We start from the raw sequence: 72,089 nt of genomic DNA, 5'->3' as shown, positions 1-72,089 counted from the left end.
CATGATGGCTAATGATGTTAAATGATTCTTGACATTGACATTACCAATGAATAAATTAAAATATTTGAAAGGACTTGATTAGCTACTTTGAGTTTGGTTAACTAATGATATCGATGGATTTCATTGATATCGACATTACTTTGGTATTTGATTAGTTGATCCCAGGTTAGGCAGACTAATAATGCTAATGAGATTTATTAGCATCGGCATAAAAATCCCCAATGTATTTGGGAAAAGAAAATGTACTTGATTAGCTACTCCCAGGAATCAGGGAAAGCTTATTATTTCAAGGGGATGCTTTGATATCAACATAATTTCACAATGTGAGTTAGATATCTAAGGAAAGATAACAAATCATATTAATTATTGGAAATTAGCACACTCTTGAATTAATTCTTTCTTAAGGTGTTAGGTAGTCAATAACCTGGAACCTCCTAGTACAGGGAAGACTCTGCCAAAATTTTGGTAGATGATAATAATAATAATAAAATTCTCACATTATCATAAATATGTTTTAGTGGTTGTCCCGGTAATTGAGATTGCTACATCACGTCATCAATCTTTAATTATTCTACAATTAACACATGCAATTAAATAAAAAATTTCCATATACGCATGATACAAGGATAAAAGATAAACTTTCCCATATATAATATTATGTACACTAATCTAGTTAACATAACTTTAAACCCATTATTCATAAATATCTTTACATACCATTAAAATACTAAATTTCATCAATTACAAGAACATGTACTCAAAACTATGATTACAATTTTAATCCTATGAAAAAGTTGTGATGACATGATAATTATTCTTGCCTTCCCCGTGATGCACTTGAGATTAAACACATGTCACATAAATACAATATTTAAAATCATTATTTATTCATGAAGACTTAGTTCAATCATCTATTAGTTAACCATTTCTTCTACGAGGTTGTTTCCAATCCTTGTAAGTCATTATTCAAATTCATCATTTCAAAAACTTCTTTCCTTCTAAACTCCCAATCTTATTCTAGCATTTCCATTCGAAAACCAATAATACGATGATCCTAATTGGATACCAAGCAATCGTGCATTTCTATTTGGATGCTGACCAATTTTGGCATTCCCATTTGAAAACCAACAATACGGTGATCCCAATTGGATACCACCAATCAATCCTATATTCCTATTTGGATGCCGACCAATTTCAGCATTCCCATTCGGAAGCTAATAATTTAGTAATCCAAACAGAATACCAATCAATCCAATAATCCCATTTGGATGCCTATAAATCCGGTGTTCTCATTCGAAAGCCAATAATCCGGTACTCCAAATTGGATATCAATCAATTCAGCGATCCTATTCAGATGCCTATCAATCCAGCATTTGCATTCAGAAGCTAATAATCTGGTAATCCCAACTAGATACCAATCAAACCAACATTCCTATTTAGAAGCCAATAAGTCTTTCATTTACTCCCATATCAGACAAACATGCTTATTCTCTCAATTATCATCATGCAATTGCATAGTTAAAAAATATATAGTGAATAACGAACCGACGTATAAATAAAGAGATCAAAGTATAGGACACCTACATAGGGCTTACTGATAAACAGTAGTCCTTACTGTTTATAAAGCCCTTAAAACATCTTCTGCACCATCATCATTAATTATATTCTCAAATTAAATTAAACTATCATTTCATTTAGATTCGTTTTCATTATATATATATATATATATATATATATATATATATATATATATTTGAACCAAGCTCTCCTGCTATTAAACATCGTATCTTTATTTTTCAATCCTTAATGATAATTCAATTATCTTTAAATAATATCTAATCACACTCATTAAATACATTCTGCCACAACCACAACAATCAAGGCAATTTCATGATTTATTAGGTCTTGACTAAAAGCAATGTTAAGAGGAAGAATACATTTTCCTCAAACCCTTTTATCTTTACTCTATTTAAGCAAATCCCTAATAAAAATAGAAGGAAGAGAAGAAAAACCTAATTCCCCCTTTTCTAAACCTATCACATAGCTTCACTGCCTAATAAGGCCTGTGCAACCAATTTTTAGCTATTTATAGTTTGACCCCTCATTTATTCAGGATGAACTGGTCAACTATTTGGGTTTGTTAAATGAATTGGTCGATTGATTTCTTACTTGTCCCCATAATTTGTTTTCTTCTAAATCATGTAATATCAATTTAATCCTTCATCTATGTTCAATTCCACTATTTTAAAATTTCCTAATCTTTCTAACTTTAGTTCTTTTAGATGAGGTTTACAATTAATTAACATTTGGGCAGAAAAATTTGTTTATTTGATGACATGATGGGTGTATAGAAATATACCTATATAAATCTGGCATGAATGGTTCAAATAATGAATTTGGATGTAAATAGTGAAACTGAGAATGGTTAAGTTGATGAGTGTTGACATACGTATATGTCAATAAGAAAATGATGCATAAACTAAGTTTCTGGTTATGAAATTATAATTGATTTTGAATATCATATATTGACTCCCTATGAAGTGGGAAGTAAAAATATTTATGAACACTGTGCTTGTAGGTTGTTCAATTCCTTATCCTTTAGCTTAGTAAAGGGAGATCAAAGTGTAAGGAACAAATCTTAATAGTCTTGTATTTTGTAAAAAAAATAAAAAAGTGACCTTAATTTTCTCGAGTCCAAGGATTAAGTAAGTTATTTTATGTGTAGAAATTATGGGGTGTTACACTTATTTTTAGGCATTAGATTAGATATTTTCGATTCGTTAGATAACCAATCTATTGGCAATCATTGATTCTTTGATATATAAATTAATTGTTATTCATTTCTTTCTTTTATTAAGGAGAAACTATAATTAGAAACATATTTATGAGTGGAGGTAGGTAAGAGTCTCATAAATAAATCAAAGTGTGAAGTTTTTAACTTAGCTTTATCGGGTTAAGAGAAAAAATAGAAAATGCCAAAACTAGAAAAATAATAAAGAAGAGGAGATAGATATAAACAAAAGTTGTAAAGAAAGTGATTAAACAAAGTTATAAATTTCAATAAAAGAAATAATGTGAAAAATTGTTGAAAGCTTGTGGAGAAATTGTGTATATGGAGTTGGTCATCATTTTCAGCTTCTGGATGATCTATTTACAATATTACAGCGATGGAATTTTACAATCCTAATCCTATATAAGTTGTTTTAGATAGATAAGGACTTTACAATCTGAATTCTAGTGCAATTCATACTCATTATTTGCACGTATCATTCCTAGCAGTTATATGTGTTCTTGTTGTACTATAATATTTACCAATTAACATGTTATAGTCTCATTATTTACATAGAACTTGATCTTTGATCACCTTATGAATCTAGATCAATGGTCAATTTTGGTTATTTTGATTAATCGATGATCAATTTCAACTCTCTTCACTAGTTTGCTCGAAAATGTAAAGTACACAATTACTGTTTTTATTCAAATGATACGTGGATAAATTAATTTTGACATGAACAATGTCCTTCATGTTCTTTTACTTATAGTAAATAAAGGAAACTTGACCTGTTATTTTTTTTTTGCTCAAATTGATTGATAAATTGACGATGAATGACGTGAAAAATAGAGTATCATTCTTTCAAAATGTTGACCATGTATCACTTTCTAACATGTCAACCAACTACAAGATTTTGAAATGAAATGTTGCCTGACTTTATACACGATGCTTAGGATTGTAAAAACTATATCATTAATTTGTAATTAACTAATTAATTCATCAATTAATACTCAACTTTTTTTCCTCTTTTAAAAATCCTAATTTCCTTTATAATTTCTAGAGAAAAACCCTACACTTTCGTTCTTCAACAAAAAATGGCATCTTGTAGTCTTTCTTCCTTCCCAAAAACATTTCTTAGTCACTCACTTCAAAAATATTATTGATTACATTCCTAATGTAAATTAACCAATAATTTGAAATGCTCTAGAAGACTTAATAGGAAGTGTCGTAGTCCATAACAAGAAAAATTAGTCCTGGAAGGAGACAATCTCTTTTTTTTAGATATTAAGGGATTTGTAGCGTGTATGGCATCGAATGACAAATTTGCCTCCTAAAATTAAAGGGGTTATGGGGTTTAATCATAAAGTTATGATTTGAAGGAGTCATCACTTAGTATCAGGGTTATTAGGAAACCTATTGATCTACGAGAGTCTGAGTAAAGGGACTAGTTGTTAAAGAGAAAGATGTATTACCCTTAATGCACCCTACATAAGGTAAGCTACTTTGTTGATTGATTATTAATCTAAGTCATGTTTCTATCCGTTGATCTCATCTAAGGTTCAAGTCATATATCATTTTGTGAGGAAGTCTATATCTTATTAGGTTAAACTCCAACCATTTTAATGCCCTAATTTTGACATTGCATTTAATTTCTATTTTATATCTTTAATACTTGAGGGTATACTTTATAGTGTAATTTTATGCTTCCAAATATTAAAGTCTACATCTAAATCCTAATACTCCGAATATTAATTAAGAAAATTAATTGTTGTGGGATTTTTGGTATTTTGGACAAATCTTAATGGATAATCATAAATTGATTACGATATCTATTTTTTATTTTTAAAACATGATAAAACTGCAATTTGTTTTTTAGAAAGTATGCATGAAAAAAAAACTTTAGAATTTGACCATATGCACAAAACTGAAACATATATTTTTTTATTTTTTTAAATTAGAAATTTGTTTTGAGTTTCTTAGATTATTTGTAATTTCATAAAAAACCAAGTATTTTTAATATTGGGTTTGTATCTTACAGTGTAAGTGTATAACCCAATATTAAATGAAATTCTTGAATTTTTTTTGGTATTTTTAGAAATAAAGGAATTTGTGTTGATTCAGTTTTGAAATCAGTCATGTAATGTAATACAACATGTACTATCGAAGTCGTTTTGCAGCCCATACAAATGCACAATAAAGCTTATATACCATTGTAATCTGGATTCATAATCCGTGAACTTCTTACTCAAATAATAGATTGCTCTTTTTTTTTTTACCAAACTCATCATGTTGCCCGAGTACACATCTCATTGCTTTTTTGGTTGTTCGCAGATATAGAATCAACGGTTTGTCAAAAATGGGAGGCATCGATAAAAGTGGATTTTGCAAATACTGATTGATTTTTTCAAAGGTTTCTTGGCATTCCTCGTTCCATAAGCCATGATTTTTATTTCAAAGGAGTTTGAAGATTGGCTCACAAGTTGCTGTCATTTGAGATATAAACTAAGCAATGTAATTCAAACAACCCAAGAACCGTCTTACTTCTTTTCATGTTTTAAGAGCTGACATGCTTTTGAAATTATTAATACAGAATGGGTGCTAAAAAACACGGTATTGAGGAAACTAGTAATTTTTAAAGCTACAAGAATAACAACCAAATATTTCTTAAAGCATAGATTCCCTTTCCAGTATGATCTTATCTCTAGAAATCCTGAGACGATAAGTCCGATAAGGTTGAAGACTGTAAATAAAAGATTTGAGCTCTACTTTAAGCCTGGAAAGAAGGACTATAAAAGAGCTGCTGATATTAAACAAGAAAAAAGATAAGCTAAGTTGAAAGGAAAAGAACCGGAAAAGGAAGAGATTTCCATCCAATGGACCGAAGTATCATTCCCCAAGGTCGCTTATGTAATAAACTCGAAAGATATGACAGATGTTTGATTAGTACTTAAAAGTGCATTTTTATCAAGGTTTTATATCATCATTTTGCATTTGAAGGATCAATAACTCTTTCACTAAAATATGTTTTATAATAACAAGTCTGATACTATAAGATACCTTTAATTTAGGGTAAATGTTCATCTTAAATGTAGGCCTATCACATAAATCAAATGATTGATTGATGAGTTTAACTACTGAAATTGAGAAGATAAAGAGAGGGGCAAGTTTAGAAAAGAGATGCTGGTTCAGTCCAAACCATAGTTTTGAACCCGACCCGGTGGTCGACCGGGTCTAATGACCGGGTTACGGGTCAAATGGGTTGACCCGGGTCAACAAAAAAAAAGAATTTCCCTAAATTGTAATTTATGGAAACAAATTAGATAAATAATGTAATTATATGAAAAAAAAAAAGAATAAAAAAGAGAGTTAATCCATCATTAACATATAGAAAATGAATTAAAACAAAAAACCAACTTTGAGAATGGAATTCAAAGCAAATTATAAAGCAAATCAAGGAAGGTAAAAGTGGAAGCAGACCTATATGCCATTAGGAGAGTTAGCAGCAGTGAGGACACGAAGCTGAGGCAAGGTCTCAGGCAGAGGTTTAGGATGGATGATCCGGACAGAGGCAAGCCTAGGAACAGACTTCAAGAGAGAAAATTTGAAGGCTTTGTCGTCAAAATTAATGTGTAAAAACAGGTCTGAATTTGGATACACTTGGAGAACATTCTTGACAATGGAGGGTCCAGTCAGTTCAAACCTCCTGGCCCCACCAACCAAACACACCGCCATTCTCGATCAACCAAACACACCGCCATTCTCGTCTCAAGTTGACGCACTGCGATTCACGGGCTCCAAACTTGAGGGAGCAATTGAGGAATAATTCGATGTTGTTGTTGTCGTTGTGGCGGCGGCGGCGGGGGAGAGGGTGTTCACGGATGCGGTTTTATTGAGGAAGTGGGAAGCGAGGGGGGCAAAAGAGGAAAAATGGTTGATGGGTGTCAAAGAGACGGTGAGGAAAATGAGGAGAGTGAGAGGAGGGATGGTGAAGAGGAGAGGTTTCCAATATAGATCAGAGAACCATCTGGACATGAAAGGAGGTTTGGTCATTTTTTGTGGGGATTAGACTAGCATGTTTTGTGGGTGAAGAAGAAGGGTTGGATCCTGGTTTTGGCTGCGCCTGTGAAGGGGAAAATTGCTGAAAAACTTGAAGGAAATTATGATTTTTTCTTCTTTTCATTTTCTTTGAATTGAAAATCCTCTGCTTTTTGATATCCTCAGTTTGGTTTCTAAGAAAATGTAGCAATAGAAAATGAGAGTCCAAAACGACGTGGTTTCACGTCCATGTATATTAAAAAAAAAGAGAGAGGCCGGGTCTTAGTCGGGTTTACCCGGGTTTCTCGGGTTCCGGGTCGACCCGCCGGGTCGACCGGGTTTTGCCGAGTCAACTCCCCAGCAGGTTTTTACTTAGACCCAGACCAGTCCTAGGCCCGGGTCAGCCGGGTCCCGGGTCGACCCGTCGGGCCGGTCCGGGTTTCAAAAGTTTGGTCCAAACTGGAACACTATTCGGTTATTGGATCATATCTAGAGCTGTAGAGCTTGGATTTAGGTCTGGTCTATATGGATGGAAAGCTAAAACATAGGCCTAAAACGTTCATGAGAGTCCAAGATTCAAAAAGGTCGTTTTCAAGTTCAAATTGTAGCAACAACGGAGAAGTCGGAATCTGTCCTGCAGCCTAGACACTGTTCAGTGTTCAGCCCATATCTCGAGTTCTAGAAGTCCAAATGTACCGATTCTTTTTATGTTGGAAAGCTGAGACAATTTCCTAGAACTTTCATGAGGACTATCTGTTCAAATTCTGACATTAGCAATGACTTTTGGTACAGACAAAAAGATAAGAATTGTCACCAAATTAAGATGTGGCCACCCACTCAACAATTATTCATCAAATCAATAGTTTCAAATTTTGGCCTATAAAAGGAGGCATTTACGATGCATTTAGGCATCTTGGTTTTCAGATCAAGATCATGTTCTGGCTCTTTTTATTTATATTTTTGTAATACTTAAGTTTTGTTTATATTAATCTTTTATTTATGCTTTTCATTTCCTTTCCTTTACTTAGTTAACTTATATCTTATTTATGTTCTTATCTTGTTTATTTATGTTTCTCTCTTTCATTATGTTTAGCTAAGTTTATTATGTCAATGTGAAAAGGTTACACTAATGGTGTAAGAAAAAAGTATAGTATAAACTCAATATGGACTTTAATGTTTGATACTAACATGTTTTGTATTTGTTATCTTGTTTACTTTTAATACTTTGCTTGTTAAATAGTTAATCTAGATTTATATTGTATAACCCTTGGTATAACAAATACTTGGCACTTTCATAACCCAACCGTATGGTATAACCGACACTTGTGCTATGAAAAGAACTTGATTTATTGTTAACATAAGTTATAATCATGAATACCTGACAACATTTACAAGTATTAACATTATTCGAATAAGATAACTAATGTAATCATGTTAACAATTTATAATCCGATTGGAACCTCCTTTGTGTGTGGTTTCCAGTTGAGTAATAAAAAGAGTTTATACTATACTTGTTTGAAATACCATTAGTGGATCCTCTAACCTTGACAATTATTTTATCCTTGTTTAATCCTTATATCAATATCACATCTCAAAGCTCTCTTCAACTCCTATTATGTTATTATCTATTTCTTTATTTGTAGTTTATACAGTTAACCTCCTTGTGGTTAGACCCCGGTCTTCCCGGGTTATTTATTACTTCGACACTCATGCATTTGGGATAAGACATCAATCTTTTGATCGTGTCAACTATCTCTAATGGTTTTTAACTAAACCACCATAAGTTGTTAAATACTAGCCTTTTTGGTTTCTATATAGCTAATCAGCTATATGTACAACAATTGTTCATAACATCTCATTGATCCATTGCGAACCCTCTTACAATGGTTGAGCGTTAAGATAGTTTCTGCTAGTGAGTGTTTTCATATGCAACAAAAGTTATAGCCACCTCTAAACTAACTATTCAAGTGAAGTTTGGAAATAACACGATCCCGAAGATTTCTAAAGCAAGTATTCTACCCTTTTCTTTAAAAAATCTAGAGTCATTCTTCCTCCTTTCAAATACCTCTTCGATCATTTTTCACTTTAGACCATTAGCACTTTTCTCTAATATCTTATTGAGATTTGGAACTTTGATCAATTTAGCCAATTCAATTAGCATTTGGTTGCGCCTTTGGTGGAAGTAGACTTTATATATATTTTGAGGAAATTCGGTCAATAATCCATACTTTTCCAAAGTAGGACACATGTCTACATTCCTAAAAGTGAAGCACCAGTACTCGGGGTCCTAAAAATGCATCAAGTCTTTAACTGTTGAATTATGCATGGACACCTTTGTGATTTCCGCTATCCTACCATATTTCTTCAAAAACCCATCTTCATTAATGCTTTTCATGTGCGATATGAGCTTTTTCAAGTCATTTCTAGAGCCACTCATATTTTTTATGGGTGGCAATTTACTATCATCCAGTCTTAGAAAATCTCTTTCTAACATCTGTAGGGATTCAAAATCTAACTCATATTCAATAGAGGCCATCTCTTTAATGGTGGTCATTTTATCAGCCCTAAGTCATGCAATTTAAGATGTTTTTTAGGGTTTAGCATGTCTTAATGCAACAATTTTTAATTATGGAACCTGTATCCTACATTCAGGTTCTATGTCTTTTTATGTGAGACATTAAGGAATGCACTATCTAGTCTCAAAAAGGTCTCTTGTTGTCCTAGTAATTACCCTTGTGAAGGTAATATGGGGGCTTAATAGGTAGTGGGATGGTACGTATATATCAATCACTACTAGTCCAAGCACTCAACAAAGAGTCAGATGGTTTCATGAACGTAAACCTTGATTGAAAGTCATAGGGTACGCCGCTACTCCCCACCTAACCTGGAGTTTCCACGTGTGTGCATTCCAAAGCGATATGTCACAAATAGACTACTGATGCATGAAGACATTCATCCATATTCAACGTACATGTATGAGTAGGATAAAACATGCTAAAGCATAAATAAGCTAATAAATAAGTAAGCCAATTGTGAAAATTTAAACACATTAAATCATATAAAACACACAAAGCCTAGTCCAATACTATCAAAAACATAAGATCCCTAGTGGAGTTGCCATTATATTGCTCATGTGTGCGCAATATGGCCACCTAATTGTTTGGTTCAGGGTCACTAAGAGACCCAGGTGGACTGGTCTTATTTGAAAATTAAGGGTAAAAGACTGATTATGGATAAAGAAAGTATTAGCACCCGTAGTGCACCTTACCTGAGCTGAGCTGCATTGTGTGGTTTGGATGTTGTTTAAAAGTGTTTAATACTGGTGGTCCGTCTATGGCTTAGAATAAATATTTGCACTCATGATTAAATCTGGCTTTTTGAATTTATTATGGGCTTGTATGCCCAGATAAATTATTATAGAAAGAATCCATGTAGGTACTATGACAGGGTTCACCAATCCTGGAAAGCGAAAGCGTTTTCCCACAACTCGTATATTATGGTGAAAAATACTCTCAATTAAAATCGGTGAATATTCAAAATAATTCTGAGAATTTTCTAGTCAACTCCTGATATTTAAATACCAACCTACTTCTATGTCCAACATTTAAACTAGAATATTGACCATTAATTTTTAGAGAAAAAAATTAGGGTTGTTGAAATATTTGCCAAATCCTTAAGAAATTTTACAAACTTATTGTAAATTTCAAAAACAAAAATAGAAATTTTTTCTAAAACAATGCTAAATAAATTTTTCCTCTCTCTGTTTTTTTTATAAATAAAATACATTTTTTTATAAGGATTAGGCCGTATGCAACAAGCATAAATTGTTTTTTAAGGTCATGTTTGGCAAAAAACTCATTTTTCCTTAAAACCAAAACTGTTAAAATAGGCTTAGGGATGTTTGCTAAACACATCCTTAAGCCAAACAAAACCTTTAGCAAAAACATTGCCAGCCAAACATGGTGGTAACCTTTAACCTAATTTTGATCAGACCAGATTGACCCAAAACTTTTGCTTCGACCATAAACTAAACCAAGTCCACTACTTAGACCCGAAAACAAACCGAAACCTAAACCAGAATCCACAACAAAATAACACTTAATAAGAATACAAAAACTCATTTTTTTTTTATCAAAACCTAGAAAAACAAAGCATATGAAGAACACCGAAGAAAATTCAACATGAACCCAACAATGTAGATTTCAAATCAAACTAGATATGGACAAACCAAGGACACAAACATGTTGGAAATCAAGCAAGGATCAATAATATAACATTCATGCACTTCGATTATAACTAAAAAACCATGATTTTGTCAAAATATGTTTCGATTTCAAAATCAAAATCCTAGGATTAAAACCTATTGAAAACATGTTATTGATGCAAATGAACCCTAAATTATTGACTAATAAAGTCACCCGAAGTGTTCCATGCAAATAATTGGACCAAAACTAGTCCAAATCATGGGGTTAAGGCAAGGTTCTTCTCAAGAACATGAGAAACATTGCTTTAAAACCCAAAAAATACCCAGGTATAAAACCAGTCTCTGTTAAACCCAGAAATGACATTTTAGGCCTCTAAAACATGTTTTCTTAGTTCCAACAAACCACATTACCATAACTAAGCATATTTGAATTAAAAGAACCAACAAACAACATCAAATCATCCAAATTATGCAAGAAGTTTCAAATCCAAAAATTATCAACTTAAAACAGTCTACATGTTCATATAATATAGATTCAAAATTGGTTTTTCTATACTTATTTTGGTTATGAACAGACCTAACAAATCTAGGATAAATATCATTGCTTCAACATGCATTGCTTAAGTTAAACTAAAACAACATTGTTTTATAAAAAAAAAACAATTTAAATAAAAGACTTTTGTTACATCTAAAACATTAAAAAAAAAATTTAGAAAAAAGAATCAAACTATCATAGTAACAAAATGGGCAACCACAACACTACTTACCAAGCATTCTAAATCTCATCTCCATGCTTGTAAACATAAATACAGACCAAATGACAATAAAAAATCACTCTAGCTTGCCACATGGACTACACTTTTAGGTTAGAAAGTATATCTTCAATCTCCTAGAATACCGACTACCCTCTTTGCTTTCCTTATAAGGTATTGCTTCCACAAGCTTGCTGCCCTTTTCAAAACTTAAGAAATCCTTGTTCTAGGCTCTTAAACCTTCACACTTAGAGTTTCTTTATCAACCTTTTCTCTCTTTTTTTCTTCTATCTGCTCTGATTTTTCAGGGGGTATTTATAGGGGTTTACTAGGTTTTTTATGAGTTCAAACATAGATTGATCAAAGGTTAGCCCTGTGATCAAAATTAGAGGGTTCTCGAGTATGTTTTACAGCTATAAGCTTTTTTCAATGATGATTTTGCAACAAACTTGGGTTTTGAAGGTTTTTCCAAACTTGGAGACCAAAGAGCTTGTTTTTAGCCTTTTGATCTTGAGAGAAACATGTCCAACCTTTGATAAGAACCCACTGATAAGGCTTAAAGTGTGAACACACGAAAAAGATTAGTGGTTTGTGAAATGGATATCACAACCATTGATGACTGAGTTAACCACTTTCGAGGCCTTATCAGAACAACTCTGATGTCATTGTCATTAAAGACCACTTGATCTTGGTAAAAGAGATGCACACTTTTATTTGGATCCAACCTTACTCAATTTAGAGGTATGTAGTTTGCCATTCATTCATTTGAAAGTGTCAACCTGATCAGCCTAGAATTTAAAAATGCAGTGATGGCTAATCGAGGACAAGATGTTGTTGAGTTCGTTGAAGAAAATGAGACATAAACATTTGATAGGAGTAGCTGATCTTTGTAGAAGGGGTGTTTTTTAGTTAAATGGTGGTGGTTACAACCCCAAAAGCGGAAACACAAATTTGAATTAGCAAATTCAATTCTTCATACCATAGTTATTAAACCTGAACCGACCCGGCGGGTCGACTCGGGACCCGGTCAGCCTGGTGGCTAGACCGGTCCGGGTAAGATAAAAGACCAACCAAAGTAAAAACCTGAAAAAACCCGATTGACTCGGCAGTCAACCCATGACCCGGGCGAACCCTGACGAGACCTTTTTTTTTTTCAAATGTGTCTTTTCTCCTAGACCTCTCTTTTTTTATATTTTTTTAATTGGTTATTAACCTTTTTCAAAGTTCACTATATAAATACTAGAAAAATGTTTGAGTTTTTCAATATGAGATTTGAAACCCTTTAGTATATATACTCTATGTTTCCAAGGAAAAAGTTATTTTTTCAATGTGGGATTTGAAGTCCTTTTGTATATATACTTTATGTTTACAAGAAAAAAGTTATGTTTTTTCAATGTGGAATAAAAAAAATTTTAATTTAAATACTTTAACTTAAAAGGATAATATAATATCTTTTCAATGTAAGATTTGAAGGATTTGAAACCCTTTAGTATATAACGATATATACTAAAAAATGTTATTTTTTCAATGTGAGATTTGAAACCCTTTAGTATATATATTTTATGTTTACAAGAAAAAAATTATGTTTTTCAATGTAGGACAAAAAACTTTTTGATATATTCTTTTAAACTTCATTATTTACAACATATATAGCCTATATTCATAGAATTTTTTCTTAATTTTTTCATATGAAATATTAAAATTTTAATTTTTTTTTTAATTTTTCTGAATTGACCCGGATTGACCCATGTAACCCGCGACCTGACCCCTTGGCCGAGTCAAACCCCTAGGTCGGGTTTGATAACTATGCTCCAAACACTAGTTTAGCTGAATTTCTTAAATAAAGGAGTCTTTAATTTTCTTCAAGTTTTTCTTCAATTCCATATTACACATTCATTAGTTTCATTATATGACACAATTAAACACAAATTTCATGTCAATTCTAACCAACAAATTCAATCTCTCTACTTTAGTCTTGGCTGAAATTCACCTTCAAATGAGGCATGGATTTTTCTTTTCTCCAAGTTTTCCACAATTATCACATAACTAATTTATTTTCATCCTAATTAATCTAATTCACCATGTAATTAATGCAAATCAACTAAGAAACCAATTAATAATCCAACGCCTTTTCTCTCTCCCTAGGCCACACATGGTATACAAGGAGGGGATAATTTTTTCTTCAAATTTTTGAAAAACCGGGTAGAATGGTCAGATGGCCACTCCTGCTATCGGAATTCGAGATCAAATATGTTCGGCGTAAAGCCATAAAAGGGCAAGTGTTAGCCGACCATTTGGCGGCATTGCCGATCGCAGAAGGTCAGCCTCTCCCGACCTAATTTCCTGATGAGGGTATTATGCACATCCAGTCCCTTGAAGTTGCTCCCCACTGGTCTCTCTCATTCGCATTCGACGGCGCTGCGAGCGAGCGGGGATGTGCGTGGAGGTAGAAGGCCTACGGGTCGTGAACTTCTTTTCCCGGAGAAGAAGCAATGACGGTATCTGGGGAATAAGCATCGGCTAACTCTGTGCCAGCAGCCGCGGTAATACAGAGGATGCAAGTGTTATCCGGAATGATTGGGCGTAAAGCGTCTGTAGGTGGCTTTTTAAGTCCGCCGTCAAATCCCAGGGCTCAACCCTGGACAGAAAGATAACGTGGGTTGGCATTTTTTTTCCACTTATTTTATCATATATTATTTTTTTCATTTTGATCCTTATTCTTTTGATTTATAATTTTTTTTCATTGGCTCTTTTATAAAAGCTTTATTGGTTTTTAAATTCCTTATTCAATCCAAATTTATTGTTTATTACTTTTTATAATTTTATCCTGATTTTTTTTCCTTTTGTTAAGGTTATTATTCTTTTCAATTTAACCCTCAAATATAAAATTTATTGTTGTTCTATAATTTATTTATTTTATTTTGATTCTAACCCTCATTCTTTTATTTGTTATTTTTTATTTTGAATCTTTTTATGTGATTAATTTTTTTTATCTAATTTTTTCTTTCAACATTTTATTTCTTAGGCATTGTGCTTCTAGTTTTACAATACATTGTGCTTCTAGTTTGATGACCCAGTTTACGGGTTTGAAAATTTAATAGTGGTTGACATCTTTCTTTTTTTTTGGTTTATTTGTTTTTTCGATTTTGTCATTCAATATGTTTCTGAAAAAAAATGACTTTGTGGTTTTCTTTAAATTTTTTTTGTCAGGTTATTCCAACCTCATTACCTAGGATGTTGGTTTTAAAGGTTATCTTAGACCGGTTCTTCCTTTAATCCCTAAATTACATGTCTAGCATGGTGCTTAGGTTGACTCACACTCACTTTTTGTCATTTTTTTATCCTATTTTGTAATTCCATATTCTTCATGGATAAAGTTTTTTTTCCCTTTGTTATCATAGTCACTTTTTTTTATGTTCTTTTGCTACCGTTGTCTTGTTTTTTTTTTTCTTATTCAAATGAAACCAAATTATTTGGTTTGTCAGGACTATAACCAGAATTATTAAATTATTTTACAACAACATGCTTACAACATCTAAACATGTTATAGAAAAAATAACAAATACTCACAACATAGCGGTCGTGTAGTAAGAGGATTTAAAATTATAGAAATGAAATAATAGTTTTTAAGACTATAAGGACTAACTTGTAATCAAATCACCCCCTCCCGGGCCGAGGGCTCTTTTGTTTTTTCCACGTGTCAACTGCTTATTAGTTCATGGGGAGACCATTTTTCTCTTCAGAACCAGTCGAGTGTCAAGGCTTCACGCCGTGGGTAATTTTATTCCTTTTAGTAATTTTGTTTTTCTAGTACACTTTTAATATATTCTTTTATGTGCAATGCCAAAGACTACTACATAATTTCAAAACTTCTATAAATCATGAGTGAAATAAAAATAAAATATTTAAAAAGAGTTGCAACCTGTAGATTGAACACTAGATATTATATAAATCACACCCAATGCAATGAAAGGATATAGATAATGATCAAAATTATTATTATTGTTTTTGTAAAAAAATCATAAAGTTTGATGACTTTCCGGGTGTACCTTTTGTGTGTTGATTCGTCATATTGCCATTATTAAATCCAGTTTTCAAGCTCAATCCCCAAAGAAACTATATTTAATCATTGAATTTATATAGAATTCGTAATGAGGAATATAATTAATTAACCTTATTTCTTAATTATGGATAGTTTATATTTCATTATACTTGATAAATAGAAATGCACATCTATTGTATTATTGTAATAATTCACTTGGTACAAATAGTAATTTAACTAGTTAGTTGTCAAACAGAGGTGGCGGATCCGCATGCCAACATATTGGCCTAGTAAAAAATCATTTTTACTTTTTAAAAAAGATATTTTAAAAACAACATTAATTTAATATTTTTTTATATAAAAAACTATTAAAGTGATAAATTTTTTTTATTGACATTATTGAATAGAATAAAGTTGTCTAGCTCATACGTGAAGTCATAGCTCTAGTCAGATTTAAAAACTTTGTTTTCTAAAACTTATTTTTGAGAAACATATTTTTTTTAATCTAAATTGTGTTTTCTTATGCATATATTAGTATAGCCTAGATAAACTCAAAACTCCCCTAACTTTGAATCATCTAGCATAAAGAGTAATCTAACTTTGAGAAATACATTTTTTTTAATCTAAATTGTGTTTTTTTATTGACGTTATTGAATAGAGTAAAGCTGCCTAGCTCATACGTCAAGTCATAGCTCTAGTCAGATTTAATAACTTTGTTTTCTAAAACTTTTTTGTGAGAAATACATTTTTTTTAATCTAAATTGTGTTTTCTTATGCATATATTAGTATAGCATAGATAAACTCAAAACTCCCCTAACTTTGAATCATATAGCATAAAGACCTGAACTAGAACTTTCTCGTGGGATCGATCATTTGTTTGCTCTATATTATCTTGTTTGTTTAAACTAGGGTAATTAATTTTTGTGACCACGACATCGCAACATTATTTATCTATTTAAATCATTCATATTTTTAACTAATTCATTGGGAACTTTCATCACTATTTATAATACAAATTATCCTCAAATTTCATTCCTTTCCGAGTTTAAAACTATGCAATTGTACACATGCTTACACTAACAATTAAAGTCATTCGCGTGTATAACCATACATTAATTCATTTGAAGATTCTAAAATACTTTTCTAAATATTTTCACCCTGAAATAATAAAAGTTCTCCATATTTATCACTAATTTATCAAATTTCTTTATGTTTGTTGGGTCATATTTCCCACATTCAGACAACTTTTTAATACCTAGTTTAAACATACTACATTGAATTTCATTAAATTATTTCCCAGAACATCATTTTTACTTTTTATCTCTTCCATTTTGTTTTCCTATACATTTCTTTGTATTTTTTTATTTTCCCACCATTTTCATACTTTTATTTTTTAGTTAACACATGAATATTTTATTTCAAATTCCTAAAATCCCTAGTCATCTTTTTAATTTCAATACTTGATTTACTCACTTAATGTAATATTTTTCATTATTAATTTTGTGGATTTTGTCGAGCAATTTACAAATATTATCCTCCATATACACAACTAATTTTTTTATTTAGACACTGAAGATCAATTAGAGTTTTTAGTTATCAAAATATTAGGTAGTGACTCCAAACCTATTTTCTGATAAAAAAACAAGAATTTTTTATTCTTTTCACCCATACCCGAGAATCACGATCAGGAAGAACACTCGCCGTGACGCTGCACACGTGAAACAAAAGGCATACAAATCCATTTCTTCTGAAAAAAGCTTTAGGAGATTTTTAATCCGATAGTTTATGTAGATTATCATTAAAAGCTAAATAATTAATGAAATTTGAAAAGAATAATTTTTGAAACAAATCGTAAATGATCCTTGTCTAACGGTCTTCAGACTCTTAAAAAAATAAGATTACTATTTTCACTACCGTTTTGAGAAAAGCCAACAAAAACTACTTGAGTCAATTAGGGACTTACTCCTTGGTGGGTCTAATGGGAGCTCGAGATCAACAACCAATATAGAACAGGACTGGGATGTTATGCGAACAGCAAAGATATTAAGCTTTGAAAGGAGAGCTTTCTAGTATAATGTTAGGAGGGACGAGGCTGTGAGAGCGATAGAAATTTGAATGGAGCTAAAAATGATTCTCTACTTGTAGTCATGGCGAAGAACTTTTCAAAGCTCTGGTTAAACAAACAACAAAATGGTAAGATTAGAAGTTCTGATAACAAAACCCACTCCTTTTAAGAAGCAGGAGGCATTCAGTATCTTAGTCAGTCAGCATTAGGACACCCTTAAGCACAAGTAGAGCATATGCTTGTTGGCTTGTAAATTTAACTCACTCAGTTAACCACAAGGAAATTAGAATCCAATGAGGGTTTTCCAAGCACAAGTAGCCATGTTAAAAGGCGGCATGGAATTTCGTTGTATGGGATGTTTTATTGTCAAATCTTGCTACCCCAAAAGGTGGATTCACCCTTCTTGTTTAAAAGATTGGTGCTTTGAAAGTAACTTAGTTTTGTTGTACCTCAACAAGACACAAATATCTAGTTTATGCTTGTGGAAATATGCCCCAAATTGATCGGGTTTCTATCGTCATTTTACATGTTAAAGTGGCTAGAGAAAAGCCTGAAACCGATGGTGGTACTTTACAAAAGAGACCGTTTGTTTGTGTGGTTGCTTCTGCGTTTGAAGCAACCACAGCAAACATAATGTTTGGTTCCATTAAAAACACAATTTAATTCTAGTGGGTCCCATGCAATTTTTAGTTGTGGACGTGAATTTTGCAAAGCAGCTTATAGCTGCTTTGCAAAATTCTGTGTTGACGTGCGCAATTCACTTGCACTGTTCGAGTGATTTTTTTTTCCAGTGTGGTTTAGTTTTTGTATTTTTTAAAAAAAAAAACTAGTTTAGAATGAATTAAATTTACTCGCATTGTCATGTAAATAATATTTTTTTTCCCGAAAAACTAGTGTAGAGTGAATTAAATTCACTCGCACTGTAATATCAAATCAATTTTATTCCTGATAATATTTTATCTAATTTTATTACACGCTCAAAAATAATAGAAAACTGTAATTCTTGTCGAATTTTTGTACGTAATGAAATTGTAGATGGTTTAATGGCATAATAAAAAATTTTTATAAAGTATTATTTATTTCATGAAGTAATAACAATAGTTAAATCTACAACATTTAAATTAAAAACCATCAATTTTAATATATATATTTTAAAATTATTTTATAACTTTAATTTTAAAAGCATTCTTAACCAAACACATTAAACTACTTTTTATTCAACCTCAATTTCTACCACAGTTTTAACCAAACACCTATTTTTTCAAACCAACCTCAATTAAAAGTACTTTTTATAAAACAATTTTTTTTAAACTACAACCACAACAACTACCGCAATACCAAAAACCCTCAAATCAATAAATCAATAGGAGGAACGGGGGCAGGTGAAGTGGAAAATACACTTTGGCGTCCAATTCTTTGAACTGGCAGCCTCGGCCAAAACCATGGTATGGGTTGCCTTCTGTGCATGGCCCACTACATTGGATGAACTCAGATTAGCGGGTTGACATAGCATTGTACCCCACAGCATGGGTCTGGGTTGTTTCTTTTTATTGTTGTTGATGTAAAGAATTCAATCTGTCTTCTATCAGTTTTTAATTTGTCTTATAAAGTTGGTCATTTTATAATAAATACTTGTAATAATTTTTCCATCTAAATTAATAGAACTAATCACATGCAAGTCACAATGTAACGCCCCTCTTTTTTTCTTTTTTCTTTTTTGTATTTTTATACACAAATAGTCATTTAGGGTAAAGGGAGTAGTTATTTTTTTAAAAAAGTTGCCTTATCCTTATTTTATTTTATCATATTTTATTTAGAATAATTTTTGACATGACTTGTAACACCATTGTACACTACACATGCATATCTAACACGTAAGGGAACTAAAATAATCAATTTATTCAATTTAACAAAATTTTGGTAAAGTTTTCTCCACACGGCAACCTTACCTAAATTTTTTTCCCGTGTTAATTACTTGCAAACACATCAACAAACCAAACAACATTCTGCTCATGACGAACTCAATAAGATTTTTTTTATAAAAAAAACCTTTATATTTTATGAGTTATGTTCCATGCATATGACTATTCATATGCATGTATCAAACATATAGTGAACATAAATTTATCATTTACTTGCCTCCATTTAACTAACAAATCTATAATGCTAATTAACCTATATTGATTGAGACTCATTTAAAATATAATTGATGCGAATCCCATAGATATAAAGATCTAAGAACCCATTGTCAAATTGATTATTTTCAAGAAAGCTAAATTCAAGCTTTAAGCTTAACACAATGATAACTTATATCAAGGCACAAGACTATGCGTAACAAAAAAAACATCCACCCAACGCCTACGATGAGATGCAAACAAGAAGTATGGAAGATTCCATGAAGCTTGGTTAGTTTTTTGATAAGTTAGAGTAGTTCAATGAATAACCAAATAGTATGAGCAAAACATCACACACACAATAATAATTTTTTAAATCAAAATTTGTCCAAAAAAACCCTAAATGCAAGTTAAAAAATTCTATTTATAATAGGTAAAAATGTCCTAAACAATGCTAAAAATATAATTAATGAGTTTTAAATGAAATAGAAAGAAGAATCATAAATCAACTAAGAAACTAATACAATTCTCGCATTGTAGCTTTTAGACCTTATTGCAAGGTCTTTCTAATGTTTAATTGACCTAAAGTTTTAACATAATATGAAAAAAGCCTCTAGAATATTCTAGTAAAACTGCATCCCAATCAGATGGTTAGATAAAAAAATATACTTATTATAGTAAAACTATGCACTAGGAAAAATAAGCTTCTAACTACCGAAATTAATAAGCCCATGAAGTAAATGGATCAAGCCCCTCTTGTATATAGATTTAATTAAATAAGGTCTGATCATAAATTGTTGAAGATGTAGCATCCTTGAAATTCACCTTGACCCAAATACTTTGAATAAGCCTAGTGAATGCATCTTTGAGCTTTTTTACCCTTGATCTAGTAATTGGCTCATATAGAACTTCTAAGAGATCTATTGGTAAAGTTTAGGTCAAATCATCTTGTCTCTCCTTAAAAGAATTTGACCTTGAATCATCACCTAGATCAAACAAAGAGAGATTATAAACATTAAAAGTAGCAGTAACATCATACTCACTTAGTAGATCCACTTTGTAGGAATTGTCATTAATTAATTTAAGGATTTGGATGGGTCCATCTCCTTTCAGCATCAACTTACATATCCTATGTTTAGAAAACCTTCCTTACTCATATGTAGGGGTGTTCAAAAAAACCAATTAACCGAGAAAACTGAAAAAACCGATGAAAAATTAACCGAGAAAATCAAACCAAGATGGAAAACTGATTTTTAAAACCATAAAATCTTGCCGGTTCGGTTTAGTTTGGTTTTGGTTTGACAACAGAAACCGATGAACCGAACCGACCAACCATAAAATAAAAGACATATAAATACTACATTCTACACTCTACAGTTAACCTAACCCTAGTAATAACATTACACCGAAAAGCCGCCGCCCAGCAGAGACTAGTTTTCGCCTTCTTCCTTTCCCTTTCAATTTTCATCCACTCTGCGTCTCTGCCCCCTGCATCTGTCTCTTCTCTACCCGAAAAAAAACCCATACTTGCAGTAGAAGGAGAGGGCTCCTCCATTAGAGAAAATATGGCAAGGTAAAGTAACATCTGTTTCAAACTTTCATGCTTCTTTGGCCTTCCTATCACTACTTCCTCGCTCTGACCTCTGCTTCTCCTTTTCTATCCTCTTGCAGCTAGGGTTTTTGCATCTTTTTTCATGTTCGCCCCCTCTCCCGTGCCCTCTCTCCTTTCTCTTGTTTCAATCATGCCTTTTGTCGATTTTTGTTTACTGTTGATTTAATCATTTTAGATGTGCATTCTCCCTGGATTGCCGTCAGATCTTGTCTCTTTTTTCCTTCTCTCTCCATGTTTTACTTAATGTGAGCTGTGATAGGTGGCTATTATTTTTCTCCTGAGATAGATGCGTGTGGACCCATCTATGATTGCATTACTTCTAGTTTGTCTTATATGGTGATCAAGATCTACATTTCTATTTTAAATCTGGGCAAACATTATTCTCTTCAACCTACAGTTCTAGGGTTAAATTTGTTTTCTTTTCCTTGTAAAAGATGTTTTGGCATGGCTACATATACTTCGAAGAACCTCTTATCAATTTGTTTTATCTTGATTGCCAGTGCCTTTTATTTGCCTTGAAATGATAGACTGTTTTATGGGCAAGATGTTGTTGTTGTTTTATGGATAGACTGTTTATCATTGAGTTGGTAAAAGCTTGTTCAACTATCAATTCTGGCAGTATGGCTGATGACTGATGTTATGGGACAATGGATAGGTTACAAAGTTGGCTACAATGTGAAAACATGGTTGTCGGGTGTTATGTTAGATTTATAATAAGTTCAAGTTTACTGTTGATTTTGTTAGCTTCATGATTTGTTAAATTTTTAGATATTGATTACTCTGTTCAGTTAAAATTATTGTGTGTTTTTGCAAAACCTTTTCCATGGAAATATTTGATGTTGAATGAATCTAGTAAAACTGATCAATTGGTCCATTACAGTGTAATTATATGAACCATTGGTCTATTATGATCTGCTATAAACCATTGGTCCATTACAGTGTAATTATATGAACCTACCATGATGCTCAACTTCTACTTGATTCACCAGAAGGTTTTTTTCTTACTTTTGCATTAATTGGCAGAATAGTGGACAATTGGGCAGAATAATGGGCTTTTTTCTTGCTTTTGCAATTGGAAACAATTGTTGGTCCTTAAATTCTCTTTACAATTGAATGTGTTAGCTACTTAGCTTTAACTTTAAGATTCATGTTGTTGTTGTTTTTTTTTAATTTCATATGGATAATCGGGAAGATCCTACATCAAATGAATCAAATCCTTCAAGTTCAGAACCCAATTCTTTGCCCATTTCAGTTCCAGTTGCAGTTACTACTTCTAGTAAAAATATTAACAATGAAAGTGAAGGGAATCCACCTTTTAGATCTAATAAAAGAAAAACATCCCAAATTTGGGATCACTTTAAAAAACTAGATGGTAATCCTAAAGCTCCTAGGGCTGCATGTATGTATTGTGGAAAAGACTACTAACACGACCAAAGAGTTGATATCTTATCCCAAGTGTAGGAGTGTCGAAGTAATAAATAACCCGGCAAGACCGGGGTCGAACCACAGGGAGGTTAATTGTATAAACTACAAATAAAGAAATAGATAATAACATAAACAGAGTTGAAGAGAGCTTTGAGATGTGATATTGATATAAGGATTAAACAAGGATAAAATAATTGTCAAGGTTAGAGGATCCACTAATAGTATTTCAAACAAGTATAGTATAAACTCTGTTTATTACTCAATTGGAAACCACACACAAAGGATGTTCCAATCATATTATAAATTGTTAATATTTACCATAAATTAAAGGTATCTTATATTATTAGACATGTTATTATAAAACATGTTCTAGTTAAGGAGTTATTGATACTTCAAGTGCAAAATGATAATATAAAAACTTGATAAAAATACACTTTTAAGTACTAATCAACTATGCATGTCATACTATACTTAATGGGACTAGTAACATGTGGAGTCATCTAGGTGTATGCAAAAAATTTCCTTTTGTGATTGACCGAAAACAGAAAACTTTAGTTTTAGAACCTATGCTTATAAGAGGAAAATCCGGTGACTATTAAGGCAGTGGGTTATAGTTATGAAGAGTGTAGGAAAGCCATAGGAAAAATAATTATACTTGATGAGCTACATTTTAACTTTGTTGAAAACTAAGGATGTAAATCATTTTGTCAAGTAATGCAACCTAGATTTGATGTTCCTTCTCATTTGACGATTTGGAGAGATTATTTGAAAATTTATGTATATGAGAAGGAAAAATTAAAGAAAGCTCTTAACGATCAACGTTTATGTTTAACAACCAATACTTTGACATCAATCCAAAATATTAATTATATGTGTTTAACTGCCTATTGGATTGATGAAGGTTGGAACTTGAATAAAAGAATTCTAAACTTTTATCAAGTTTCTAATCATAAAGGTGAAACAATTAGCCAAACAATTAAGAGTTGTTTGTTGGAATGGGGAATTCATAACATTTTAACAGTTACAGTAGACAATGCAAGTTCAAATAATTTGACAATAAAATATCTGAAGAGAGTAATAAGTAATTGGACAACTAATATATTGTCAAATGATTTCATGCATGTTAGATGTTGTGCACATATTGTTAATCTTATTGTATGTGCGGGATTGAAAAATATTGATGATTCAGCGGTTAAGATTAAGAATGCAGTGAGGTTTGTTAGATCTTCTCCTTCTAAACAACTTGTTTTTAACCAATGTGCGGAGAGGTTGAAAATTGGGAGTTAAAAATCTGTTTGCTTGGATGTTGCAACTAAATGGAACTCTACATATATGATGCTAGATGCGGCTGCTAAATTTGATGTGGTTTTTATAAGGTTAGAAGAAACCGATCCTAGGTATTTGAGTTACTTTGAGGTTGATTCAAAAGGAAAATAAAAAAACATAGGTCCTCTTATTTTAGAAGATTGGGAAAAGGCTAAATCTTTTGTCAAGTTCTTGAAACTATTTTACATGGTTACATTGAAATTTTCTGGCTCGTTGTATGTGACATCTAATTCTTTCTTCCATGAATTGATTTCCATGCACACAAGCATATCTCAACTTTGTAGAAGTGAAGATGTTTATGTAAGTAAAATGGTCAAGAATATGATGGCAATGTATAAAAAATATTGGGGGGATCAAGATACACAAAACTTTTTGTTGTATGTGGCTATTGTGTTAGATCCACGTTTCAAATTGAAGTATATGAGATTTGTTTTTGGAAGATTGTATGATGTTGAAGAGGGTGGAAATTTTACAATTAAGGTTAAAGATACTTTGCTAAGGTTATTTGAGCATTATATGAATATTAATGAGAATGTTGAGGTTGTTCATAGTGTTAGAACTAGTATAAATGAAGATGTTAATGTTGATTTAATAGTGGTAAATGATGATATGTTAGATGACTTAGCTTCTCAATTCAAAAAACATTTAGAGGAAGAAGGCGGTGTCTAAAAAAAATGAGGTTAAGAGGTATTTGGGTGATGATTGTGAGGATCCTAAAGATTTTAAATTAGATATTCTGGGTTGGTGGAGGTGTAATGCTACAAAATACAAGATTCTTTCTAAGGTGGCACAACATGTGTTAGCTATCCTGGTATCTATAGTTGTTTCTGAAGCAGCTTTCAGTACTGGCGGTCGTATATTAGATCTATTTCAAAGCTCTTTATCTCCATCGACAGTGCAAGCACTTGTTTGTTGTCAGAATTGGTTGAGTTTAGCATCAATTTCAATCAACATCAGAACCTTCATGGATTATATTGAAAATTCTAAGATGATTGAGTCAGGTAATTTCTTTTACAAATTTAAATGTAGTTATTTTATAATATCATTTATTTACATATGTTTAATCTAACATTTTAATTTATGTTTTTGTAGAATGTGGTGAAAGTTTAAAAATTTCAATTGATTGTTTGTAAGTTGTATTGATGATGTTGGTGCAATCCTGGAATATAATTGTTTTGGGTAATTAATTTACTTTACCTTGTTAATTCCTTTTAAAATTTTGCATTGTTAATTTTTTTAATAGTCGAACTCTAATATGTTGCTAATTTGCTAGTATTTCTTTATAGCATTATCCTTGCTGGATCTTTTGGCTTTTGTTGTTGCTGGAAGTTTTGGAAGCAGCTATAGTGCTGGTGCTAGATTTTTTTCTTCAAATTATGCCGGATGTTTATGATAATTTATTACTGGTTGCTAATGTATTTTGCATATTACATTAAGGTGAACACCTCTTTTAATTTGAGGTGCCCAAATTTGATCATGCATCTTGCATATTGCATTGATTTGAATTTTCATAGCTTATTTCTTTGCATATTAAAAATTAGCAAGATAGCAAGATATGAAGCATTTCAAATTTATTGTTACTATAAGCATTTCAAAAAAATATCAATCTTCTAATTTGATTAAAAAGCTTATAACAAACTAAACCAAATTAGAAAATTTTAAAGAGTTTTGATTAAAAAGCCTATAAACTTAGCCGAACAAGAAAATTTAAAAGCCCAATGTATTGTAAGCCCATTTAAAAAAATTCAAAAAAGCCCATTAATTTGATGATTAGGTTTTCCGGTTTAAAGCCAAAAAACCGAATTTAACCGAACTGAACCGAACCGACTCGGTTTAAACCAGAATTCGGTTCGATTCGGTTTGAATTTTTAAAAATTTGAGTTACTAGGTCCAGTTGGTTTTTGTGGTTCAAACTGAACCGAACCGAACCATGAACAGGACTACTCATATGCACCAAAACCCAATCATTTATTTCAAATATAACCTTTTTTTCTTTCTTTATTAGCTTTGAATACATATTGCTCATTCTTTTTTTTTTTTCTTATTTGATGTTGTTCACTCTCATGAAAAGCCTTCATTACTTGAGCTTTTCTATTGTCATTTGAACTAACCCTTTCATCAATAGCTAAAGGAATCAAATCCAAATAAGTTAAAGAATTAAAGCTATAAACAATTTCAAAATGAGAGCAATTAGTAGTAGAATGCATACTCCTATTATATAAAAAGTCTTATTAATTACTTCAATTTGATCATCTTATTGTGGATGATAAGTAGTGGAAAATAATAATTTTTTTCCTAAAATACCCATAAAACCTTCAAAAAGTAAAATAATCTAACATCATGATCAAAAACAATTCTTCTAAGAACCCTATGAAATCAAACTATCTTTCTAAAGAATAAGTCTGCTATATTAGTTGTATCATTGGTTATATCACAAGATATAAAATGTGTCATCTTAGAAAACATATCTATAACCATAAAAATAGAATCTCAAGGTTCCTTAGGTACTGGTAAAAAAGTTTACAAACCATAAGGTAAAATTTTAGACTTAGCTTGTCTAAATGTTATGCACCTATCACAAATTTTTTACATATATTTTTTCATCTTAAGCCAATAAAAATACTAATGCAAACAATTGAATTCTTAACAATCCCAAAATATCTCATTGAATCACCTAAATGAGCTTCACAAATAAACAATTCATGCATAGAATAATTAGGCACACATAGTTTTTTTTTTTCAAATTGTAGACAACCAGAACACAATTAGTATACTTTTTTTAAGCTTTACTGCAACTAGGTTCTAAATGATGAAAATGATGAAGTAATGTGAAAACTAAAAGATAAAAGGATATAACCCGATGTTATAGTCTTGCTCTAATACCAACTGATGTGAACCCTATGAATATAATGATCTAAAAACTCACAGTCAAATCAACCCTTCTTAAGAAAGCTAAATTCAGGTTTCGAGCTTGACACAATGATAAGCTCTACCGAGGCACTAAGACTATAAGTAACTAAAAATCCCTCATCCAACGCCTATGAAGAGACACAAATGAGAAGTATGGAAGATGCCTTGAAGTTTGGTCAATTTTTCAATAAGGTAAGAGTAATTCAATGAAGAACAAAAAATATGAACAAAACTTCACACACATAATAATAATTGTTGAAATCAAAGTTTATAAAAAAAATAAAATGCAAGCTAAATAACCCTATTTATAATAGGTAAAAATGTTCTAAATAATGCTGGAAAAATAATAAAAGAGTTTTAAATTAAAAAAAAAAACCTCAATCAACTAGGAAAATATAATTCTCGTATATTAACTCCTGGAACTTATCGTAAGGCCTTCTCAATGTTAGATTGACCTGAAATTTTAACTCATATAAAGCAAGGCCTATAGAATATTCTGGTAATATTTTAGGTCAATCCAATGATCAGATACAAAAATATGCTTGTTAGAGTAAAACTATGCATTAGGAAAAATAAACTTTTAATTGCCGAAATTAATTAGCCCATGAAGTAGATGGATCAGACCTCTTTTATATATAGATGAAATTGATTAAGGTTTGATCATTACTTGTTAAAGATGTAGCCTCATTGAAATTAATCTTGACCTAAATACTCTGAATAAGCCTATTGAATATATCTTTGAGCTTCTTTTCTCATGATCTTATAATTGGTCCACCTAGAACTTTTGATGTATTTTTTGGTGTAGTTTTGATCACATCATATGACCTTAATCCTGACCCTAAATCGATCATAACCTATCCATATTTTATGAAGTTCAGACATGTAGTGTCATAAATCATGTTATTGAAAGTCTAGATGAAGTTTATTGTTTCTTTTTTGTTAAATAAATGGCTTAAGTTAATTTGAGTATTTATTTAATTAAAATAAATATAGTTCGGATTTACTTATTTGAATTGAATTTAAGTATTTTTAATTAGCATTTTCTTTTTATTTTTTAATACAGAATGTGTTGGTATCTTAATTTACTCTATACAACATGTCATGGAAACTAAGATACAAAATGCATTTTAAGGGTTAGATTGTTATATAAAATGGTGTTAGGTATGGCAAAGATTGAGAAGTTGGAAATGTAACAAGTGTATACTCTAATTTAATTAGTTTCTTCAACATATAAAATGATTGTAAGAGGTTAGCTAAGTTTGTTTGTTGTAGAGATATAATGTATTATGTGAGATTTGATATAAGCAGACTTGTATTGCTAAAAATGATGAACATATTTTTAAAATTATATAAGGGACTTATAGTTTGATTACCATATAAGTATTTGTTAAGTAAAATTTAAAAAATCTTGTCTTGGAACCAATTAACAATGGATTTGTTGAAAAGAATGTTATTAATGTCATAATAGCCCCCCTCCTCCACAATCAAGCAAAACATGCAAATACAAAAAGATTAGTAATGGTGATGCAACTAGTGGTGTGTTACTTAGGCATATAAATGCAAGTGGTAATGTTGAATTTATTGACACTGGAGTTGATTACAATAATATATGTCAACATTATAAAGATAATGATATTAAAGCTTTAGAGGTTAATGGATAGGACCTAAACAAAATAAAGATCTTTAAAAAGTATGATGGTTTCTTCCTCAATTTGAAGAGAAAAATATTAAGAGGTTTATTGATTAGTCCTCTAATGATGAGGACAAGATGCAATAAGATTATCCAAGGCATAATTGTTTATTCTTGGTATCAATTTTATGCATATGGATATCATATTTTTTTTCATAAAAAATGAATTTTCTAATTCTCACACGAACTAAATTTGTTTTCAAATATGTAAATGTAAGTTGTGTAATAAATATGTAAACTCCTTGTGACTAAAAAAGACTTTGAATGTGCACATCTTTTGCTTGTTATTGTTTGTTATGCCATGTATGAATCTTATTTTATCCATAAATAAACTCATGATGGTAAGATCCATTGTCATGTTCTATCATATGGATGTTACATAATAGGTAATAAAATTGATTAATATATGGTTAAATTTTTCTTTTTTGTACCATTTAATCTTGATGGCACCATTTCCTTCCTAATAAAGGGATTTATTTTAATCATGTTTCGTATTTTTTTTTATCATTTATCCAAAATTGAGCCATGGATTGTAATACTTTTAATTATGTCTCAATCCTCATATGTCTCATTTAGGATAAACAAGTTGATTAACAAATCACACAAGTTTTCTATTTAGAAATGTTGTCTTCTTGTAGTGTGTGAATATGGACATATGGGTTCAAGGGTGCCCGTAACAATAACCTTCCACGCTATTATTTCAATTATCAAATCAATTGTTTCTCAAGCAGCAAAGTCACTTATTGTGATAACATTACTTTTAATATTATAAATGTAAATATTTGTAAAACATTAAATTTTATTTTTTATTATAAATATTCATTCTTTATCTGAATTTGAATTTCTTATGACTATATTGGTTTCATGTTCTTACTTTATGTTTTCATCCTAATTTGTTATAACGAGTGAATTTATGTTGGATTAATGTGATCTTATATAGGCTTGTTAAGAGCTAGTGGAGGCTCTTATACCAATTTTGAATGTAATTAAACAAGATGGGTTTAAACCAATTAGTCATTCACCATACTCTCAAGTGCAACGCCCATATTCCAAAAATAAGGATTTGGCCTTGTTACTACCTCATTACCAAAATCACTATCTTAGGTTTGAGTAGTCTTTTACCTTTAATAATAAACATGCATATACTAATTTAGAAAAACACTCAATATGTAACCACAATATGTAGCTTTATTATTAAAAATAAATACTAAATAGCTTACTTAAGGTAGGATGTCTGATGGTGTTTTTTTATCTTCTTTTTAATAGAACTAACACCTCACTTGAGAATCTTTAAATACCGATTAGGGTTTGCTAATTACCATAAAACTACATGGTAACTTCTTTTGTTATAACTTTATTCATATATATCCTATTAGTTTGTCATAATGTTTGTAAACCCCAGTCTGAATTTTTCAATATTAATAAAAATTTAAATTCAATCTAGGAATAAAATGGGTTACTTAGAAAATAAAATAAGGAGATATTGAATAGATTTAAATGAATTTTAAAGGTTAAAAAAACTTGTGTGTATGTTATTTTAAAAGTAGATCAAGATGGAATATTGATTGAATCGAAAAACAATTAAACTAGACTAGATGGGCATTGTTGTAATTGATGAGAAAATGGGTAAAATAAATACCTTGTTGGCTTCTCTTAGAAGCCATTGATAACCGACCAAAACTTGGAGAAAAAAAGAGGGTTTATTACTTGAATTTTCTTGATTTTCTTCATTCGAACCACTAAAAATAGGTAAATTAAGGGATCAAAAAAGAGGTTTAGGGGAGAATTAAGCTAGAAATTTAACAAAAAAAAACTTTGGGGTTTTTTAAAGGCTTGATAGTGGCACACTGGAAAGAAAGAAATGAGGGTGAAGAAAATTTGATTTACCTTGGGATTTCTCTCTTGAGTCCTTGTTCTTAGAAGGTAAAAACTTTTTTAATGATATTATTTTTTATTGTTTTGTATTTTCAAGCTTAATTGTGTTGTATTTGTATTATGAAAAAAGAGTTTGTGAAATTGGATGATTGGTTTCATGATTTTGTGATTTAATGTTGTTTATTAGCATGTGAATAGGTTAGGTAAAGCATGAATTGAGTTAATTGAAGAGAATATCTACCCTCGCCCTAAATGGAAGTTTCAACTAACATAAGGATTAAAGGTTTGAATTTGTTTGATTCAATTATTGTGTAATTGAGTATAATTGTGTTCTTGGGCTTGAATGATTGATGGGTAAATGGAGATTTAGGAAGAAATCAAGTTTATCTTCCTTGGGTGATATTTGGTCAAGGTATATGGGAGAGGAGTGGATATAATTGATTTAATTATTATGATACTTGAGTTAAATCATGTTTAAATAGGTGTATAAGGAATGGTTATGATGAGTTAGATGTGTAGGAATTGAAGGAAACCCTTGGTTTCCTATGAGTAAAGTTCAGCCAAATTGGCCATTAAAGTGGGAAGATAAATTGGCAAAACAAATGCATGAAATTATTATGAAAATATGTTTTAAAGTCTAATTGTGTTGAGTTGACATTGTATTATAAAGAAGAGATGAAAAAAATTAATCATGGACAATCTTAGTAGTCATTCAGCCAAGATAGGAAAATGAGATTAGGTATGTGGAATTGGTTTGCTATATTATTGATGAATTGAATGATAAAATAAAACTTGAATATGGATGTATAAATTTATGAGTGTGAAATATGTATATATAACAAAATAATATAAGGGTGTTATTATGGGGATTTAGGTATGGATTCAAAGGTTATAATTAAAAGATGGTGATGAATTTATCATGAGTTGACAAGAATATTACCGCAGTCAAACCACAATATAGGAGTAGGAACTTCACGCATAGCAAATGGGTGTTCTACACCTTGATATTTATATTTGTATCACTTAGAGTGTTTAATTGCAATTTCTTTAAATATAAAATTCATGATTAATAGATGAAAGAATAAAGGGTTAAAGAAATGAAAGAAAGGATTATATGGAAATGGACTTGATTAGGTGTTCTTGAAAAATAGAAAGGCTAATGATGTCAATGGGTTCATTGACATCGATATGAACCTGAAAGGATTATATAAAAATAGACTTGATTAGTTGTTCCTGGAAAATGAAAAAGCTAATGATGTCAATGGGTTTATTAACATTGGCATGAACATGAAAGGATTATATGGTAATGGATTGATTAGTTGTTCCTGAAAAATAGAAAGGCTAATGATGCCAATAGTTTCATTTACATCGACATGAACATGAAAGGATTATATAGAAATGGACTTGATTAGTTGTTCCTCGAAAATGGAAAAGCTATTGATGTCAATAGGTTCATTGACATTGACATGAACATGAAAGGTTTATATGGAAATGGACTTGATTAGTTGTTTATGGAAAATAGGAAGGCTAATGATGTCAATGGGTTTGTTCTCATCGATATGTACTAGAAAACTCGATTAGCTATCCAATGGAATGGAAGTCAATGATATCAGATGGATTAGTATCGGCATACCTTTGATTAGTTGCTCTCAAGGTGATGGCTAATGATATCAATTTGAAATTGATATCAACATCGATTAGTTGAACTAGGTTAAAGGTGATGAATGATAATATGATGTTAGGTGTTGGAAATTGAAATAAAAGATAAATGATCGATAAGTAAATAAGATAAAAAGATTTTACTTATCAGCATGATAGATAAAAGAGAACTTAACTATATTTTATCTGATGTAATATTGTTAGTTAAATTATGTCATTTGTTTATTGTATTTTTCAAGGCTATCTCATACACATCAGGAGTAGACTTATTTTATCATTTTTGCTTACATAAACTAGGTATAATAAGTTCATTTTGAATTGTAATGTATTTTGTTTAAGCATGTAAACATTAATGCTTAATTTTTGTTATAGATATATGAATTTATATGTCTCTTAATATGTATATGCTTTTTATTCATGTATGATACTTTTTATTCATGTATGATGGATTTGATATAAACTCTCACACTAAATAATTAATGTATTATAAAATTTCTTAGATCGGTATCTTGAGACCGTAAGGTATGCCCAACGATAAATCCAACAAGAGTTTTAATATTGAAACAAATAGAGAGGGATTGTTTGAATAATGTATTTTAGTGTAGAGTATTTGATTTGAAGCATTTGCATCTTGTTGTCGTTAATAAAGCTGATAAACTCTTGGACAAAGCAAATTAAAGTGGCATTACATGAAGCCTAGTTATTACAAGCTTTTGAGATTTATTAGAAAAAATCTCATGATTTCATTGAAGAGATAGCCTAGTATGATAAAGTTTTTAGATTGTAGTTTGCTTCTTAAAATTTTGTTGATTAGCTCTAAAAAAAAGGAGTCAGTTTGTATGATGAATTGATGAATTGTTATATATATATATTCTTATTTTTTGAATGAATTGAAATCTTGAAATTTCCTTCCCAAAACGGATAGGATTAAACATCAAACAATTATCATATTTTTGGATAGAGCAAAAATTATAACTTCCCTTCCTAATTAGCATGGATAATAAGTCAAGTTATTTTACCAACTTTGAATGTTTTTTCTCAACATCGATTAATATTTTGAGTTGTCACATAACAAGATTCAATAATTTATCATACAATAAATGTTTTTCAAAAAGATCCTCTCACCAAGTATCCAAATGAAAACAAAGAGCACATGATGAAGTTGTTCATATCTAGACTTAAAATGGTAGTGATTCAAGGATATTTTAGATTAATAAGAAAACATATGGACCTCAAATATTTAGAAGGTTTGTCCCCTAAATCAATGTCATGAAAAATCAGACAAAATGCCCATATATGAAATAGTCACGACAAAAAAGTGTTATGGTCTTTGATGTGAGAAATTCTCCTAAGAATTCATAAACACAAAAGTAGTTATTAGACTCTTAATTGTCATAAGAAGATTTGACAACTTTTGTCACCCATCACAAAGGTCTATTTTATATAGAATCAGTCTTTTTTTTGTGAATATTATATTTATGCAAGTTATTTTTTGAGTTTTTATAGGAGGGAAGACAAATACAAATTATATTTATAAACATACTTTTCTTCAAAAGCCTACATCATAATAAGTCATAAAGAGAGAGTGGGTTTGAGTTTATATTTAAAGTTTCATCAAAGGTAATCCATCCAACTTTGATGAGCTGGAGAATTTTTCTTTTAAAAACAAGGCATGTTTCAATATAATGCCTAGGGGTATCAGCATGATATTCACATTTTAGGTCTGATTTGTACTAATAAGGAAATGGTGGTTGCATAAATATGGTGGGGATGGGTGCAACTTGGCTAATGATAAGGATACGTTGATACGATTCTCATAAGGATATGGGGAGTAAAGGAGTTGCTCATTATTTCTTTTGAAATCATTTCAGGGGCAAAAGGTTTTTTTAGTCAGAGTATCTTGCTGGTTATTTAATGTGGTGGTTTGTTTTTTAGGAAAAGGGGTAGAAAAGTATATATTGGATATATAAGTGGGTGTTTAGTAGGAATTTTGGTAACTCATTTTTTCAACGTTGTTTACTTTGTGTCGTTTTTCTTTTTAGTTAGGGCCACAATATTTCTCACTTTAATTGCCTGATTGATTCATTCCACTATTATTACAATATTTGTAAAATGCTAGGTAGGGGCACCTATTAGATGGTAACAAAAAAGGTGCATTGAATGTATTGGAGAATAAGTAGATCATTTTTTTTTTCCAATAATGATGGGTCAACCTATGCAACCTTTTCTCACCACCTCTAGGCATACTCCTGGTAAATTCTCTATTTCCTTTTTCCATCACTACAAGACTAGATTTGTCTAGAGCGATGTTCATGCTAAACTTGTATTGCTTTACAAATGCCTACCAAATCCTTACATGATTGGATCTTGGTATTTTGTAGCCTCATAAACCAAGTCAATGTGGCATCACTAAGGCTATCTTAAGAAAAAAAATGAATTAGCAGTTTCTTATCGTAGACAACTTATGTCATTTTATTACAATAGGCTTCTAGGTGAGTCAACGGGCATTCAGTTCTTATGTATTTGACAAACTCGAGCCTTCAAAATTATTTTGGAACTACGATGTTTGATACTGGCACATTTCAGTTGCTTTTACCAAGTCATATAGATTAGACCCCTCAATCATCGTCATTCTTTCTTCTAAAGCTTCTCACTTGTTATAAGCTTCTTACATAGGTTTCACTTTTAAAGTTTTTTCTCTAATCCATTATATTGTAGAAGGTACCCTTATAGGGCAAACATGTTGGATGTATGGGTGACCCACAAACTAGAATTCCAAAGATATTTTGTCCAGTTTTGGATTCTGTTGATGAAAAGAAGTTCTAGTTTTTGGATGAGGGGTTATTATTAGTTGAGTAATCTAGGCTTCCACAAACCTTGTTCTTAATGCTTGCTCGAGTTGGATGGTGAGCCTTGCCATGTCTCCCTTAAAGCCCTCTATTTCCTTCTAATGTTCAGCTTTAAAATGTGCACGCTCTTCGTTCTCCATTAGTTTTTTTTTTTGGATCTTGTGTTATAGATTCACTTGAAAGGGGACCTGTATTTGACTCCTGTAAATGCATACATGTAATTTAAAACTCGAAATATGTTTGTATATGAATGCTTATATATGTTTATATTGGATATGATTAGCCTTTTTGAATTAATCCATGACTTCTATTTTTTTATTTGAGCAAGATTTCTGAGTTTGGTGATTATTGTAAATGAGTGTTTTGCTAGGTTCTTTTCATGGTTTAATTTTAAACACATTAGATAAAAGATGAAATGAGTCATGACCCTTTCAATAGATATAATAAAAGAGTTCGTGCATTTTTTTTAATTCAAGATTTAAAACATTATACATCACTATTTATAGATAGCATCGCCTCTATTAGCTATATTTCTTCTTCTTTTTTATCAAATGTAAGAAATTTTATAGATCAAAATGAAACTAAGCTGGAGACTAGCAAGTCAGGATATACAGGTATGTACAATAGAGAACAAAAGGAATAGGCTCCATTGAACAAGCAAAAAGAACATCATAACCATCAAAGCATGGCTATTTAACCATATGAAGCATAACCATATACAAAAATAACAGTCAACACCAAAAAGGTGATTCGAGGACACAACATAACAGCTAACTGTAAGTAACCAAATAGTAGAGCACGCAGAGGCATCCAAAGTAAGCAGCAAAAGCAGCACAAAGATGGTTGGATCAGCTCCAACAAACCAACACTTCCAGTAATAGCATGTCGGAGTTCCAGCAACTAACCTCAGCCATTGCAGCAAATACAAACCGAGAGAAGCACCCTGAACGTGGCATGCACCCCTGCAGCAGCATACATTACAGCGCAACAAGGAATTCAACAGCACCCATCAAAACAAACCCCCATAAACAATAGGGGCAGCCCATAAACAGTAGACAAATACAACCAGCCATTGCACCAACTGTAGTAGCATATTAATCAATAATATCAATGCCAGCAAACCATTGACAAAGATGTCACTGGAAGCCATCCCATATAACAAACAGCAAGGCTTCTCCGCTCAGAGCCAAGCATCCATGAACTGATTAATCAAAGCAACTAGAAGATCCAAAAACCAACTTCAAGAAGCTGGACACATGAAACTGCATAAGCAGCACTCAAAAGCTAGAGTAGTGAGCCATCAGCATAACAACTCTAGCAAACCAAACTAACTTCACAGCATTGACCAGGTCACTACTAGGACAGGCTCCATCTAACACTCTCCGCTGAAGAGTGAGCAACCATGAGAAAAGGCCCCCATACTTCCCTCCAATAACTAAACATCATCACAGTAAAGCAAGCAACAGAGCACACGACAGCAATAGCCCAAACAAACTGTTTGGATCCATAACAACAACCAAGAGAAAAACAGAGTTGACATAATTACCCAAGGACAGCCAAAACAAGATCACTCCAGCATAAGATGTAGTAGCAAATGAGAGGATTTGTAACAGTTATGACTTGCTCATCTAGCAAGAGCCTCAGCCAAACAGATCCCCTCAACAATAAAGGAAACCTCCACCAAGCAGAAACTCATCAGGTTGTCAATGACTAGGAGCAGATTAGCCTCAAAGTAGTACGTGACCTGAAAGGAATAGCACACAAGAGGAAAAAAACCAAGCAGAGGTATGGCAACCACACCATACAAGAATTAGATGATGAAATCAGATCATCAGCTCTAGCAAGCCAACATTGTAAGCAGTAGTGGCAAACTCTCCAGTAGCTTAACAGCAAACAACTTCTAGAGAAAATCATCATCAATTAAGGAATCTGCAGTCAAGACAACAGAAACAAACCGACTCCACTCAGCCATCTAGCAGTAGGGACTACTAGCATCCTCTAGAAGTCCAACAACAGCATGGCCAAGAGAAGAAATAGAACATATACAAACAGAATGTAGTAAAATAAAGCCGACTGTAGCAGCAGGCTAGAACAAGGCAAGCTGAACTTGCATTAGACACAAAAACACAGAACAGACTGTCCAGACTTCATGAGGTGTGTAACCTCATGTTGTTTCCATAGGGCTATTATGCCCCCTGAAATACCGGAAAAGAAGTAACATTACAGAGATGAAAGGGTATGAGATTCCTTACCTCTTCCAGAACTCTGTTGAGATGACGCAGAGCCGCAGATCTGGTATTGAAACCTTCAGAAATCCCAGAACCAACATCACCAGCGAAGACGCCAATGATGCTGATAGAGGAATTTTGTATTCTTACACAAGATGACCAAAAAACCCCATCAGGCAAGCAAAATCCAGTTCCATGACAGAAATTGGAGTAGGATAAGAAAGCAAACCTCTGTCTAAACCATCTATAAAGAAGAGGTGAACCACATCTTTATTGAAGTCTCTGTCACCAGGCCAATCTTCAACCTAAACATTAGTTCTAATAAAAGCAGTGGTTGCATTCAAGTGCTCTCAGTATTTCATAGCATCATTTCCAAACTTGCTGGCCTTTTATTGCAATTTATCAACCTGATAGGCTACTCGTTCAATCTAACTTGTCATTTGCTTTATGTTGTCATGGAATAAGGTATTATCAGTAACCAGAACATCGTTACTGGAAGTTAAAATGTCATTGTTTCTTTAAAGCATTCGTATTGTATTTTCCAACAATGTTCTTTTAGTCGTTGCTCTTTATAGCTCCTTCCTCTTGATGTCAAACTCATATATTTTGGAGTTAATTTGAACCTTAAATTTGTAGATGTAGTCTTGACATCCTTAACACTCTTAGCTCCCTCAGCTCCTCCTCTCTAATTTCTAAGATGAAAGAACTAGAGCATATCTCTAAAGGGTTAATGAGAAAATACTCAACATGAAAAGTCTACTTGAACTCATTGCCACTAAAGCTCATATTAGTGAGGTCTATAACTATTCTTAATGCCAAACCTGTATACTCTTCTTGACCAAACTCTTTTTAAAATGAAATGGGTAATGTAAAGTCATATTCTAGTAGAAGAAGTAAGCATAGCCAGACAAGAACACTCTCATTTTCAACAACAGAGAGTAGAATCTTATAAGCATCATTAATCTCCTATTAGCCTCAAGGCATCCAAAAGAAACACCAAGGGATCCATTTGTAATTGACTAATATATCTTGAGTTCAAAACCACACCTCTAACCACCACATGTGTTAAGGTATTGGTTCTCATTAGAGGGGGAAATTGTGTGATACCCACATCTTATAAAGAGTGATGTGAACACAAGAAACCCCAACAAGTTTTTCATTCATTATGACAACAGTCATGATACTGAGTAATGTCATGTTTTAAAAAATGAGATAGAAAGATTAATCGTTAGGGGTTACCTCCGACAATTTATAATAAAGAAAATATAATCTAAAAAAAGAGGTTGACATATTTAATGATATGTTACCTGAGATCAAATAGGTTTCAAGGATTCTATCTCCAATTACATGAGAAAAACTATAAAGATTTTTAATGAAAAAGGCAATGTTATCTCTCCAAGTAGTCTCCATATATTTTTCTCCCTGGTTTTGTTTATCTACATGTCTCCAATAAGAATCTTCATATATCCAAATGAAATCAACATGTATCAAATGAGAATCTACATGTCTTCAATGCAATCTCTTTATCTTTAACAAAATCTCCACGTCTCCAAATAACAAGCTCTTTAAACATCCATCATGACAATTCTCTCCATTAATTCTCCATTTCTCTCTACTCTTCAAATGAGAATGTTCTATACCCTAGGAGGATTAAATAAGCCAATCAAACTCCCATCCCTCTTGCATGACACGTTAACAAAATCCATTAAAAGGTAACATGATATGCATGAGACAATAAGTGTTTTCTATCCCTCGTACTTTAACTAGTTAAGTCTTTCAAACATTAATATTTAAAATAACATGGGCAAATGATAGTGCATAACAAAAAAAAAAACATTAACCAATTCATTTCTGCTAGTAGGATAAACGGACCACCCCTAGCTATTTTAGGATAGAAATTTATGGACAACATGTCAAATGGGTTGTCCATAATGTTTTTAGGTTCAACCTACTAGAACCCAATAACTAGCACACAACACAATGCATATTATGACTTTCAAGAAAACCATTATGGTGTTTGACCTCTTGTTCTTACACATAAACTGTCAGTATACACCTATTTTTCTCATCGATGGATATCTCCTACTAAACATGTGTTCTCAAAGGAAACCTACCTTCTTTAAGAATCACTTACAAGAGTTAACCTTCTCATCAATGACATAACAAGGTACAATAACCAAAATCTCAATTTTTTTCCACTCACTATTAGTTACCTGTGAAGAAAAGAAATTATTCTCTATCATTATACCACTCTCCACGAGGTAACCTGACTTGATCAAATTCTATATAAATACCTCATGTTAATAGGTAAACAATAATTCAATAAGTTCACAAAAGAACAACTCCCGCATCCTTCACTCTTCTCTTTTATGGATATTATTTCCCCTCTTACATTTATTAAATTAAACATCAAAAGGTGACCTATTCCGATAGGAGACTTATGTTTATAATAGAGTATGGAAACAACCAAGTTTAGTCACCCCATCAGCTTGTCAACCGGTGGCCATCTCTAGTCACCCTTTCAAGCCCATCAACTAGTAGCTAGGCCTAATCATCGAGTCAAACCTAGGCATAGTCGTGGAAAGCTTAATTCATTCTGCAGTTTTCATATCTTCATCATTAACAATAACTAAAAGTGGATGTTGATTTAATATTGTTAATATTCCTTATAATGAACTACCAAAACTGCTTAGTTTCCTAAAAAAATCCAAGTGATTTGTTTATAATTATATTCAATTCAATCTTTGGATGTAAAAAGAGAAAGTAACTAAGGAGAGAGAAAACTCCATTGAACCCCATTTCGACCATGTAATTTGACAATCTTTGTGTTTATGTGTATATCTTTACGGGAAGAGTTGTTGATATAAAAGAGTGGTTGAGACTCAAAAAATAATTGAATTTTTGGATTTGATTTGGTTTAGGAAGTTTTCAAAGTGAATTAATATGTTTTTTGACATTTTAAAATGTTTTTTCACGTTGTGAAGATGAGTTGAAGGTGTTTCGAGGTAGAAAGGCGGAGAAATTAGGTTTGACTCCAATATTAATAGCCCATCAATTTTCTAACGTTACCTACCAGAGGATACAGGTGAGGTGAGGTTAACCTGTCATTCACCTCCTTTATCAATTTATGAGTCATATATAGGCTTGTGTCACTTCCCATCCCAAATTTTTTTCTTTTATTTTTATTTTTATTTTATACTTTTATTTTTTTTATTTTTTAATATTTTCTCAAAATCAGTTTCCCTCCAATAATTAATGGTTATTTTTAAAATTTTCATATAGCCCCACAAAAAAAGAATGACTATTTTTCATAATTTTGAATTTTTATTTTATTAAAAGAAGTATTATCAAAAGTAATGCTTATCGTCAAAAATAATTCTCCACGTACCCTTATAAAAAATAATGATCAATTACCAAAGTGTTTGACAATAAAAAGTTTGATAATTAATAATTAATAAACCTAAAACATATAGGTTTCAAAAAAGAAAAAATCATGATGGCCCTACCAAGATTTGAGTATGGTAACACTTTACCTCCATTATTTAGAAAATTACATTTTATATCCTAATATTTATATAGTTAATAACACTTCATATACTGAGTTAGGAGCGTGCAAACTCAGTCAATAAAAAAAATTTAAAATATTATATATTTGTCACTATAATTTATTTAATGTCTCTTATAATTTCTACTACGTATTTTTCTTCATGTACTACCATTTTTGCATCTTCTTCTTTTCTAATCTTATTTTTTTTTAACATTTAGGTCTCTTTAATGAATTAAGTCATTTCAATCCTACTACCAAATCAACCTAGAAGTCAGTATATCAGCAAGGTTTAAGTCCATGTAAAATTGAAAGCAAAACAGAAATCATAATCCCACTTGCATTTATGTTATGTTATGTTTGGTTGCTTAGAAAATGTGAAGTGCTAAAATTAAGCAATTAAAATTTACAATCTTATCTACGTTCTTGCTTTTGTTTCTTACTTTATTGCTTCATTAACTCTTTGAAAAGAACATCCTTATACAGAGAGAGAAACAAAGAGAAGGAAAATAATTAAAGCATCATTGTTGCTTTGAAATAATGAAATTTCAAATAAAAGATAAGAAATAAATAAATAAACATAGAAAAAAAAAGTAAATTTAAAAAACACCTATTTACATTCGTGACCCACTTGACAACTATGAAAATGCAAGAAACCAAAAGAAAACAAATGGAATACCATACCCTCTAAAACCATTATAGCATTCAAGCCAAGAAAACAACGAATAAGTTGATTTAACAAAATAGCACTGAAACGAATTTGATTTAACATTTAGTTTCTTTAAAAACAAAATAGTATATAGTACTATCAATAAATTAGTATTTAGAAGAAAATATTATCTAAATAACAAAAAAATAATAGTTGATAATTTATTATCTATTAGTTTATATTAATTCTTGATTAATTATATCTTACTTCAAGATTTATCATGGTTCCTCATCATATCTTAAAAAAGTGCATGATTCCTTATTCTTTTGAGGTAGCATAGAAGCATCAAATAATATAATATATTGTTTGATCTTATCATTTTTTTTTATGTAAGCTATAATTAGATTTTAAATAATAAAAATTAATTATTCTTCAAAATTATGTCAACGCAAAATTATAAAAAAAAAAAACTATAAAGTTAAGAATGATGGGGTTTTTTAATCAATAACTATAGACTCAATAGCTAAAATTAAGCACTCTCCATTGAGCGGATTCAAACAACACAATAAGATTTATATATGTTAATTATAATAATCTCAATTTCTCCTCAAATAAATATGAAAAAACTGCAAGTAAAATTGAAAATAAAACTCAATAATAATTTATAAATTTAATTTATAATTAATTTACTTTTTACAATAACATCAATATTTGTTAAAATTTATTCAAATTCACTGAAACGTTGAATTGGGCTAAATTAAAATGAAACAAAGTTTTGTAAATTAACGGATCCGCAACAAAATAGGAGGAGCCCACTTGCTAGTTTTATTGTTTTAGTAATTATTGACATCTTGTATTTTGTTTTACGGGATTTTATTTCATTATTAAAATGCAAGACCATAACATACATTAAAAATAATAACAATTAACAAATTTAATAATAAGTGGTGCAAATGAACGGTTTATGGCATCTTCTCTTTCCGCTTTCTGCCCAATTTATTCTACCTAACTGTAACATAGCTTTTAAATCTGATGCAAGAGTTGACTCCAATGGATTATAAATTAATTTAGTTTTTTTATTTTATAAAAAAATATTATTTAAAAATATAAATAAAAAAAGTCAAACAGGTTTGAATCGGGTTTTGATTAGGTTTTTTAACTAGATAACACTAAGCAGATTTTCCTCTGATTTTTATTAAAAATCAAATTATGAGTCTAGGTCTTAAGTCATCCTAGTCAAAAGTCAACCAGCCAAGTTTAGATTTTAAAACAATAATCTGAAATTAATTTTAACTGATTTAATTAATTAATTAATTAATTATATAAACACTCCAATTCATTCATATCAGTCAATGTGGTTATGGCTTTGCATAAACTACGAACGAAGATGAACAAGTCCAAGTAGATCGGATAGAAAGATGCTCTTATTAACATTTTCTCTTAGCTGTTGATATCATTACGCAAAGCCGCACATCACAAATTACCTAACATCGTCGTCCTAATTGTTCAGTAATTTCCAATTGAACTTTAGTCCTGAAAGTCTGTGTTAATTAAGAAGATAGACCACTTTAGCCATCGACGACTTGCTAAGAAGACCAGCAAAGGTAAAGAAGCCGAAGGCCGACCGAATCTTATTGACTACTAATGATATCTCTCCTACCATTGCTTTTACCTAATCCACTACTACTTGTGTTCAGGTCAATATATATCCCTCAAAGAATGGCCAGAACAACAAGGGCTGTTGCCTTTTCCAAACTTAAAATTAATATTTTCATGTATATATCCTTTCTTGAAAGGAGACACTGTTTCCTTGGAAGCTAAACGTACTACACGAGCGAGCAGCAGAGCGAGCGAGCGAGCTTCCATAAATTGATGACATTGATTAGGTTTTGCATGGAACACATAGAGAGGACAACCCTAGCGAGTCAAAACTTGAATAACATGCACTTTCACACCTATCAGCCTAGCCTAATTCACAACAGCTAGCAAACGGCAATTGCATAGATCGATCAATTCATTTAGCTAGCAGTGTGAACTGAACTCGCCAGTACTACATGGATTTCTACTTTCCATGCTATCGTACCAGTTAACTGGGAATGACGTGAAAAGACGTGTATACAAGGAAAATACAAAGGCGGGTGATTAAGGTTATCGATAAAGAGATGGATAGGAAGTATGGATCCCGCGCGACTTTACTGAAAGATGACAAGACCTCTTTGTTTTTTCCAAGACCGTTAAAGATGACAGTTCATGATGATGAGGAGTTACTAGTGAAGAATGGAATCAAACAGTTTCCGGCTTAATTACCACAGTCCGTCCAGCTCGGTCGGTCGGTCGGATAGAGCTAAGGATCGATCATCAATATCCCTTATTGGATTGGATATTTGGATTGCCTTGCTTTTTCTATCTGTGGGTTTTCACCTTTCTCATCTAAACAGCTGGAAATCACCAAGTACGTTTTCTTGATTGTCAGAAATTATTAACCATTGACATTTAGGCGCGCTTCTTTTTCTTAATATCTTTGTATTGTAGGCATCAAGTCTCGGGACAATATTTATTTGAGATAAATCAAAATGATTTATGAAAAATAAATAAATAAAAATCAAGCAAGCATTAAATGGTAAAAACAGAAAACAATTTTATAGAAGCATTTACAATTCTTTACCCATTGCTAAATACTTATTAGAGTACTACCGACCCAGTTTCGGTAATAACAATTTGCTTTCTCATCCATATATATCCCTCGTCTGATCATGATAATTCGTATCATACTTTTAGTGCAAAATCCCGTGAAGTTGGTGAGTCATGGCATTGACTTGGTGCCTTTTATATATAACAGGCGTTCAGAGCATGTTAAACCTATTTTAATTTCGATATATGCACCCTTCCTTTACTCTTATTTTAATCTTGAAGGGAAAACACTGAAATAATCACACAATTATTATGCTCAATTGTTCATTTATATGTGCAACGTCGTGCAATATCATCATGCACAGTCATGTACACATAGAATTGTCAAAGACAAACAACTTATTGCTGGCAGCATAGGATGATTCCCCATCATAAAAGTGTATGATCCCAATATATCGATTGACTAGAAAAACAACAATTAGTGAAGAAAGCAACATAAAAAGATAGAAACGGACGTGCTTGTCATGTGTAGCCTGAGGACCGTGCTTTTAGTAGAATATTTTTCTTTTGTTGCATTAATATTATTGAGAATTGACGATGAAGATGAGATTAAGGCACCCACATTTCTTTAGGGGAGATATATATATATATATATATATCATAATGTTTTGGGGTGGATTAAAAAACGTCACCGTCTCGGAACCTCCTGTATGGACCATACGCCACTGTTCCAAACTAAAGCCACCAAAACGAGGCAAAAAAGAAAAGGGGGTCCCTATGGAGGTAAAGACGGGGAAGAAAATACCTCATACCCACTCGTACTATCACATCTCTCCCCCATTGCAAAAGGAGGCAAACCCAGTACAGCAGCTAAAAGCCAAATCTCCCGTCAATTTCCATCGTATATATATATATATATAATAAATAAAGAAATAAAGCAAAAATATACCCCTGCACCACCAAATTAAGTTCACCCATAAAAGTTGCCCATCATGACCATATATCTTGTCATATGAATATATAATTCGGACAGGCAAAAGACAACCATGCCCCTCATCAGGACATAGGTGGTCCTGTGCGCCCAAGGACAGGCCTCGTTATTTGCCGTCTACTGACCCTAATTAGAAAGATACCACGAACCCAATTAACAAAGGAAAAGATCATCAAGATAACTAGATGAGGTATATAATCGAGAAAAAGGCATGCAAATGATACGGCCAAAAAGTTCTTGCATGCACTCACCTATAAACGGTTTATTCCGATTCACACATGATTTTTTCTCGTCTCGATTTCATCCACGAACCATCCAGCAGGCCTTCGAATATATATAGATAAAAGTTGATTGGCGAATAAGATTACCATATTATCCCCACAAGAAACTTATGCTGTGTTTGGCTGAGAGAGGATCTAAAAAGCCACATCCATTTACAAAAGTTGAGAGGATTATTGAAAGTGAGGATATTCCCCGTTTTTTACAACAGAACCCCATATCTTCTCATTCCCTTTTTTTCCATACCCGAAAATTCTCCACGATCGAAGACCCTACTAAGACACTACGAAAAAATTCCTAAAAAAAAAATTAAAAAAAAAAAAAACATTTCATTTCCGTGTTAAGAGTTTTTCTTTCTTTTTCTACAACGAAGGTGTTTAGAACTCTCTAGGGTCAACAAAAATTGACAAGCCGGGCGGTGATTTAGTCCAGTCACCAACAGACCCGTCGCTATAGTCCTCCCCAAGCCTCTTAATACACCACAAATCCTCTGCGCACGATAGCATTTTCCAGTGTGGTATTCCTAACTTGAGCGGTTCGCGATTTGCTACCTCTGTAACCACCACTCCACACCCACTCTCTTTAGCCAAATTATGCACGTGACCACACAACGCTTTCATCATTTTAGCTGCGCGTGGTCCCTCACCCCCCAAGCCATACATAAAATACAACCCGAAGGGCCTAAACACCGCAGGTACCGAAGGCAACCTCAAGAATGGCAACGCCTTGTCGACAACTCTCGTTGTTTTAGCAAATGTCCGCTTCACGCGCGACGCGCCACGCACTTCAAGTCTAAAAACATCCTTGCAGTTCCACACGCTGAGCACAGCCCACGACTCCGGCGGGTCGGATAGAAAGCTGTCCGGCCCGGCCCACGACCCTGATTTTAAACTGCCACGTGGCACGGCCAAGAAATTCCCCACATTCAGCTTGTTCTTGAGGACGGAGTCAATGTCCCGAGGGAAGAACTCGGTGGTGGCGAATCGTCGCCGGTACAGCAACTCGGCGTCGTGCGGGGTGAGTTTGATGATTGTTACACGGTTTGATACAGGGACCCGGTGAGCGAAGACCGGGTTGACTAGGATCGAGGGAGTACGGAACTTGGAGTAGCCGCATTTGTCGGTGAAGAGCTTAACGGAAGCGTGGTTGTCGTTTTCAGTTGCTATGTAGGAATATTCAGCGCCGTTTTGACGAAACCAATCTTCCATTTGATGTACCAATTTTAGGCCTATGCCCATCCTCCTGAGAAAAAAATTGGATTAAATTAAATGAATAAGATACAATTATTAATATTAATTAGCATCATCATTATTATTGAGCATTGAAGACAAAAGATAAGAGATGTTACAGAAGATGTTACTATGTCTTAATAATAATAATATTAAAATGGTTCGACCCAATAATTAGAGGGGATATGTCATTTAATTATAATAATCAATTACACCCAGTCTTTCACTGTATATGGGAACGAAAATCAGCATTTTTTTTTGTACAACTTTCTTTTCATAACGTAAAGTAAATCCATCTCTTCAATCCGATCAAGTTGACGACAAAATGCAAAAGAACAAAACATAGCATTAGCATCCAAGTTGATTTGTTTGGGATTACAAGTAGATGTGAGAATGTGGGGTCATTTCTTGATTGGGATATTTCAGGGAAAAGGAAAATAATTAGAAAAAACAGTGGTGTGCTAAGATGAAGATGGAGGCTAGGAGCACTTACCGGTGTGAAGGAGAGACACGAAGGCCTAAAATGTAAGCAACTTTGGTGTAAACAGGGACGGGTTTGGAAAGGTCATTATTATTGATGACATTGTAGGAGTAGTTGTTTTTCACAGTTCTTGAAAGCTTTTTGCCACATGTAACGGTTTTGATGCAACCTCTTATCATCCCCACTATCTCTTCACCTATCTCGGCCACCTATTAATAATATTACATGGCATGGTTACACATGATTAGTCAATCTCGTTTTCTCGAAGGTAGTAGTAGTAATTAGCAGGTAAGAAGGAAAAAATTAAGGACAAATTTCACAGAAAATTAATGGACAAGTACTAATGTTCGTGTGTACCAGCATGAGGAAAGCAGGGGAATTGCGGACCCTGCAAATTGGGTCACCCAAGAGGTCGGTAAAGAGAGAGAGCTTGCCGCCGGGACCAACCTCACATCTTCTCTCGACTTCTTCAACACCAACTCCATCTTTTCTTGGATCAAATTCTCTAACCACTATCATATCCACTCTCTCTTCTCCCATAATATATATGTGTGTGTGTGTGTGTGTGTGTAACTATTTGTAATGAAATTAAACACGGCAAGAGGAGAAAAAACGAGGTTAGAGGGAACCTTAAAGGGCAACAAAGGCTACAACTTTAGTTGGGATTGGAAAAGGTATATATAGAGAGAGAGAGCGAGAGAGAGGGAAGACAAGGGATAGGTAAGCAGACTGAATAACTTGTGGAATAAGCAAGGAAAGATCACTCAAGAGCAAAGGCTATATGAAGCTAGCTTAGGGGGGTAGTCCTTCGAAATTAGAGAAACCAAAAAGGATCATAAAAGAGAATATCTTCGAAAGAGCTAAGATATGGCATAAAAAACGAAAGAAATTAACAAGAGAAGAGAGGAAATCAAGAGGGTGCGGCAAGCCCTTCGAGTTTCAACTTGTGGTGCTGGCTATCTCCTTTACTTATAGGTGGTGGGTAGTTCTTCACTGCGGAGGCTCAAGTGCACTTATGGTACCTATAAATACCTGAATTTTGTGGGTTTTTTTTAAGGAAAAAACTCTCTCTCTCCCCCCCTTCTCTTTCTCTATTTTTATTTAATTCAGTGCTTTTTCAAGTCCCTATCTCTTCTTCCCCCATCTGTCCGTCTATATGTCCTTTATTTCTTTCTCTCTCTCTCTTACTGGTAACAATATTATTAATAAATGGTTATCCTTCGAATATATAGTAATTGGTAGTAATAAATAAGAAATGCTCATCATCACAGAAAAAAAAAAAAAAATTGGAAGAGGAAATGGCGGCTTTGGCTGCGCAGCTCTCCCTCGGTTACAAGTATTTCATTTTAATCATATACGATGCGTTGCCATCATGACCCCGTTTGTAATCATTACCTTTCTCTTACCTCTCCCTCTCTTCTGCGGCCCATCCATCATCATCCGTATTTTATCATCATGATGTATAAATCATACCCATATATTAAATACCATGCCCCCGTTTAGTCCCCTCGTAGTCTTATCCGGATTGTCAGTTCACCGTATCAATTCTAAAAAAATGTTGTTCAGTTTTCAAAAATAAAATGATAGTGTTATAAATATAAATATTTCGTTTTTTATTTTATTTTTTATTAACGTTGATGTTTAAATTAATTTGCGTGTATTTTAATTAATTTTATTGGTTTTAAAATTAATAATCATATAAGTCTCCAGTGGCTTTAAAAGAACTCAAACTCGTGATTATTGTAGAACAAATATAAAATCTAATCAATTAAATTACTCCTCAAGGTTTAAAAATAAATTCTTGAAACTAACATGTCTTATCCATGAATTGGTTGGACCTCTAAGCCAATTTAAATTAGAATCTAGCTTGAGTAAAGTTTTAAGGTGACAGGTTATTAAATTTATATCAATGTTTATTTTTAAATAGAATATATGGCAAACAAATTGTAAATTAGTACAAATTAAAAAAATTATAGAGAAATATCATAATTTAAATGATTGCGATAACCATGGTTATGCCACTATTAGAAGCACGACCAAATAAAAATTATAAAAGATTTATTTAATTTAGTGTATTTTCATGTTAAAGTAGGCATTTATGACGTGTTTGTTATTACTGTTAAATTATTATTTTATAAAAATTTAAATTTTTTATATTAAATTATTTTTTTAATATTTTCATATCATTTTGATATTTTAATATTAAAATTAAATTTTAAAAAATAAAAAATAAAAAAATTATTATAATACATTTCCAAACAAAAACACTTCTATCCCACATCAAGTACAATACTTTCAAAAATACACTTAAAGAGCAGCGCTGGTCCCGATATTACAACCTTTTAATTGTTTTTTTTGCTACTTAAAGTAGCGCAACCAAGCATGATTGTGTTACTCTCATTAAAATATTTATATTGCACTATAAAAAGCAGCACAACTTTCAAAGTATGTTATTTTAAAAAAAAAATCTCATTAAAATGTTATATATATATATATAAAGTACAAGGATTGAGTACTGAACATTAGTTTTGTAGAAGTTAAAGCAACATGTTCTTCATTAATGAAAATCTTCTTTTTATTTAATTTGCACATAGAATTATTAATTATTTGACTTTCCTATTATACTTATAATTATAACTCTTACTTTAATTCTTTCAATCTAGTTTTTCTCTTTTTTTCATATCAAAGAAAAGGTAATAATATAAAATAATTTTGAAAAATATAATATGAAATGTAATTAATTATATGTAAAACTGCTGGGACGGAAGAACCATATACATGTATGTATGTATGTATTTGCATGTCCCATAGTTAACATGTTCATGCACAGCATGTATTCAATTTTACAAGAGGGGAGTGGGCATTAATTATCTTTGACAGAAATTTAAAAACTCCTACTGCAGTGAATTTGCAACCGAAGGGGAGGTGGGAAGTGGCAACGTGGGCAAGTCCCAGGAATTTCGGCCGTTGATTATTTAGTGGGCTACAAAAAGAGGGTTTCCTTTTACAGTCAACAGTGGGTAATGTTTGGGATTTTTGTATGGATTATTTTTTTAAAATGTTTTTTATTTAACAATATATTAAAATAATTTTTTATTTTTTAAAATTTATTTTTAATATCAATATATTAAAAAGATTAAAAATCATAGAAAATAATTTTAAACAATAAAAAATATTTCAAAAATATTTATTTATTTTTTTTAAAAAAAAAAAGAGAAAGACCCTCAATTTTGCGTTTTGGTAAAGAGTGAATAGTGAAATTGAAGATGACAAGTAGCATTATTAATAGAGTGGATTATCCACGAATTTATAGATGGACGGCCATGATGGCCTAAACCAGATTTTGAGGCTGTGCCGCCACAATCCACTTTTTTGAAAAAGGGAACACATATTACTGTATGAAGCACCCCTGTCATTACTTGTATATGTAGCTGAATCTACACCCTTCATTATCTAGATTATCTTCTCTGTACATCGTGAGTGACAACTTAGCTAGCTTCAACACTGGCCCACTGGCCCACTGCCCCCTTCACTTTAACTCTTCACTTCTTCTCTCACTAGTAGTAAAGTTAATAAAAACAAAAAACAAAAAAAACAAACTAACTAAAGCTGTGTGGGTAAGCTGGATGAGGCAGTTTGTTAGCTGAAAAGTTTTTTTAAAAAAAAATTATAGAAATTTATTTTTAAATTTTACAGTATCATATAAAATAAATATGAAAATACTTTTTAGTATTATGGCAAAATAGTTTTTTTATTTGTTGAAAATACTAGAAAGTGTTTGGTTGTACCATGAAAAATAAGTTGGAAAATAATTTATTTATGTTTTAATATTCTTTTCAAATTTATTAAAATAAAAGGGATTAAAAGTGACAGATAAAAAAGGATGAAATTGAGAAAAAAATCTCAATTTTATAAATTATTTCAAATAAAATAAATAGCAATAAAAAAAAATAGTGATCAAATCTAAGATATAAAAAATTTGAAGGGGGATGAAATTAAAAAAAATCAATCTAAAAAATTATTTCAAATAAGATAAATAGAAAACCAAAAGAATGAGAACTAAATATGACAAATGAAAAAAATAAAGAATGATGAAATTGAAAAAAAAAAATTCAATTTCATAAATTATTTCAAATAAAGAAATAGCAATTAAAATAATAATAATCAAATACAAAAAATAAAATAGAATGAAATTGAAAAATAAATCTCAATTTCATATATAAATTATTTCAAATAAATAAATAGAAATCAAAAGAATTGATATCAAATATGACAAACAACAGGAATAATTAAAAAATAAGAAAAGGATTTAAAATAAATATATATATATATATATATATATATATATATATATATCAATCAAAAAATTGAGGATCAAATTTGATATAATTAAAAAAATAATAGAATATTTTTGAAATTTTTACAACTTCTGAAAAGTGAATTTTGCCTAAAGTAAAAGGAAAACACTTTATTTAAAAACAAGTCATATCTTTCTTTAATTAGAAAATATTTTTCATTAACCAATTTTATTAGTAATAAACAAACTTGAAAAATTAAGAAATGGTCTCCGAAAATAAGTTCTTAATCAACTAAATAAAAGGGTTGTCACCGGTTCGAGTTCGACAAATCTCAGGGCCACTGGAGGCTTCCATATTGATCGTTAACTTTAGGGCCCGTGGGATTAGTCGAGATACACGCAAGCTGGCCCGAACACCCACATTAATAAAATAAAATAAAAATTGTTTCCCATGTATATTAGAAAATTGTGTTGACTAATATGTTTGTATTTTGTTTAAAATTGTTTTTCAACATATATTGCAATTAAAAAAATACCCACGTCACGTCATGGAATGCGATAATATGGTACCGATGAGCAGTGTCTTCTGTATGTATTTTATTTGATGCTAATTGCATGTAATTAAATCCAAGAAGGTGAAAAACAAATAAATAAACGAACGATTGGGAATTTAAGTCGCTGCATCGATCATAAAGTATTGTCTTTATGATTAACGGTTTATTAATCTTGATTTGCATATAAATAACCTATCCACGAAGGTATTAGCGGGGGCATGCATGCATTAGGATTAGTACATTAACAAAGATAATATATACTTGCAAGCTCTTAATTTGTTTACTATAAATGTCATTGCATCGACAGGAGAGCTGCAAGTGAAAGATCATCACCAATAATATAATTATATATCTATGAAAATGACCTGAAATTATTGGGCATATTAAAGAAACACTTGCGCAGAGGGGGAAAATGAAAGGAAAGCCAGTGACAAGTCAGCATCGACAAAAATAAATAAATAAATAAAATAAAAACAATTTCGTAGCGAGTAGAAGACAGAGTTTATGCATTGAAGCTAGCATCGAAGAAGCCTGTATGTTTGTTGATATGTGAATAGAGGGCGGATTGGGACTCCTCCTGGCTAATCCCAATCTCTCAATTATTGTCCTAAGCAATATTTTAACATGCTTCTAATAGTGATGTGAAAAAAGGCTTTTAAAAAGAAAGAACAGAGGCCTGTGTGTTCCTGGCTTTTCCGAGGACAGCCATGCGTAGTTCTTACCAGTTAATTGTTGATTAGAGAAACGAGGAGGGAGATATTTTCGAAGCCTATTGACTTGCTGAGATTAAAGTGTCAAACAAAAGAAAACGAAAACGTATGTCGGCCATGTTCTTTTCTTATCAGAGAAGAAAAGGAATGTCATCCTTCTTTCTAATATATATATATATACACACACTTTAATTAATCGGAAATAATTCTATAAACTACGTGCATAAACCAAAATCTAATTCAATTCTTGTTTTTTTTTTAAAAAAAAAAATGAATTCTAATCCGAATCTAGACTAGCTTCTTGGAACATAACGCCCATGGCTGAAAGATCGACGCCGGGGTCAAACGTTACAATATATTGTTGTGGATAAATTCATCTCATGAGGATAATTATTTCCTCCAATCCAAGTTGTGGGTTAATTTCTAATAATAATAAAAATAAAAAAAAAAAGCTTCAGAGTCATATATAAATCTTTGGGTATCATGGTTATTTTTAATTAAAAAAATGAAAAGCTATTGTCTACACTAAATAAAATAAAATAATAAAAATATATGAACCAATAAAACAAAAAATAGTTGTTAATAATAATTAATTACTAAAGCATAAAGTTAATCATCATAATAAAATCAAAAGATAGATTTACAAGGTAAATATTTAACACTAACTATCCTTTTTATTCTATTCGTTTTTACTTCATGTATTAAAAAGAAACAACAATATATGTCTTTTTTTTTTTTTACTATGATTCAAATTAAATCAGCTTATTTAGTTGATTAAGATTATAGCCCGAGAAAATAAATTTTTTTTAAATACATTTACGATGCTTAAATATTTTATTGGAAAAATAATTTGAATCAATAGCGTAGCGCGAACACCAGTCTAGTTTTCTCTAATCTATGTTAGAGGAAACAAAAATAATTATGATATTAAGATGATAGTGTGAACAACATTTATAACATTTTTGAATAATATAATTGAAAAATAATTAAATAATGATTAACTTTATGAGTTTACAATATATTTTTTATATATGAGTTTACACTTATCATTTGTCTCCCATGATATAATTCCATTTGTATTTTTCTTTTCATCCTTTTATTTGAGTTTACAATATATTTTTTATACATTATCCTTCTCATCGTAATATCTCTCCTATCATTACATGAAATAATTTAAAACAGTGTTTTTACTATGCATTCATTATTCATGCTCTCACAATAACTTATTCACTCCACTATTTATTATCAATTGTTTTTTCCTTTTGGTCCCTTAAATTTTTTCGATCATTGAACTTTTTTATTTTAATTCAATCCTTTTAAATTCTGTTTTCTATGGTTTTGTGCATTCAAATTTTTATTTATTTATTTTACCTCACTTGCCTTGCATAGATATTCTTGCAAGCTTTTTTTTATATAATAATTGTGTGGGATATTCTTGCATACTATTAGAAAAGCAATATATATATATATATATATATATATATATATATATATATATATATATATATATATATAAGTCATCACGATAATATGAGAAAAAAACTTTATTCAAGAGCAAAAAGATGATGTTGTTTAAATTTTAACCAATAAAACATGAAAGGACTAAATAGGTTTTAAAAAGAACTAGTGTGAGCCAATTTGAACCAGCACGATAGACATGTAATCTAGACATTAAAGAGTGAGTTAGTCCGAATTATCCTGACAAACCCACGTCTTCAGTCATGAGGTCGGGATAATTCGATAAAAAAAAATTAAGATAACCATAAAGCCAATTAAAAGAAAAAAACAATATTGAACAACGATATCAGAAAAGAAAAAAAAAAAAATGTTAACCCCTATTAAGTTTTCAAACCAGTGACCCGGGTCACTGGACCAGAAGTACTATATATGATAAAATCATGAAACCCAATCCATAGAAAATGAAACATTGAAGGATGATTTGAAAATATAAATTAGACAAAAAAATAGCAATTAAAAGAATGAGGGTGAAAATCAAAAGAAAAAATAAATTAAAGGGCAATAATAAATTTTTATTTTAAGAGTTAAATTGAAAAGAATAAAAACATTAACAAAAGAAAAAAAAATCAAAAGAATGGGGACAAATTAAAAACAAAAATACACAATTAACTTGGATTGAAGGGTGAAATTAAAAACAATAAAAATTTTATAAAAAAAATAAGTAATCAAAAGAATAAGAAACAAATTGAAAGCACTAATACATGATACAAAAAAAATTAAACATGTAGAATTTTTCAATGCTTTCTTTTACAAAAAAAAAATAATCTTAAATGTAAATCGAAAAACTTATGAACACATCTAATTAAATCAATCACAAACTATTTTTAAAATAAATAAAAGTCATCAATGATAAATAAAAACATAATTGAAAAAATAAAGAGATAAATATAGATCAAGATATTTTATATCGCAACACGGGTCATTTACCCGGTTGTGTTTAATAATTTTTTTTATTAAAATCAATTTGTAACAAAAATTGACATACACATAAAATTTATTGAATAAAATAAAAGGAAATAATTTTTATACAAGGCTGCACATATTAAAATATTGTAAAAAAATAATTTTTTTATTTTTAAAAATAAATTTAATCTATGTAAAAGAAATTGTAGATGAATAACACTGACCTCATAAAATACAAGTTAAACACATCCAATACAATTAAAAATAGTAGCTATTTTAAAAAGGCTAAATAAACCAAGAAAAATCACAAAGAAGGGGTATTAATCAAAACATAAATGCAATTTTTTTAATATAAAAAATACATATAAAAAACTTGTATTTTAGAAAATAAATAAAAAATAACTAAAAAAAAGAATAAGGCCAGGTGTTGTGTGCCTGGCAAGCACAGCCAAGTATCTGGCCCACTAAGAAAGGGCTTGGGCACAAGCCTGCAAGTTCAGCCCCCGTGTGTGGGCCTTTAATATTTTTTGAAGTTATGTTGTCCCCATTCTTCGACAAAAAAAAAAAGATGATTTGTCGTCTATCTTGGTAGATGACGCGTCGTCGATCATTCCCCAAAATCCAGCCATTGTGGTGGTCGAAAAGATAAAGTTCTTGTTTTTTCAACCAAAAAACCCAATTTCAAACCATTTTTTTACCCAAAACTCCTAAGAAAGATCCTAGAAACCTTGTTAAATCAATTCATGATCTTCAAAAACATAGAAAACCACCCCAAAACCCATAATCTACCCAAAACAAAAAATCTTCCTGGGCCCACATCTAAGTTTTAGGCATTTTAAAGATAATAAAACACATAATCTTAACTCCCCTCATCATATGTAACCATTTGACACAAAAATAGATTGTTTTAGTGGTCGAAATCGTTGCCTACAAAAACTCTCTCTCTACGCTAGAATTTGCGATCCCTTCTCTCTCCACCAAAAAAAGCACTAAAAAAGAGGAGAATAAAGTTTGGTATCAAAATTGAATTTTTTAAAACTAAAGGGACCTGTTATCTATTAGTTAAAAAATATAGGGGGTTTTCAAGCAAATCTCAAAGCCACCACCTATGTTACATGCTTTTCTCACCTCAGTTTTCTATCTTTCAATTCAATCATAAAAAAAAAAACATGTAATTGGGTGCAAATTTGAGCTCGAAAGGGTTTAATTATGTAAAAAAACAAATAGAAAATTAAAAAAAATAAATAAATTTTTCAATCCACAGTGATTTACAAGAAAAATGCACGGTAAAATCGCTATCACGGAATGGCCATGGTGGCTTAGATTTTTTGTTAACTATTTTCTAGCCTCATGATATCTAAACATTATAGAAAGACTCATACCGGCTAATAAGATACTCATGTTGTATGTATTGATTATTGTATTCAATGTTCAATATCATAGAGTCTCTTGAAATTAATATTAAAGCCTAAGTTGAAAGTGTCGTTTTTTTGTTATTTATGTATGCAAGACAAGACATTAATGATGTGATTATAAATTAATAAACGAGTTATAATATTGCGGTTGTTCTTGTAATGTAAGAATTGTAAGACTAGTAATTTCGTAAGATACTATGCGTGAGGTGTTTTCTCTCTTAGAAAAAAGAAAAGAAAAGAGAAGAAAATGATGTGTATAATTCTATCCAGAAAATTGAGGGTCAAGATTGGAGAGGCATATTTCATAATATATACTTGGTTCATGGAGAGTAAAGCGAGTATGAAAATAACAACTGGTGAGATATATTCTTGCCCATCATTAAATAATCCTTTCTTGCTTTAGACGATACTAAAAATCCACCAACATTTTAGTCATCATATTATTCTTTGTCTAGATGATTGTCGAGGGTCCACTAGCTAGATTTGGAATCAACGAGAGTTATTTGATGTCGATTCCGATACAATTAGTATCAAAAGCCAAAGACCTCGATTTGTTGACTCACTTTAACTGAGAATTATACTTGGAGATGAGCTAATTAAAGGTGTCCTGTTCAAGTTATATGGTCCGGAATCTTACTCCTTTAAGAATTAATTAATAAACTTGATCGAACGAACTGCTGATCGGATCAAAATATATAAGAAGATTATGGTGACGAAAGGGCTGACATACATACACGTTAAGCATAATAAAAACACATGATTCTTGCGAAAATCTTGGCTTTGGTTCCGTTTTCAAGCCTCGTTTTGTTCCTTTGGTAAAGCGTTAGAACTACATACAAGCATTTTTAATGTCGATAATGGATGGATCAAGAAACTAGTGCATATTTCCATACGATTTTGTTCTAAGTTGGCCAATCAACCAACACTCAAAAAATTATTAGGGTTTGAACCAGCTAGCTAGCTAGCTAGGATCACAATTCCACAGCTCATTTGAACAGAAACCCTAATCTCAAGACGACGATTGATTGTAAAATACACGCACGCGTACATGTGTGTGTGTGTGTGTGTGTGTGTGTGTGTCTACAGTCAAGAAGAAGAACATGGGTCCCCAACAGGTATCATGTTAACATGTTTCACCCAGATGATAAATTACACAAACAGTGAAACACAGTTAAGAGGTGACAAATGCCAGGACTGTTGTCTCGAAATGATAATGGTAAGGATTCTGCTCCCTTTTTTTTTTGTAATCTAGCTTATGATCCGTACAGTCCTTTTGATCCCCATCATATACTAATCAATAATGCTCGCAACGCACAACCAACATTGTAGGGCCAAAACGAAACATTAAGTCCTCATATTAGGTTATGTCTGTCTTCTTGGATATCGCATGCAGAGAAATTAGAAGACATGAAGATCAAAGTCAATCCACGTTGAATAATTTGTAACCCTAGCTAGCTAATCTATGCTTGTATGGCAAACCAACATGAAAAAATATCTAGGAGGTAACATGTTGACAATCATTTTGCAAAATGTCTTGCCGAGTGGAAACGAGGGAATAACGAGGTTGTTAATGGGGTGATTAAATATAGCTCACGACAGCTGGAAAGTAGGGATTTGAACCTAAGATTTGAGATTATATGAGCAGTGGATTGTGTATGGCTCGAGAAATGATATTATAGTATTAATTTAGTGCTAATCTTTTCTCCCTTCTTTCCCTCTTCGTTTGTTTTGTTCTGAAAAATATATAAAAACAAAAGGTTGCCATGATTCATTGACTTGTACAGGCTCGCCACCTAGGTTCTTTTTGGCATCGAGACCTTCAAATTTGACCCGGCAAGAGTGATAATTTTATGGTCCAAAAAAGCATTTAAAAACTGCAAATATTTTAAACCCAAAACAAAAGAGACCTTGTGTGATGAAAACTGACCCTAGCTTGTTCCCTTCTCGTTACGTGTTTATATGGTCGGTGACATAAGAAAGAAGCGTCCGAGTTTTGACTATAATCACTGACTATGACCCATAATTTCCATCTTCATTAGATCGGGACAAAGGATAATATATATATATATATATATATATATATATATATATATATATATATATATATATATATATATATATATATATATATAATGGAGGAGAGAACTTGGAAGTTACAATACAAATAAAGCATCCGCAGGCAAACACAAACGTATATCATATCATGCCAAAATCATATATACACACAGAGAGGAAACTACCCCTCTTGCCCTTTTTTTTTATATTTATCCATTTGTTTAAGAACTTGTTCCAAGGGAGTACAGCTTTGGATGTTGGGGAGACAGAGCAGAGATAGGGTTGATTTGGTGGTGTACTTTGTTATGAGGGAGCTTGCGAGCTAAGGGGGACTGCGTTTGAGGAGCTGTCATTTCTCTCAAATTGTTAATTTTGTTTGGTTTCGAGCCTTTTTGTATGCTAGGAGACCGACACTAGGGTGCGGCCCTGGCTCAGCCGAACCCCAGGATTATGCAGCCATGTCTCATCACCCATCCCTTCTTCTCTGTCTCATATAATCTTAATTACTGTTTATATATATGCTTTTAAAATGACCTTTCATCAGAATCACGTTTATCTTGACGCGTGTCCCTCATGCATTTGGCTTTTCTCTTGGCCTCATCACGAGCTCAAAATTTCATCGATTCTCAACTTACATGCTCAGATGGAGAAAGAGAGAAAAGTAGATGCTCGAAATGAAAAATGAAACCAAGGACATATTTACATTTATTTTTTACTTATGAGTAAATCCTTATCAATCCTCATCCTTCTTTCGAAACGTCTGCGTTTAAGATTACCTGTTTTAATTTAACATTTAATTCACTAGCTACATATATCCATCATCTCTCAGGTTATCTACTACTCGAAGTCGAAATTATGTTACTGATTAAGAAAATGCTGGGAAACACGGTTAAAATTATATTTTTTTTTAATATTTTTAGATTATTTTGATGTGCTGATGTCAAAAATAATTTTTAAAAAATAAAAAATATATATTATTTTGATGTATTTTCAAGTAAAAAACATTTTAAACTGTAATCGTTACAAAACCTCCAAAATATTTCTTCAAAAACTCTAAAATAAGACCTTGTTAACTGCATAATCACTACAAAACATGTAATAAGTATTTTAAAGCTAAATAAAATATGAGGTCCATTCATATTAAAGATTAAAACCATGTTAAATTTTATAACCCAACAAGAGTACTTTAACATTTAAAAAAAAACTAATTAAAGATAAATAAAAAATTGTTCTAAAAACCAATTAGATAACAAAAGTTTCATATTCAAAATAACTTTTTTGATTGGGTAGTGGGCTTATGGGGTCATGAGTTTGGACTTGAATTTGGTTAATAAAAAATATTTTGTTATTAAATCTCTATTTAATTAGTAATTTCTTCTAGTTCTTAAAATGTCTTAATACATGAACCAATATATTAATTATATGATAAAAATAAAGGTATTCATTTATAATTCATGAACTATAAATATTCATCATAATTTATAAATATTTATAATTGATGAATATTCATAAATTATAAGTAATTAATATTTTGATTCTTAAGTCTTACAAATAGGTGTTTTGGAAGAATGAAAATTATTAAAAACATTGTTGAGTTATTTCCTCTATTTATTGCCAGTTTTTTTTTAGACTTATTCTTTATACTCTAAAGCTTATGTTTGATTTTTATAGAAAAATATTGAGTATAATTCTTTTAAGTTCGTTGGATCTTGTGTAAGAATACACCTAAATAAGGTGAAGTTTTTGGAATCGTGAGAAGTTTATTGAAGTAAGTTTTTTTACACCAAGTAAGGAGAAATTAATAAAGTCTTAACGATAAAAGATTAATCATTGACAACAACAAAAATAATATGAAATTGAATATTTTTTAAGAACTTCAACAAGTACTCTAAACTAGTTTTGTATAAGTCTAATTCAATACTTGTTTAGTTTATATGTTAGGATTTGTTTTCCTATATCTTTTGCAAGTTTATATATATGCTTAGTATGCATGCTAGCTTTTGTAATAATTGCAAGATTACCATGTTTTTAAATGTTTGCATAATTATAAACTAAACATATAAGTCCTCTTATTTAATCATTTAATCATTTTGTGATTATTGGACAACAATTTTAAGTCTTTATTAGTAGTCCTTATTTAGTTTATAAATTTTTTTTGTGATAACTAGATTAATAGTTAAAGAGGATATTATAATCTTTGTGAAATCTATATATTTCATAACATGATTTTTAAAATCTTGATTGGTTGAAATTTATTGATTGTTTAGATTTTTATACTTGTTATAATAAGTTTTTTTTTTTTAACAAACTTTGGTTTGTTAAAATATTTGTGATGGCTTAATATTTTATTTTATATACCTTCTTGGAGAAGCCAATTATATTTATAAAAGTTCAGCTATTGTTTTACATAGTATTTATCATGACATCAACTCGAAAATTAATTGTTCCAACCAATGTTACTTTAACAATTGCTACTAATTTGGCAGTTGGATGTAAGATATAGAAATTTCTACAGATAAGTTTTAAAGTAATGATGTGAAGGTTATGATTATTGCTCAGGAGTTGTAGGAGAAGCGTTCAAAGTGAAACTCGACTTCTTAAGAGCTTGGATAACAAGAGTTAAGGTAAGGGATTGTTCCTCTCTTGCTTTTTTATTTATTAAATAGTGCTTTTGAAATTCTTAGATTGACAATGGTTATTTATTTGTGTTGTGTAATAATAATATTTAACGGCTTATACTTATGAGGCTGTAATTTATATGTGTTTGTAATTAACCGCGCAAAGGTGAAAAAATAATGTATGTGTATGAAGTGTGATTGACCGCAAGAGCGTAATCCTAAATATGAATTCTAAACGATTGCAACAATAGAAATAATGATGTGAATGAAATTGATCGTAACGTTGATAACTAGTGCGTGATCGAAATGACTATAATGATGGAAAAAAAATAATCTACAAGTGAACTTTTAAGCAACAATAAAAATTGACTTGTGAATACTGAGTGACTATCATTGTGAAAATTGATGACGTGTAAGAAAGTTGATAGATGAATGGAAGCTATGTTATTGATGTGTTTACTTAGTCTTCCATATATGAAACTAAAGTTAAGGATTTTTTTTTTTTTTGGAACTGTGAGGTTTGCTGGATTTGTTGGCAACCATGAGGATCAACTGGGTTAGTCAGCAACTATAAGGGATAGTCACCATGAGGTTTCGTCAAATTTGTTGGCAACTGTGAGGGTTCGTCGGAGTTATTGGCATACGTAAAGGATAGCCGAAGTTTATTGGCATCTATGAGGGATAATCAGAATGTTTGATTTTTATATGAGATTGCTAAGATTAATTTAGCCCAATGATGAATCATGGTGATAAAGTCATAGGGGCATAAAACATAAAAAAAAAAAAAATTGAAGAAATATATCCATAAGTCATTAGGATATGTATATAAGCCATGTGTTATTAAGAATGTAAAGGTATAAGAAATGTATGTAAATGTAACTATGAATTTTTAAATAGAACAGAGAAATGAAAGGAATAATTGTAAGATATGAAATGAGAAAATTCTAAAGCGCAATTGGTATAAATTCATGAGTTCAACTAAATCTCTAACTATTGATATACATAATTCCTAATAAGTATAGTTAGGAAAGGCAAATATTTTTCTAGTACAATGACAAACTGCTAATGAAACCAGATTAGAAGGATAGATAACTATATGATGATTTGGTCATGATAAAGCATCATGCACTACAATCTCAAACACCTCCTTAAAAGCAATTTGATATTTGACTAAATATAAAAGTAAAAAATAATAAAAAGTTAATAACGCGTGCTACATGCATACTAACATGTAAGAGGCGCCTGCATCCTTCGAACAACGCATCTGAAGCTTCCCGACTGCCAAAACCCCTTTTGTCATTTAATTGAAAGCGTCGTTGTGTTCTCTTTTTTTTTGGAGCGAGGCGTATAGTCATTAGTGGCACGGTTTGTCACCAATGACATTTTCTGTTTATTCCCTCTCTTTTTTTCTCCTTCCTATGAGAATTTTCACTTTCATCCTTATTCTTTTAATTTTTTATTTTTGTTCTTGGCCTTTTTATAAAACTTTTATTTGTTTTGAATTTCATCCTTCAATCTTAATTTAGAATATGTGGTTTTTTTTCCCAATTTGATCTTTTTTTTTTGCTTTTTGTTAAATTGATTTTTCTTTTTAATTTCACCCTTTAATAAAAAAAATTGTTTGTATTTGTTATTTTAATTTTGATACTTATTCTTTTGATTTTTTTAATGCTTTTGTAAAATTAATTTTTCTTTTCAATTTCACCTCAAATCAAAGATAAATTTTATTATGTTTCAATTTTGATTCTCATTCTTTTAATTACTATTTTTTAATCTTGTTGCATGATAAAAATTATTTTTTCAATTGCATTCTTCAACATTTGATTGATTAAAAATTAAATCTAGATAGGATGCTTCTAATAATAACTCAAGTTAAGAGTTTGAAAAATTAATTACCTCTGTTTTTTTTTTTTTAAATGAACTTGATGATTTTCTTTATTTTTTTTTCTTTTCTATCAAGTTATCTAAATTTTATAATTTGAGCCATAAATTTTATAAGATAACCTGAGTTAGATTATAGATTTTTCAAGCTAACTTAAATTGAATCAAACCAATTTTTTAAGTTTTTTTTATTTAATTTCATCCTTTCTAAGAATAAAACTACATCAATATCCTTTTTTTGAAAAATATTTTTTTCCATGTTATCATAATTTTTTTTTTTAATTTAGTTCATCTGCTATTTGTCCATTTATCTTCCTTCTTTGAAACACGTTTGCAGCATTTGAGCATTACTTTTCATGCAAAATAAATCAAGCCCATCCACAGCTAGTTGCATCTAAATGCACCATTACTCCACCAATGATTGCAATTATGTAAGTTGTTGGTGAGAAACTGATAACTCAAAAAGAAAAAAAAAAGATTTATGATTAAAAAAAAAACTGCAGAGAATTTATTTAAATAATCAAATTAATAAATTAATAATAATAATTTATGGTAGAAAACCTTGTCCGAAAGAAAAGAGGGGTTTTATTTATTTAATAATCAAGATAATTTATGATTTAGAATAAAGCTGGAGAAAAAAATATAAAACAAATTGAAAATTGATAATAACAATATCATTATTAAAACACTTCAATATATAATGAATTTTTTGAAATAAAATAAAAATAAAAATAAAAATGAGGAAACCCGCAAAAAAATAGACTTAAAACCAGCCATGAATAATTCACATACTTCAGGAATAGCCACCGTTCCGTATTCCATCTACTTAAATTAACATATACTAGTTGACAATCATGTGTTAAAATTGACATGATTTATTTTCATATATAGTTTTCATTTCCTAAATCACTTAAATTATATCAATTTTAATTCAATTAGTATACATAATTAAAAAAAAATTGAAGTACAAAATAGTGAATATTCCTAGAAGAAGAGACTAATACAAAAAAGGCAAAAACAGAGACAAAAACAAAAATATAAAATATGTCTAGTAAGTTTATGTAATTTCAAAGAAAAGTATAGAAAGATAAGTCACTTTCTTGATAGATCCATCTTCACTCTCTCTATCTCTTCTATTCCAAAACTGAAATTAACCCACTTTCTTGATAGATCCATCTTATACACGTTCAAACAATTTATTCTGAAACCAATAATTCCCACGCACAAAAGACAAAAAAAATCCAGGACAAAGGGAAAATTCAAACGTATCATCTAATCACAAAAACAATAAAAAACCAAACAAAATATCTGAAATCAGTATTTATTCCCAAATTAGGAGCACACAAGTTCAGAGAAAAAAAATAGTATAATAAGCCAGAAGATGCCTGGAATGGGAATTAAAAAATGACTGGCTTCTTAACAACAGAAGTATGAAGGACTTCCCTATATGCAAACTCACCATTATAATAATATTCAGTCGGATTACATAGGAAGGCCGCAACAAAGAACAAAGAGAAGCCAGGACTTGACAGCATCTTGAAATTTGAAACTAGGTACGAGTTCTGCTGCTTTCTGCATTTCTAATTGGATAGAAGTATGGATGGGCCTGCATGGTAACAAGGTCGGTCACCACTTACAAAGCAACGATATATGAGTGAAGAAACAAATAAAAGAAAGGTCGCCACCCCCCACCCCCAATTCTCCCCTCAATTACTCCACAGGTCAAAAAGCAACCAATAGCTATGCATATGACAAGGTTAATAAAAACCACCAGTCAAGGGTTTTTGTCAACAGACAAGGAGCAGGGGCATACCATAGCTTCTTTTGCAGTTGGCCTTTCTTGGTGATCATATCGCAGCAACTTGTCGAGGAAGTCAACAGCCTTTAAAGAGGAGAAATAGAAAAGAAAGAAAAGGGCATGATTTAAAATATATTTAACAATGAACAAATAATCATTTTAAATTTATAAATGAATTTCTACCTCAGGAACTGCCAAATGTTGATTGTCAACATTAATAAACTTTGACCACGGTTTCCGGCTATGCCTGTAAAAGAAAATAATTTTCTTAAGAAAACTGGTTCTCTAAATATAATCAATTGAAGTTATCAGCACACATGACCAACCTCCCAACAAGTGCAGCAAGATGCAGATCTAACTCTATGCGATACCTATTCAAATAGGCATTCAGCTCATCTGTTCCAAGTACCTTACACATAAAATCAAGAATGATTACATTTCCATCTTTATCCATCACATTCTTAAAACAAGTTCTAAGCATGTTACAGTAAAATTCCACAAATACAAAGCCTGTCAATGCAAGACAATTCTGCCATATAGGTTGTCAGGCACCATCAAGTACATTAGGGGAAAAAAGCTTCTGAAAAATAGCAGAAATGCCTTAGCAAGCAAGCAGCCAGTCATGCACACACATGCACACACTCTAAAGATGAAGTATGTTTGATCCCTATAGCTCTCCAAATTTCCAACTTTCATCCTAAAAATATTAAAAATCACGATCTCCACAGGTGGTCAAATCATTGCAATGTGGTCCTTACATCCAGATAGATACCAGAGCTGGGCTGAAATTTGATGGACACCTTCATATAATTAAGGATTTTCTTTTAATAGTTTATTTATGTAATATTTTTTGTGATAGTTTAGATGGCTAAAATTTAATTATTTTTAAGAGCTAGGATTTCATTTACATGGGGTTTTGCTAGTATTTAAGGACTGTTACTTCTGTAATGAGAACAATTTTTATATTTTGATAATTTCATAAAGAGTTTGTTCTTTCTTTCTGGTTATTCGACCCAGACAACCAGCCTTCGGCTGTGTTAGCTATCTTTCTCCTTTTCTTCATTTGTCATGCTATACACCATGGAAGCAATTTAGCATATTTTTTGTAAACTAACTTTCCTAACCAAACTGGCCAATACAAAAAAGGCAAGGCCCAAAAGATACCCAAAGACATTGATCTCACTTGCTGATCAATGGTCATCTAGAAAGTCGATGAAATGATTTACAAGATGGGTGTTCCGGATATTTTTTACTCAACTTTTATCCAATCATTTCACATACCTTAGCTATTTTGACCAGCTGATCATAATTATCATGCCCATAGAAGAATGGCTCCTTACGGAATATCTGCAAAACACAACAGCAATAACGAGATTACCACATATTTTGGCATTACCTCAAAATTCATTCTACCCTATCTGCCATCCAAGCAAGAATAGGCAAGCACACCAAGGTCCACTTGTCTATGGCATTAGTAACACTATCATAGACATTAATACATGTACAAAGAGCAATGGCAGGCCAGTCATGTAAGTTCATAAAGAAGCAAGCCATAATGGACCAGGCCACAATTCTGAGGTGGACATGTGTACTTGCACGCACGACAAATAATGTGCAAGATGAGAAAAGTGGAAGTTAGAGAGGACACCCACCATTCCAGCAAACATACAACCAAGGCTCCACAAGTCCAAAGAATAGTCATAGTCTTGCAGATCGACAAGAAGTTCAGGGCCTTTAAAGTATCTGCAGATCAGAAATGGAATAACAGATTAAAAAAGAATTGCCACATCAATTCACCGGTTTGAGTAAAATGACAAAATAAAAAGAGGGCTTAACTTAGAGACAGATGGGTTTAAGAACTGGATGGATATGATACCATTTAAGGACCGGCAGTAACCACAGGGAAGCATAGGAGTATGATCAATTATCAAATACATCATCAAGTTTTAACATATGGTTATAAACTTGTATTTTGTTGCATTTATCCTAGTTATATGATATTACTATTGTATTTATTTAGTTAAAAGAAACTGCCACATCATTTCACCGGTTTGAGTAAAATGACAAAATTCAAAGAGGGCTTAATTCAGTGATGGATGGGTTCATAGATCGTTTAAGAACTGGCAGTAACCTTCCGCATAGGAGCATGATCCATTACAACATCAAGTTTTAACACATTGTTATAAACTCATATTATGTTGCATAAATCCTAGTTATATGATATTACTATTGTGTTTATTTAGTTCAATTACTAAATAAATGCATACATTACTTAAAACAAGCTGAGAGTTGCTATTTATTTATAACTCTAGTGGCCACAACCATTTCAGCAGCAGCAACCATAGTTTTGAAACCCGGCCCGGCCCGGCGGGTCGACCCGGGACCCGGCCGACCCGGGTCTAGGGCCGGGCCGGGTTTAAGCAAAAAACAGCCTGGAAATTGGCCCGGTGAGACCCGGTGAGTCGACCCGGAACCCGGCCGACCCGGGTAAACCCGGATGAGACCCGGCCTTATTATATTTATATATATATATATATATATATATGAACACAACGACATCGTTTTTTCCTAAACACTCAATTTAATTGAAAGTCATCGTCTCTCTCTGATTGAATGTCATCGTCTCTCTCTGTCTCTGACCCACAATCTCTGTGGATCTCGATCCTTGCTAGTTGCTTAAACTCTTTCTCTCCCAAAAGCTTATAAAAAGAAAGCATATGGCGATGATATCTGTTCAAAATCTGGTCAAAGAAAGAAAATACCCTTTCATCTTTGCTTTTGCTATCTTACTCGTTTCTGTCAGTATCTTCTTATACTCAAATAATTTTCAATCTCTCACATTCTTTCTCGGAGATCTACAAAAATCTAACCCCACAATCTCAAAACCTTCTCAAAAAATCCAAATCCAAGGTGTTTGGTGCCTCTTCCTAATGGGTATTAAGTGTCAATTCAGCGGCCGAAAAGCAGGGACATGGTGAGATTATTTTGATTAATTCTTTTGGTAAGATTTTGGTTTTAGTTAATTTTCTTCCTTTTTATTTCAGGTTTAGTTTTTGGGCAAAATTTGAAAGCTTAATTTTAAGTGGAGGACTGAGGATAACAGAAGATTATTTTGTTGGATGGTTCACCTGAGAATCCACCTGAGTTCATCCAGGTCCAAATTGCCAATGTGGAATCAAAATTTGCCACTGCAATTTTTGACTCTGGTGAGATTAAAGTGGAGGGAAGAGTGAAAGACAGGAAGCCCCACCTCACCAAGGTAGATTCATTTGGTGTTGATGTGAGCATGGAAGGCAGCCTCATACTTTGCAGTCAGGTTGATCAACCAGGTATGATTGGCAGTGTGGGGAATATCCTTGGCGAGGAGAATGTAAATGTGAGTTTCATGAGCGTTGGCAAGATCGCTCCACAAAAACAAGCAGTAATGACCATTGGTGTGGATGAAAAACCCAGCAAGGAAGCGCTAAAGAGGATCGGGGAGATACCAGCAGTTGAAGAATTTGTGTTTCTTAAGTTGTAGGGCGCACAATTCCGTCATTCTTGAACCCCTTTTTTTGGGTTGACTCGGGTTAACCCGGGTCAACCCATCTGACCCGTAACCCAATCATTATACCGGGTTGATCACCGGGTTGGGTTTTAAAACTATGGCAGCAACAAAGGCTACCTTAGGTAGCGTTTGGTATTGTGGTAGCGGTTGCTTTTAAAAGTATTTTTCGCTCGAAAATGCATCAAAATAATGTTTTTTCATTTTTTAAAATTCATTTTTGACATTAGCACATCAAAACAAACTAAAAACAAAAAATAATTAATTAATTTTAAGCAAAAAAAATTCAAATTTTTGTGAAACGCCATTTGGGTCACGTTCCCGAACAGAGTTAATCCAAACAAAACTGGGAAACATTAATTGACCAAAACAGCTTCTGGAAACAAACGAACAACAAGTGGTATTGACTAGAGAAAGAAACATGGGAACATAAATTTTCAAAAGTTAATGAAAAAGTGACAAACCTTGAAGCAACACGAACATTGTATTCTTTCCCAGGGTGATAAAATTCTGCAAGCCCCCAATCTATCAGACGAAGTTTCCTCTGCTCATGATCAATCATGACATTATGAGGCTTCACATCTCGATGCATGATACCTTGTGAGTGGCAATAATCCAATGCCTACAGAAAAGGATACATATACTTAAAGATTAAACAAAACAATTTCAATTCCACAATACTAACATTAAACAGCAGAATCGCAAGTTTGCACTGGATCTATCACAAATATAAATCAAACAATCGTTTCTCAAAATTAGGCTGGTATTTCCAAAACCACTCTAACTTCCAAAGGGAGTTAGCAGAAAAACACTCTTTTAGAAACAACATACACAGCCTCAGCCTTCTTCATAGTAGCAAAAAATGTCACAAAGGTGGCAAGTAAATGTCACATTCATTTTGTTCAAACAATATTTACATCAGGATTACATTTTCTACACCATCCAAAAGAATTACAATAAAGAGAGGAGATAAACTGCATTGCTGAGATAAAATGCAGTGATTACAGAAATCACCACCCCACCATTAGAGCTAGAATGATTGCAAGAGAAACATACTTGACAACAGCCAACTTCCTACCTGGCTATCTAATCTAGTACACAATGTAAAGGAACTTCAACCTTGCATCACTAAAAAGACAATAAAAAGATAATTGGAGACAAGAAGCATTAGGTAAGATACTGTTAATGCCTTTTCCATCTTTTTAAATGCATGTGTCAATGTCATTTTATGCGGTTAATGCTGATCTTGTCAGTTGGAGAGAAAGGAAAATGATGTGCTTACCTTCAGAAGCTCGTAGATGTAATACCTAATATCAAAGTCTGAAAGTGTCGGATAAAGCACTTTAAAATCAGTATTATTCACATATTCAAAAATGAGACTTGGAGTCTTTGATTGTTGATCTCTAACAATATCAAGCAACTTCACAATATTTGGTCCTCCACAGAGATTCTGCAGTATTTTAATCTCTCTCTTAATCTGCATCAAGTACGAAAAAACAAAGTCAGTCACCAAAAAAAGGCAACCTATAAAGTGTAGACTAGGCCCACAAGACAAAAAATAGTAAAACCAAAACAGAGAAGAAAAGGGTAGCTATACTGTGTACTAAATCACATGCACGAAGAAAACTTCTCTTTGAAGATTAAGCACAGGCATAAGCTATCACTCAAACATCTCAAGGTTGCTTTGGGTCATAATCCAGGGGAACCACGAAGGAACTTGAGGCTACAGTGTGGTTAGCTAACAAGGAGTGGAAAGTTCAGAAAGTGCAAAGCAATAGCTAATAAGGGATGAAAGATCAGCAAGTGTAAGTAAATAACATGATGAAACGTTGTCCACCAGACATAGAGATTTACAACATATCTATGGTAAGAATGATGGTCTGTTTTTCTCTTTGATGAACAATTAAAAAAAAAAAAAACATTTCACAATAAGACCTTCATTAAATGATTTATTAATCCACAAAACATAAGGGATAAACAAAATTATTCTAGAAGAACCGCTAAGATTACTATTCTAAAAAAGAATCGAACAACAACACATCACTTCAAACATGAAACAAGAGAGAGAGAACAAAACAAATCTACTAACTTTCTTTTTCTTCACGGGTTTGAGAATCTTAATTATGCATTTTTCATTATCCGTGCAATGCACTCCCTCGAAAACTTCACTGTATTTCCCCCTCCCAACCTTCTTTACCACCTCATAATCATCCTGCTCCCTGCATAACCAATCAACAAATACACCAATTTCAAGAATCAATCTAAGAGCGACAGGATAGGGAAAAAGACGAATATACCCCCATTGAACAGTTAGAGACTCGTAGTCCCAATAGTCTTTAGGACGGATCACATTGATATCAGCATAAACCCTAGCCTTGGAAGGAGCGCCAGGACGGCGAATCGATTTGCCAATTTTCTGAGCCAGCGTGTCCGGAGGAGGCACCAAAGACCTAAATCGGTGAGGAAGACGGTGTTGTATCTCTTGTTGTCCTTGTTTTTGGTGAGAGAAGGCAGTGGTTGAAGAAGCGAATTGACGTAAGAGAGTAGAAATGGATGATGATTGAGGAGAAGAGAAGAGAAAAGGATTATTATTATTATTATTATTATTATTATTATTGCGAATAAATAAAAGAGAAGAAAAGAGGGTTTTGTTGATATTGTTCTTCTTCTTCTGTCGTTGACGATTCAAGATTGTTGTGAGTTTTTGCTGTAGCAAAAAAGGCCTTATGGCCATCAAATCACTTCGTTTAATTAGGCAAAAATAATTATGTAAGTAATTATAAATTTATAATAATAAAAGTGTGCTGTTTTTATCTGTGTAATTAGTTAGCCGGAGAAGGAGTCGCTTTATGGCCAAATCTCATACTACTCCTCTAACTATATAAATGCTTTCAATTCAGCCCTCTAATGACCAATTTTATAAATTAAATTTTCCATTCAATCTCATACTACTCCTCTAACTATATAAATGCTTTCAATTCAGCCCTCTAATTACCAATTTTATAAATTAAATTTCTCATTCAATCTCATACTACTCCCTCTCCTTTTATTAACATAATTGGAAAATATCTTAAGCCCTACAAGTGTGAGTTATGTATTTACCCTAATTTTATATGAAAGAACCCGATTTTTACTCTCATTCCACGTGTACAAAATTGTTTCAATTATGCCTTAATTTTCTTGTCTTTATTGAAGGCGATACTTGGATATTTTGCTCCTAAGACTTGAAAAAGTTGAGTCAGTTAGAAAACATAGGCATTTGCACCACTTAATGTTGGCTAAAGGACTTGATTCAGATTGATAAGTTTGGTATTTTGTGTATGTGGCTCGGAGATTTCCTTTTCCTTTTCTTTTTCTTTTTCTTTTTTTCTTTTTTCTTTTTCCCTTTGTTCTCCATGTTGTCGATAATTTTAAAGTTGTTTAGTCATTTGAG

The 72,089-nt window shown here is 31.7% G+C and overlaps 2 protein-coding genes across 3 annotated transcripts; both read right to left on the bottom strand.

The window, feature by feature from the left end:
- Nucleotides 1–45,791: 45,791 nt before the first annotated feature.
- On the bottom strand, nt 45,792–48,430 carry LOC18101119 (probable N-acetyltransferase HLS1). 2 transcript variants are annotated; one of them, XM_006380564.3, is made up of 3 exons: nt 47,721–48,427; nt 47,376–47,572; nt 45,792–46,895 (listed from the first exon to the last, which is right to left on the bottom strand). In XM_006380564.3, exons 1-3 carry the CDS (start codon nt 47,901–47,903, stop codon nt 46,031–46,033), a joined length of 1,245 nt encoding a protein of 414 aa, XP_006380626.2. In that variant the 5' UTR covers nt 47,904–48,427; the 3' UTR covers nt 45,792–46,030. The 2 variants fall into 2 exon arrangements, with proteins under 2 accessions (XP_006380626.2, XP_052310323.1); XM_052454363.1 differs by lacking the exon at nt 47,376–47,572 and having other exon boundaries at nt 47,721–48,430.
- A 16,139-nt stretch (nt 48,431–64,569) lies between these two features.
- On the bottom strand, nt 64,570–71,405 carry LOC18101120 (casein kinase II subunit alpha-2). The gene is made up of 10 exons (XM_006380565.3): nt 70,954–71,405; nt 70,746–70,875; nt 69,939–70,133; nt 69,121–69,278; nt 66,765–66,855; nt 66,394–66,459; nt 65,439–65,521; nt 65,296–65,359; nt 65,128–65,196; nt 64,570–64,920 (listed from the first exon to the last, which is right to left on the bottom strand). Exons 1-10 carry the CDS (start codon nt 71,388–71,390, stop codon nt 64,864–64,866), a joined length of 1,350 nt encoding a protein of 449 aa, XP_006380627.3. The 5' UTR covers nt 71,391–71,405; the 3' UTR covers nt 64,570–64,863.
- Between the last annotated feature and the right edge of the window lie 684 nt (nt 71,406–72,089).

This window comes from Populus trichocarpa, chromosome 7 (genome assembly GCF_000002775.5).
Source record: "Populus trichocarpa isolate Nisqually-1 chromosome 7, P.trichocarpa_v4.1, whole genome shotgun sequence".
Lineage (NCBI taxonomy): Eukaryota > Viridiplantae > Streptophyta > Magnoliopsida > Malpighiales > Salicaceae > Populus > Populus trichocarpa.
The sequence above is the reverse complement of the archived record's forward strand: the minus strand, read 5'-3'. Positions and strand labels throughout refer to the sequence as shown.

What these genes read in the sequence shown, in the direction of transcription:
- LOC18101119 (XM_006380564.3), bottom strand. Translation starts at nt 47,903, where the DNA reads ATGGGAGAAGAGAGAGTGGATATGATAGTGGTTAGAGAATTTGATCCA. An exon ending in CCCCTGCTTTCCTCATGCTG is followed by an intron (nt 47,573 to 47,720) that starts GTACACACGAAC and finishes TATTATTAATAG; the next exon opens with GTGGCCGAGATAGGTGAAGA. An exon ending in CGTGTCTCTCCTTCACACCG is followed by an intron (nt 46,896 to 47,375) that starts GTAAGTGCTCCT and finishes TTTTTTTCTCAG; the next exon opens with GAGGATGGGCATAGGCCTAA.
- LOC18101120 (XM_006380565.3), bottom strand. Translation starts at nt 71,390, where the DNA reads ATGGCCATAAGGCCTTTTTTGCTACAGCAAAAACTCACAACAATCTTG. An exon ending in AACATTTGGCAGTTCCTGAG is followed by an intron (nt 65,197 to 65,295) that starts GTAGAAATTCAT and finishes TCCTCTTTAAAG; the next exon opens with GCTGTTGACTTCCTCGACAA. An exon ending in CAACTGCAAAAGAAGCTATG is followed by an intron (nt 64,921 to 65,127) that starts GTATGCCCCTGC and finishes GTTACCATGCAG; the next exon opens with GCCCATCCATACTTCTATCC.